The sequence below is a fragment of the Camelus ferus genome, chromosome 28, assembly GCF_009834535.1.
Source record: "Camelus ferus isolate YT-003-E chromosome 28, BCGSAC_Cfer_1.0, whole genome shotgun sequence".
In the NCBI taxonomy this organism is placed as follows: Eukaryota; Metazoa; Chordata; class Mammalia; order Artiodactyla; family Camelidae; genus Camelus; species Camelus ferus.
The window spans coordinates 6,389,609-6,461,697 of NC_045723.1; the positions used below are offsets into that span (position 1 = coordinate 6,389,609).

The following is a 72,089-nucleotide window of genomic DNA, read 5'->3' on the forward strand; positions in this document are numbered from 1 at the left end:
GCGGGAGCATGGAAATCCGTTCCCGCCTCCTGTGGTCCTCTGATTCATGGAGCAACCCTCCCCGTGACCCAACCAGCCCCCCCCCCCCACAGCCCAGGAAGGCTTTGGCCAAAAGTTGGGCTCTTTCCTTCCTTTTTCTATTTTGTGACTTTGCACTGCTTGTCAGCCATAACCCTTCCCTTCTGCCTCACTCACCAACGAGCTCCAGGGGCCTCCACCTGCCCTGCCAGCCCAGGGCACTCAGTCAGTGCCTCTGCCCTTTGGCATCTATAAGGAGAATGATGTTCTTGGCCATTTCACGGCAGCTTTGGAATCCGGCGCTCCGGTGGTGCGTGCGGCATCATCCTCGGTGCCTGGCTGTCGGCCGTGTCCTGCCCCCGTGTGGGGTGAATAGTACAGCGTTTCCCCTGCAGTTATGTCCCCCTGGCTCTTCCTTGCCCCCAGGCTGTGTTTTGAGGAGCAACAGAAAGCAGAACACTGCCCAAAGGGCCTGTCATCTCCCCGTTCAAGTGGAGAAATCCCTCAGCTAGGGAGAGACGGAGGGTCAAGCATGAAACCCGCGGTCCCCAGCCCCCGTCCCGGCACGGTCGCAGCGGAGGAGGGGCACCTGCAGGGCAGCAGGAAATAAGCCGTGCAGGACTGCCCAGGCCTGGCCAACGTCCTTTGATACGTCCCATCGCCCCTCATGCTCCCACCTCTTGTGAGGGAGGCAGGATGAGGGATGCAATGGACAGGCTGACCTGTCCTAGGTCACCCAGGGAATGAGTTGTGGAACCAGGGTTCAAACCTTGATCTTTTCATCCCATTGCGACACTGCTGAAGCTATGGGGCTCCTTTTCCACCCTGATGACATTGCCCTCCCTCATTGCCACAGTCGTGTTCCCGAGAACTAGCACGAGAAAGGGACCTGGGGGAGAACAGAACATCCCTCAAAGACTCAAAAGTGTATGAATCTCAGGAATCTAATGCTTTCATATGCTTCACAGCTTTGGGAGGAGAATTACTGTGTCCCAGGCTGGGTGCCTACGTGTTTCCACATGCATGAGTCCTAGGTGCTCAGCACATATTGGTTCATAGTAGGTGCTCAATGAAACTTTGAGAAATTGGGTTGGATTGGCTGGTTGGGATGGTCTTGCTCTAACAGCCATTGACGTAGAAAGGAATTCAGTAAAGGGCGGACAGCTCTCCACGGGAGGAAGCAAAGTGACAAAGACCTGGCGCGGGAATTTAGAAAAGATTGCCAGCCCTTCCTCTGGTCCAGAAGCAGAGGAGCCTTTGAGTTGCTTCACATGTTAGCTATTGGGGGCTTCATCATCATTTACAATTCAACATCACGGTAACATTTTATGATGTTTTTTCTGACTTGCAGACCATGACTTTGGGCGACATTGTCTTGAAGAGAATCAGCAAAAGAGTTTAGACTAGTCTGCGTTTCATATTCTTTCACTGTGTAAAATTAATGTAATAAAGTAAACTTTCTTTAAAAATACGCCTTTTTTCCTTGATGGGTTTTCATTGGCGGTGCTATTGAGCACTGAGCAGTTCTGTTTTTGTAAGCCCTGACAATCTGCCTGTTCTGTCCTGCTGGGTCAGGTCTGAAGAGTAGACCCCAGGCTGCCCACTCAGGTGACCCTATGAGGAACACATGATGCGGCTGGATCTGTGGGGCAGCCCTGGAATGACCACATGGCAAGGAGCTGGAGCAAGAGGGTGTGCCGTGTGCTGGTCCTGAGGGTGACTCCTGCGGGGACAGAGAGAGCAGGAATGCTGGGCAGGCAGAGGGGAGCTATGCCCACCAGGGCGGCCACAGTGGCCCCACGCAGCAGGGGACACGAACAAAACAAGCGGGCGCTGACCCACCAGATGAGCAGGTCTCCGTTCTAGAGGAGGAATGGTCAAGCCCCGTCTCTGCCACAGCTCCCCAGTTCTGCTGTCGTAGCTCGGAAGCAGCCATAAACAATACCCAAACAGATGGGCAAGGCTGTGTTCCAACAAAACTTTTATTTATGAACACTGAGATTTGAAATTCGTATCATTTTCACATGTCATAAAATATTCTTCTCTTGTTTTTTTTTTAAGCCATCAAAACACAGAAAACTCTTCTTAGCTCACTTATCATATTGAAAGAGGTGGCAGCCAGATCTGACTCATGGTCGTAAGTTGCCGACCTTCGCTCCATCATAGCCTGTCCCCTCTTATCTACCTTCACACCTTTTCTATAATGTACATTCCAATCAAGCTAAACTATCTCTCATTTCCCTTGTAATTTAAGTGCCACCTCCTTCAAGACAGCTTCCTGAATTGCACAGCTGGAGGGGTTCCCTCCTGCTGTCTGGTATTCTGTCTGCAGCAACCTAGCAGGAGAAGGTCTTCCTGCCTCGCACTGTGGCCTTCCCCATTCGTTAGCCCTCCTTCTTCCATGTGGAGCAGGATCTTGGAAGAAACGTGAGACCGTTATTTCAGGGACCAAGGAAGACCTAAGGGCTTCAGAGCTTCAGTAAGGACTCTGAGTTGGAAGACACAGGGGGAAAACCAACCAATAGCACAGCACGCTACAATGGACCAGTCAGAAACATACATTCGACATGAACTAAAGAGCTAAATGAATAAATGTGAAATATTAGAAACACACATGGCGATAGGTTAAATAACTTGAATTACAGGAGACCTTCTTAAACAAGATGCAGTGACCATAAAGGAAAAGATGATTTCATTTTACTACCTGAAAAATTTTAAATTTCATATAAAAAAGACACCATAAGCATATTCTCTGCCTCAAAAAAGAAAAAAAAGGAAAAAGAAAAAACAACAATGTGGGAGAAAAGATTTAAGGGTACATAACAGAGGTTAATAGAATATAAAAACCTCCCCTCAAATCAATAAGATCAACAAGACAACGGAAAAGTGAGTTGTGGACATTTATAGGGAATTCACAATATGAAATACGCTTAGCCTCATAGCAATCAGGGAGGAAGGAGGTAAGATGCGATATCATTTTGCAAATCAACCTAGTAAAGAACAAAAAGATGGATCACATACAGTGTTTGCAAGGATGTGATGGGTGACTCTTCTACCAGTTGGTGGAGATGGAAACTGGTACAGCCCATGTGGAACACCCATTAACAGCACCCATTAACATTTGCAACATCAATTCCCTCACACCTAGCCATGCCGCTGTTGCACATCTCCCTAGAGACGTGTTTAAACACATGCACAGAGAAGTATATAGAGAACGCAACAGCCCGAAACTGGAAACAAATGCCCATCGGTTAAAAAAAAAAAAAAGAAAAAGATTAGGCAAACGGGGCTCTGGCCACACCCTGAAATAACCTGCAGTAGACAAAATAAATGAGGTGGATCTATATGTACTTTCGTGGGACTATTTCTAAGACCAAGATGTTAAAAAAAAAAAAAAAAGAAGTTTCAGAACAATATCAACAGTATAATTGCATTCATGTAAGTTTTGTTAAAATGTGAAACGAAATGATTGATTTTTATTGATATACATATATGTCTGTGACCATGGATGGATGGAACATCAGATAACAGCCATTACCTCTGTGGTGGAAACAGGTCAAGGGAGATTTTGGCATTATTTATATTATTTGAATCTTATGAGGAACTAACTTTGTGGAACCATTTTTTTCTAATGAGCAATGAGTTTTTAGAAAGCAGAGGATTTCAAGTAACAACGGTGGGCTTGAAGACGTGGTTCTAATTAACCAATCCGTAATTTTTACCTCAGTTTTCTCATCCGTAAAAAGGGCAATGAAATACCTTCTCTTATGGGTTTTGTAAGGAGCCCATGAAATTGTATCAGTGTTATCCCAATGAAACACAGATGTCATCATTACCAGCTGGATCCCTGGGGAACTGCATTTGGGTTTGACGTGCAGACCGTTAGCGGAAGCTCTGTTACTGCCCAGAGAAATTAACCTCTCTGAGCAGAAGAAGAGGCACAGAGAGGAAAAGAGGTTTGCTTAGGACCACCCAGCTGATAAATGGTGAAACCAAGGTCCTTTGACCCTCAAGTTACAGGAGGAGGAAAGTAGTAGAAACAAGGTCTTCTCCACTAGGAATCTGACAAAATCCCCGAAGTCTCCCCCTAACTGGGGACAGCTCTGGTTTAGGAGGTGACTGTTTGTATGCTTTTGCCTGAAAAGAAGAATTCATTTCAGATGCTGAATTTGGATTTTGCACAAATACCCAGAGAACTTTGGGCCTGAAGCCTGCTTTAAATAAGCTGAATAAACAGCTGTTGATGGTATGAAAAATAACATGAAAAGGAATATATATACAATGGAATCACTATGCTGTACACCAGAAATTAACACAACATGTTTAACTGATTATAATTCAATTTAAAAAAAAAAACTACAGCAAAGTATTCTCTACAACTGCACTGTCGAATACAGTAGCCACTAGCCACATTGGCTATTTAAATTGAAATTAATTGAAATTAAATACAGTTTAAAAATTCAGTTCCCCACTCATACAAGACACATTTTGAATGTTTAATAGTCACATGTTGCCAGTGGCTGCTGTATTGGACAACACAGATAGAAGACATTTCCATCAACACAGTGAGTTCTGTCAGATAACACTGCTGTAAACAGATGGTCAGGAAGAAAGAAGCCATGGGGGAGGGTATAGCTCAGTGGTAGAGCGTGCAGGAGGTCCTGGGTTCAATCCTCAGTACCTCCATTAAACAAATAAATAAGCCTAATTACCCACCCCTCCCCCCCCAAAAAAAAACAAAGAAGAAAGGAAGAAGCCACACATATTGGCTTGGAAACACAGAAAATTTAATGGCCTTTGTGGACTGCTGTAACATCAGAACCCGAAGATACACAGTTTCATGTCTCGCCTGCTTTGATCTAAGCAAATTCATTCACTTATTCATTCATTTGTTCAATACACATAAACTGAGCACCTACTATGTTCCAGGTGCTAGGTTCTGGGAATAGAAAGATAAATAAAGGGTCAAAGCTCCTGCCCTCCAGAGGCTCACAATCTGATAGAGGAGGCAGACAAGTAAAAAGGCAATTATAATGCTGTGAGGAGAGTGTTATGATGGGAGACTCACGGGTAGTATGACAGACTCAGACATGCAGCCAGCTGAATCTAAGGCTTGCAGGGAAGGCTTCACGGAAGGGGTGATTTCCAAAGTGGGTGCTGAAGGATGAAGAGGAGTTGGCGGGTGTCAGGTTTTTAGACAGAATGTTTCAGACCTCAAGGAGCACACAGGGGAACATGGGTCACCCAGGGACCTGTGAGTGAGTGGGTCTGACTAAAGTCTAAGATGCAGGAGACACTCCGGAAGTGACCAGAGCAGAAGTCAGACGTTCTCCTCGGTGGGGAGAACGGTCCTGAGGAGGAGCAGTGTGGGGATGGAGAGAAAGGAAAGGGAAAGAGCTTCTGCTGGACATGCTGAGCTTGATGTGCCTGAAGAACACTTGAGAGGGTGCATGGCGCTGGAGCTCCTACAGTTTTAAGGACATCAGCCTCAAGGTAGGGATTAAACAAAGGGTCTGGCTGAGCTCATGGGGGAGGGTGTGCAGAATAAGATGAAGATGGATTGAGAGTGACCAGGATGAACAAAATCAGCTCCAGGAAATGCCAGCCCATCAGGGTAGGGAGAGAAGCGCCATCAGAGGACCATTGCTAAGAGGTGGTGCCCAGAATCAAAGGCTGCAGTTCCGACTGAGGCAGAGAAGCCAAATAACATGAGGGCTGAGAAGCACGCATGGGAGTCGACCTTGGGAAGAGCCACATTCCCGGATTCAGGAAGCCAGCCTGCAGGGGTCCAAGAAGAAGCAGAAAGCCAAGAAAGGCAGATGATAACTATGAGAGACAAAGCCTTTAAAAAACTCAGCCGTGAAGATTATGATCAGAGTCCTCAGCATGTCTATTAATTGCTCTGAAGAAGCCAGTGGACAGAGAAGTGTAACGAACCCAGGGTGAGAAGAAATATCAGTGGAACGAAGCTCTGAAGACCGAGGAAGGGACGGGGTCCAAAGCCCAGGCGGAGAGTCTCGCTCTGGAGACGGAAAGGGCTCCCATCCCACTGGTGTGAGAAGGAGGGGAGGGAAGGATGAGCACAGACGCGATGTGTGTAAATGTGGGAAGAGGAAATTGAGGGAACCCCATCTCCTGTATCTGTTTCCTCCATGAAGCAGGAGATGCAGCTCTGCTCAAAGCAGGGGACTCCAGGACAGGAGTGAAAGCCTGAAATAACTATCGGGCAAAGGGAGAGCCAACAAGGGGCATATAACGCATGCACATCTGGGCTGCACCCCAAGGTCAGCTGAGGCTGCGGAGGAGAAGTCCGTGGAGGCGCCTGCTACTCAGAGAGGTGCTGTTTTCCTGGCTGTGCTCAGCACCTCCGGGTGCAGCAAAGGAAAGACAAGACAACTTAATTAATGCAGGCAGGGGCTCTGCTGAGCAGAAAGTGCGGAGAGGCAAAAAAAAAGGAAGACAGGCTGATGCACTGGTTATCTGGAAGGAAGTGGAGACGGGAGGATGGTGACACACATGACGTCATATAGCAGTTTGGGGCGGAGGAAGGAGACAGAGGGGTGAGCAGGCAGAAGGCAACGACCAGCAAGTTAGACATTAAAAATGGAGGAATTATGGGTGATGGCAGTGTCCAGGGCAAGGCCAAGAGAGAGTGAATGGAGGAAATGGAAAGACATCTGGAGCTGAGTAAATGAAGAATCTGTGAAGCAAGAGGTCTCAACGATTTGTGAAAGTGGACTTTGAAGACACCAAGTTTGAGAAAGAGGGGATGGAAAACAAGACCATGGTATGGGGGAATGACCAGCCGATTAGCAGTGGCAAAGAAGGGAAGAGGTCTGGGGGAAGGTTTTATATGGGGGTGCAAGAGTGATTGTTTGAACTGGCACAGCTGGGTCCCTGGGAGAAGGCTGGTGCCCTCTGTAGACACGTCATACATTGGCTTGGAAGAACTGTCACTCTCCCTGTGCAAGTTCTAGAGAAGCAGGTGTCCTCAAAAAAGAGCCAAATGCCAGGAGTATTCTGTACGAGGATTCTGCAGAGAAGTGGAATCTTTGCAGAGTTTTTGGACAGTTTTTGGCACATTGACAGAGCTGTTGGTCAGGTTACGAGGGAGGCAGTGGGTCATTCTGAGAATGAAAGGATGAGGATGGAGGACCGAACACCTTAGGCACCGATGACAAATATGGGGCCCGGTGGGATCACTTGACTTCAAGATTTCAGCTAGAGCTATGAGGTCAAGGGTGGCCCCAGATGGTGTAGAAGACATGGTGACACTCTCAAATGGGGGGTTTCAGCCCAGGATCCCCCAAAACATTGGTGAGACATCTGGGATCCCAGAAGATAACAGGACAACTAGATTGGTTGATTTCCAAGACCCTTACTCTTGGGTGGAAACCAGAGCAGCCTCCCAGGAGATGAGGGTAACTTGGTCACACCCCTCAAAGAGATCCTAACCTAGACGTGTGGAGTCCAGATAAGATATTCCTTCTGGCAAGAAAAGCAGCGGCCTGGGGGCGTGGGCAGTGAAAGAAATTAAGCAAGGAAGGTCATAATTATTCATCACTAAAAATAGAGATTTCCTGGGGGCTGGTGATGAAGTGTAAGCTGGTAAAGACCAAAGGAAACACCCAAAGGCCAAGTCTTCTGGACCCATGACCATTAGGCATCTCTTTCCTTGTTTCTCCCTCTACTTCAATATGAAGAGACGTCTTCAATCCTAGGAGGCCAATGGCCAGAAAAATCACAGATACTGTCCAAGGAGCCCCACGTCACAAGAATCACAAGGCTTGGTGGCAAGGGTGGGGAAAGGACACACCCCCTCTCTGTGTTCTGGAAGTAATTTCCGAATAATGCTTGGAACCCAGACTTTAAACAGAGGCCTCAAATGGTTTGGGCAAAGCCCCCTCCTCTTTCTGCACAGGTTCCCTTCTGAAAAGGTTTCCGTTCTCTGAGTAGGACCTAAATGGCTCAAACCCAGCCCCTTCTTCATAACTCCACACTCACTGGGGAGACTGGACATCACCCACCCCGGTCAGCCAAGTCCTGAATATTCCAGAGACACCTGCACAGATGGATGAGCAGCCATCTGAGACTCCAGGCACCTTCCACCCTCAGCTCAGATGTCATCTCCTCCATGACACCCCTGCGACCACGCACACGCACACACACACACGCCAGACACATGCCCACCCTCCCTCCATATAGTTTATACCATTACATCCATTATTACACTGTGCTTTAATTGTTTGTTTATATTTAGGGTCCTTTATCCCTAGGGCCTAGCACCCAATAAATATTTGTAGGATGAGTTGGGCTGGGCTGGGCTGGGCTGGGCTGGGCTAGAGTTGAACTGAATGGAACTGAGTTGAAATGAACCAAAACGACCATGGGGGACACAGAACAGTACATTCTCACAGCAACAAAGATGAGCATTACCTTGACTTCCTCATCAAAGAGCTCCCCCAGAAACCCACTGCCTCCAGAATGTCTCCCCTGTTCCCCAACCACGACGCATCCCCCATCCCCTACCCCCAACCCCCACCAGGCAGGTCCTCATTGCTTCTTATGGAACAGGGCCGGCGCCGGCTCATTGCTGGGCTCCGCCATGACCTGCATGGGCTGGTTGCTGAGGGCGGCCTCGCGCATCTTGTGGTACATGAACTCGTTCTGGCGGAACATGCGCAGCTCCATCTCCGTCTGCATCCGCATGGCCTGTGGGACCAGATACACTGTGAACAGCGCTGACAAGCCCCCAGGATGTGTTGGTCTCTGACCCACCTTGGCCCCTTTGGAAATGACAGACAATGGGACAGTGACTCCCAGCCACGGAGATTTCAACTGCATCCCCTCAGAGGATGCACCCACACACACACACACACACACACACTGACACACACACTCTCTCATCCACTGGGGGCCTGAGGTCCTGGCAGCGGGCTCCGTTTGTTAGAGAGAGCGAGTCAGACCACTGAGAGAGCAGCTTGGGGAACTGTTCTCAGCAGGGAATGTGTCTTCTCAGGAACTGCCAGGTGGGTACCTGGATTTGAACTTAGGTCCCAGTTAAGGTTGCAGGATGTTAAGCAAATGACTTAATCCCTTCCGTCCTCAGTTTCCTCATGCATGAAATGGGTCCCATTCCCTTGTACTTCACCATGGACAGGGAATATTCCAGCGTAAGACCTACAGAAAAGCCCCTATTCTCCCACCGTCCCTCTGGGAGCTATTTATCACGGGCCAGGCTTTGTGGAGGGGCTGGGGTTACAGCAGTGAATATGATGACAGAGACTCTTGTTTGACAAGCTTAATATACTCACATAAAGTCAGTCTTCTCATACATTCAATGACACCAAAGTCTGTCCTCTTGGACAGGCCTTCGAACCCTGTCACTTTCAAATAAACCAGCACAAAGCACAGGGGAGGCCAGCAGCGATGAAGAGCGTGCCGCTTGCCTAAGTGCGGCTCTGAGTGCTCCGCTCGCAGTAACTCACGGAACTCTTGCCACAACGCTAGCCTTTTTCTCCACGTCACAGCTGGAAAGGGCTGTGTGACTGGGGTTCAATCCCAGCAGTCTGATTCCAGAGCCTGCGCTCCCTGAGTCCTGTCCCGTGGGCCACGGGCTGCACACACGTGCACATCATCGTTTAGGTTTTCTCAGCCCAGGCTCTGAGCCCCTCAGGGTTCAAGTCTCAGCTTTGCTGGCCACTCACTCTGTGACTAAGGACAGCTTACTCCCCTCCCCTCTGTGTTCTCAGATGTAAAACCCAGGGAGTGGGCTCGGCATTTCTGAATCCCCTTCTGGTCCAGCAGGCCATCTCTGGTCTTTCCAAAAGCAGGGTCTAGAACTCAGCTTTCACCCTTAGAGCAGGCAGGGAGGCCCAGCCCCGGATGCCACTTGCCTCTAGGTCCTTGGTGATGGGGTGGGAGGGTCCGTGTGTCACGAGGAGAATGGCGTAGGCTTTGCAGATCATGCTGTGCCCCACCTCAATGTTGCCAGCGTGCCAGTTGGTCAGCCCCGCCCGCATCACAGCCATGCCCAGCTGGGCGTTGTTGGGGTGGTAGAGCTTCCTGCGGGGCAGAGAAAATCATCATAACACGGGTTCCCAGCCTGCTTGTATCCGCACGACCTCCGACAACTTACAAGGTAGCCTCACTGATTAAGTCCATCTTCTCTCCCACCAGCCCCTTGAGGCCTTCACCCTTGAGCTGTATTTTCACCTCCTTGGCACCTTGCTAACAGGGCTTCCTTTTAGCATGTTGTACAGTTTCCCCGGGTTTTGCTCATGAGTAATATCCACTCAAAAAAACGAACCTTCTTGTGCCAACATACCCAGACATACAAATTCTGAATTTGCCCAGAAATACACATTCACATGCCCATGTGGACACAGAAGGCAAGAGAGGACATTAGCAGAGCAAAGGCAGGGGAGTTGCAGTTTACAATTTATAAACAAGGAGGGCTGAAACCTTTTTTTTTTTTTAACTTAAATAAAATCTAATGCTGACAAGGTTGCCTGTGTTGATTGTTAGGGGAGAAGAAACCTTTCTAAGCACTTAAGATCAAGCTACATTTAGCCTTCTGGAAACCACAAGCGCAAGATGCCACTCAAGTAACAGATGAGCTAGGGGATTTGAAATAGACCAGAGACGACAAATAGGTTTCATCTCAGCTATCAGATCTGATTATTTGGACATTATTGCTTGGAACACCATGATAAAAAGGCTCAATCATAAGGAGGTCTGTGATCGATTACTGATGCCTGCTGTGGGTGCAGGAGGGAAGAGTAGCAACAGGTGTGCCGTCCCTGGAATAGACACATTTCCAGAAGACTATCCAAGACTCAGGATCGGACATACATATAGCCATCCACCATCCTCCTGGCGTAGTGTGAGGCCTCCCCATAGGCCTGCAGGTAGGACAGGACCTCGGAAACAATGCTCAGCATCCGCAGCATGTAGATGTTGGTGTCGGTAAATACTGGCTCCTGCTTCTCCAGACACTCCCGGCATAATTTCACAACCTAGGAGACACAGGCCCTGCCCGTTACCACTGCCCCAGAGCTCATGCTTAATTCACCTGGGGAGCATCACGGTGGCGTTGGACACTCATACTCTGAAGGCTGTGGAAATTGCTGACAGAGGTGGGAAAGTGCCAGTTTGCGATCTGAACAGCAAAATGGTCCCATTTGGCTAAGATGTAGGCATGGGAAAAGTAACGGTGGGAGACGCGGCTGACGTGGCAGAATAAGGCGTCATCACGTAAGCCAGTAGGTAGCAGAGAGTTAGGAAAGCTGTATTCATACGTGGACAGTTAACCAGCACAACAGTGCAATGAGCTAGGTGCCACTAATACTCCCATTTTACCAGATGAGGGAACTGAAGCACAGAGAAGGTAAGTGCTTTGCCAAAGTTACACAGACAGTGAGCAATGGAGCAAGGGTTCAAACCAAGCCACGGAGCTTTATCTTAATCTGCATTCCCGTGATTCTCCTCCTGGCTGAGCTTTGGAATCACCGGGATTTTTAAAATACCAATGACTGAGCTCTACCCCAGACCAAGTAAAACTGAATAGCTGGGGAAGGGCCCCTGGCATCTGCAGTTCACATATGCCCCTGGGTGGTCCTTCTGCAAAGTGAGGTTGGACAATCATGCCCTGGTGGAAGTGTCCAGGACAGATCGGCACAGAGGCCGGGACACCCACCATAAGGATGTCACTTGGCACCTGGGGAGGAAAAAGACAGGCCCGGCCCCAGGCAGCTTGGAGTCAGGCTTTTCCTTCGGATTCATTTATAGTGTAGTATGGTTTGCACCCTACGAAGTCAGATGGTCTCTGGATTTTTGTGGTTCATAGCTCTCCTCTCCTTCCCTGGCTGCTCTCCTGGGAGAAATGTCACACAATTCTTTCCATTTCAAGTGGGTGGAAGCCAATGTTCTCTGAGACTTTCCCAGGGGCCCGTTAGGCGGCTGGGTGGGGGTGTGACAGAGTGCAGGCTGGTAATCAAGTCCTCCGGCAGGTAATCTTCTTAAGCCCATGGGCAGGGTCCAGCCCCACAGCCGGCCCTGCCAGGCTTCAGTGGAGAAGGGACGTGAAGAGGCAGAGAGCAGAGAGGACAGAACCAGCGGGGCCCTCCTGCTGGCTCCAGCTCCTCCCTCGAGCCTCTGCCGTAGACTTTCCATACTGCACAGCAATACTTTGCTCGTGGGCCTCTCCCCACCTGCCTGGCAGGACTCCTGGGAGGCAAAGAGCAGCTCTTGTGTCAGTCACCCCAGTAAGGGCTCAAAAACGGGCAAGGAATGAGTGAGGAAAGGAACAAAAATAAGGGAAAAGCAGATAGAAATGAACACAAATTAATCTCCCCATGGCCATGCCCTAGTGGCACCCAAACCCAGCGATACAAGTTGTTTAAAGAACTTGCGGGGTGGGGTAGGGTGGAAATACTGATTCATGGTCCCTGTGCTCTGTTGCAAATTGAATGAATCACATCTCAGGGGGTGAGACACAGGAATCTGTATTTCCAACAAGTCGGCTGGGTGAATTCAATGCTGGCAAGCGCTCGGTCAGTGTTTGCAGTGGCTCTCGATTTTAGGTGCACATTGAAATCACTTGGGAGCTTTAAAAATCTGGGTGTCTGGGTCCCATCCCAAGAGATTCTAGTGGAATTGTCCTGGGCCAGGGTCTGAGCATAAAGGTTTTTCAGTGATTTTAGAGTACAGCCAGTTGAGAACTCCCAGTGCGTCAAAAGCCAGAGTTGAATGCACAGTTAGTAGAGACTAGAACCATAGCCCCCACACGCATTCAGTTACGGGAAAGCAAGCCACCCACTGCCATCTCCATTCCTCCATCCCTGATGCCAAGCTAGATATCACAGATCCCTCCAACCCCCGGGGACACCCGTCAGGCTGCCTGTTCCCTCCTCAAACCCAGTTTCAGTGAGTTGAATAGCCAGTCACTGAGAACACTGCCCCTAAAATGTGCTAAATGCTTAACAGCAAGAAGAGTCATGCACTCAACCCTAGGACAACTTTTAGAAAGACAACCTGCTCAGTAGCCTCCGCATCTTTACCCCCTGCACTCACACACACACACACACACACACACACTCCTTTCTCCTCCCTTACTAGAAAAACTTTCTGCCCTCCTCTCCACTTCCATCCCCTATAAAAATGAATTTTTACCTCGTGGTACAAACCCTCAGAGCGAGCCTTGTCAATTTTCTCCAGCATATCCTTGGAGTATTGTATCATCTCCTTCACCACATCCTGAGAGGGCTGGGGAAAGGAGGGAGATTGAGCTGGAGACCCCTTCATGAGGCAACCCACTGCATCTCTGGACAGCTGCCATCTTTGACATTCACTGTAGTACCAGATCAATGCCCCCCTCACTGTGAATGCTTCATTTCTGTAAATGCGGCTCAAGGTCCCCCCAACTCCTTCATCATGCTTCTGACCCATGTTGTATTTTCCATTGACCAAGCTCCAGAGCCTTGCCGCTGGCCAGTGGTCCCCACTCTTTGCTCATGTCTGGACTTTTGGACCCATTGCAGTATCCGATATGAATCTCTGTTGTGTTTTCTCTGGCATTTTGGATTCTCATTCTACTCCATCGCCCAAAAGATTTACCATTCTTTCTCTTTAAGTCAACTACATATTCTACAGGTATGTCCTTGACTTTTTGTCTTCACCCAAATCATTGATTTAATACTGGCCAGCACAGAGCTGAGGATAGAGACCAAGAGCTTGGCCAAAACCATACTCAGCCACTGGAGTTCATTGAAGAGGCCCTGTGGCCAAGGGCATTGAAACCCTCCCAAGTGTTTCAGCATCCAGCTCATAGTCCCTTGTCTTGACCAAAGGGGCATCATGAGAGAACTTGTCAGCTGTCTCTGTGAAATCTAGACCCACTTGACTTCCTGTGTTTGCCTAAGCAGTCTAGTGATCTTGTTTAAAAACCCAGGACCTTGTGCATGCTGAGCACACACTCTACCACTGAGCCATACTGTCCCCCTAGAAAGACGATGTTCTGATATTAAAATTATGAAAGGCCCACGGGTGGAGGATGAGATGGACCAGCACAGATGTGGGGCTCTGCTCACTGCTGAGGGACCCAGAACAAAAGGCTCCAGAAGTTTTATGGACCCTGAGGTGCAATTATGAGGCACCAAAATTAAGAAGCCAGTTCCCATGAAGGCACTCTAATTTTGAGGGAAAAGAGCCAAATTTCTCAAAGTCTGAAGGAAAAATTTACTTGTTGTGTTTCCCATATCAGAAGCACCCCCGAACACACACACCTCCGTGTACATGGGGGGAGATGGCCCACAGTGGGGAGATGGACCACGGAGGGAAGATGGGCCGTGGGAAGTCAGCGCCCACTCCAGTCTTAGCCTCTTGCTTTGCCATCATGGAAAGTGATAAAAGGCTTGCTACTTTAATCGGCTGCTCTGACACGTGGCAGCCTAACTCTCTCCCAACTCAGTGGAGCTCCTGACATCGCCCCCCACAGTAAGCCTTCTGTTGCTCCACGGTCTCACCATCAGTTAGGCAACAGCTACTCAGGAGGTAAGCATATTAATCATTCTCCACATTGCCCCTTGCCATGGGACTAGGAACCTCTTTGTGATAACCAGACAACACATCTCTGCTCATCCGGTCTCTCTGTATGAAATTCCCAGCATCACTTAAGCTGCCAAGGGGCAAGGAGCGGAACTAAGATTTACTGAGTGTCTACTCGATGTGCCCACCCCTTTTGCAAGCAGCATCTTGTTTCATCCTCATTAACAAGCCCGTGTCGTGCGTGCCATCATTCCTATTTTACAGATGAGGAAACTGAGTCACTTCCCCAAACTCAAATACCCAAAGTGGTGGCACCAAGACACCAGTGGGGACCTATCGGCAGTGCTCTGTCCAGCACCCATGTCGTCCTAGAGGCTGGTCGTCTGGGAGCGGACGGCAGGGGTGCCTTGGTTAGCAGGGGAACCCACTCTTGCCCGGCCCGTGGGGAAGACGGCCCCAGCACCCCAGGAGCAGGGCTGCATGTACCTTGGGGTCGTCTTTCACCCCCAGGAGGAGGTTGTCCTTCAGCCCCTTCTGGCAGTGCTCACACGTGCAGTCGAAGTAGTACTGCCTTTTCAGCTGCCTCCTGCGCTCCTCGCTGACGTTGAGGAAGTCGATATAGGATACGGTCAGCTCCTCTCCTTCCGAGATCTTGCCCAGGGCCCGGAGTTCAATTCTGGGTAAAGGAGAAGAATGGATCAAACCCAGGCTGGGATTTATGCTCCTCAGGGTTTCAAGGAGCTGAGTCTCAAAGGCAACGAGCTCCACTAGCACTCCGGGAAAGCGCCATTCCCTCCAAACGGAGGGGACATGATGTGAAGCACAGTTTTCTGGATCGTTCTGCTCTACTCATCCTGAAGTCTGCTCCCTTCAGTCAACTGCTCTGCAATCAGCGCAGATAGACTCCCGGCAGAGGGCTGGGCTTGGTCATGAAACCATACAAAGCTTCCATGCCTACCATTATCCCCGTGTAAGCAGCCACTGCTTGTCCGCAACGAGGGAAGGGAGACGAAATAAGGCAAAAACTCCAAACAAGAGAAGATTCAATGGTCACTTCTGGATAGTGCTGGGGACTGCTTCTCTCAGAAACATGCACATTCAATTGCCCACCATCTTAGCCCATTCTGTGTCTAACTGTAAGCCCCTCTTACCTTGGCCACTGGTGCAATGGGTCACTTATGTGAAGAGCCTTACAGCCTGGAGATCACCAAAGGCAACTGAAAGCCTCACTTCATTAGCCCACTGTATCGTTCACTTTTTTTTTTTAATGTGGGTACCGGGGATTGAACCCAGGACCTCATGCATGCTAAGCATGTGCACTCCCACTGAGCTGTACCCTCCCCCTCAACAGGTCACTTTGTGTTTATTGGAGGACATGGGTTTGGGGTTGAAGGCGGTTAGCAAGAGCAGATGGCATTTCAACCCCCTCCCAGCCTAGAACTGACCCTCCGATTACCTACAGCTCTACTACCCAGCTAACGCCGAACAAATGGAGACCAGCCCGTGGACCTCTCCTTCCACCCACGAGGCAACAGAAAATTGGTGAGCCTGGCAAAGCTGGCCCCTAAGCTGTGCTCCTGTGTCTCCCCTGGACTGGGGAGGATCCGGGGACCTCACTACCCAGAGGGAACCTGTAACCCAAAGAGTGAGTGGCAGTCTGCAGAGGGCTGGGGAAGCATCGGCAGAGAGGTCCCCCTGCATGTCTTTTATCCTCCAGAGAGGCTGAGTCAGATGCCATGTGAAAGGCAGGGCAAACTTAATTACCTCCCCCCGCCAAAAACAAAAAACAAAAACAAAAACAAACAAACAACAAAAAAATGAAAGGCAGGGCAAGGTCCAAGCACCGCAGGAGGGTCCCAGTCAGAGGCAGCCCCTTCCTCATGCTCTGAGGTGACAACCAAGCGAGGAACCGCTGAACAGCAGCGACATGCATGTCCAGGCATCTGAGGTGACCACTAAGGCTAAAGAACCTTCTCTCAAATTGGGATACACGATGTACCAAATAAATTTGATAATATAATATATATAAAAACAACTGTATGGAGCCTGGCAAAATCTAAGGGCTTGTTCATCTTTTGTCCCTTCTTTCCTTTCTTCTCCACCCCAATTTTTGGCAGCAGCTGTTACCGAAGGGATGAAAGAGAGAGGTGGCAAGGTGATCCTACCCACAGCTCTGCCTGGAATCCTAACAAGTCCCAGCTCCAGGGGCTGGACCTCCTCATTTCACAGATGAAGATACTGATGCCCAGAGAGGTGACGTAACGTCCCCCCAGGTCCCACAGCTCTTTGGCGACAGGTCAAGATTAGAACTCAAGAGCCTCTCGCGCTTCACCACATCAAACTGGCCTCACCTGACTGTCTGCCTTCAGTCTGCCTCCCGGGTCTGCAGTGCACAAGAAATGGGATGCATTAATGCCCTTGAGTTAGGACTTGACTCACATCCTTAACAGTGGCATTTGAGCAACTCCTGGGCCACTGTTGAATGTGATCTCTGGTGTCTGGTCCCACGGAGGCAGCTCACTGTAGAGAAGGATCCTCATTCAAGAATGAATCGGTGGCCAGTTGAGTTAGCCAGCAGGTTTGTTTGCTTCCCACCATGGTTAAGCCAATTCTTACAAGGTCTCAGAGTGGCTCAAATTATTTCAATGGTACTAGTTTCCAAGTATCACTTAGGTGTGAAAAGTGCACATATGTATGCCCCATTTTACCTAACTTGGAACTGGGGATCAGGGCATGAAAGTGACCACCACCCCTTTCCAGATCCCAGACTTCTTCCATCTCTAACACTCTGCGATTCTATAGCTCAGCCAATTGAGCCTCGAGGAGGCAACTTATTTAAGTACTTCTTGCAGAGATCAGAGGCAGAGTCCGGAGCTACAGAGACTTAGAATTAGAAAGGAAAGGTCCCTAGAGATGCTCTCATCTTGACCTTTGCTCTACAAATGTGGAACCAAGCGCCCAGGGATTACGTGAATCACCCAAAGTCACGTGCAATGCACATCAACCCTGACTCAGATGCACCAACCAGTCCTACCCCTGCATTGCCAAAGCCCAGACTCCCAAGAAAGCATTTTGTTGTTAATCCAAAGAGCATTCCAAGTACTTTCAAGCCTGGCCTGAGAAAAAAAACCCATCTGTGGCCATGCAGTTGTCATTAAGAAATGTCAAAAGTAAAATCTAACCTAAACCACTAATTCATCATTGGTCAGATGCAGTAAAGAGAATAAATATTTATCAAAAATATCATAGTTATGGGCACAAATTTCAGAACCCAGTCTGACTAAGAATTTGATGGTTATGAACAAACACAGTTTTTTAGTAGGTCAGTAATGTCAACAGTCCTCATTTCATGATAAGCAGGGTTTGGAGGGACAAAGTGGGGTTTTGCTAAGATGATGTGGACAAGAAGGGACCCTCATGCTTTGATATTGGAGGAAGGAGAGAAATAGGGAGGAAAAGAGAGGGAAGGAAGGAAATAAAGCAAAGTCATGGCAGGTAGTGGGTGAGGAACAAAATGATTAATATCAATGCATTAAAAATACAGCATTCAGCAAAGACAAGACTCTGGGGTGCAGAAGGATGCTACGAGCAGATGGCAGCCAAGGAGTCTCGGGAAGGGGCAGCCCCAGCAAACCAGGCAAGTGAGGGAGATGGGTCAGAGGAGCAGGGGTGTTTCCAAAGACTGACCCACCTCATCTGGGTGTGAAACATGGATTTCACTGCCTCATGACTGAAAAACAAAACAGATACCCGAATGGAAATCATTACCGTTGGCTCATCCTGTAGGGCTGGCAGGATGCACAGCAGTCAGGTTACACAGCCAAAGATTTGGCCATCACAACCGCCTCTATCCCAGCCCCTTCCAGGGGGGACCCTTTGACAAGATGCAGCCTGGTATAGTGGAAAGTGCACTGGATTTGGAGTGAGAAGCTCTGGGTTCAAAGGTACTCAGCCCTGGGCAAATTACTTCCCTTCCCTTGAGCCTCAACGTTCTCATCTGTAACCTGGTAATAAGGCTGTCATGAGAAAATGCATTTAAAAGTAGAGTGCTAGATTTGCAAATGTTACCCACTATATAAAAACATAGATTTAAAAAAAAACAAGTTTATTCTGTATAGCACAGGGAACTATATTCAATATCTTGTACTAACCTTTAATGAAAAAGAATATGACAATGAATATATGTATGCATATGCATGGCTGGGACATTGTGCTATACACCAGAAATTAACACACTGTAACTGACTGTATGTCAAAAATAAATAAATAAATAAATAATAAAAATTTAAAATATAAAAATAAAAGTAGAGTGCTAAAAAAACACATGGGACGCTATTATTATCTCACTAACGAGCATCGTGGACAAATTAGTGTGGCCTCTTATATGATGTCCGTATTGGGAAGCGTTTGAAGTGCATCTGGAGGCTGGTCACACAGGTAGTATGTAAAAATTGCTGGCATTAGATAGAATTGGGCTCCTAAAAAAAAAAAAAAAAAACAGAATTGGGCTCCTACCATCACATGCAGTGTTTTTTTCTCACTACGGCAGGCAGCTAGACAGGGACTGCAAAGTCACCTTCTCTTGCGCGACAGTTAAGAAGCCCAGGTAAAATGTGGCTGCTTGAAATTAGGATGCAAAGCCAGAGCGGGCACTGGCGATGATTTGAAGAAAGGGCTCCCGGGTTCCTGGGACTGGTACACATAGTGACAGGAAGCGGTCTGGGTCACCTCTGCGTAGGGGAGGGGTCTCCAGAAAGACCCGTCCCACATGTGGCTGAATTTGATCCTCTCTGTCAGCTAGGGTAACCCCAGACACCAGCCCCTCTGGGGAGGATTCCCTGAGGTCCAGGCCAGTGACCCCAAGAGGCTTAGGAAGGGGAACACAGTGCTGGGGAAAAATAACCATCCGGGTGCAAAACAGACTTCCCTGCCTTGAGTGATTTTCTCAAGTGCTTTCTCAAGTGCGTCATGCAAATCCTTGCTTCTGGAAATGGGAAGGAAAAGGGAAACCAGTCCTCGCTCTCCGGGGGCTTAGGCTTGAGTCCTGGCTGAGAACCAGAGATCATTGTCTGGCTTCCAGGAAGTTTGCAGGGAAACCTGCTCATTGCTGATGGCTTGGAGTCGACGTGCATCTGTCCTAAGAGCTTGTCTCTAAGAGCAGATGAAATATTGCTTGGGCCTCAAAGACCCCTAGCTTGAGCCATGGACAACGAGGAGCTCAGTCTGTTTGCTGATTCGTCCCCATTTGTGCCCCACCCCAAATTCCATCCTCTACCCTCCTGGTCCCTGATCTGTGCTTCCAGGGGGCAGGGGCTGAACCTCTGAGGGCTTCATCACCCAGGTTCCTTTGTCCTCTGGCTTCTGGTTGGAGTTTGGCCAATGGGAGGAGATTAGAAGGTGGGAGGAGATAGGGGTTGGGGTGTGCCGTCTCCTGGGGCTCCCTCTCTGCCTTGTCACGGTTCCAGCAGTGGCCGGGTTCTCTGCAGGCACAGCCAAGCCATTGGGTCAGGGGAGAAAGGGCCTCTCCCATGACTGCATCCCTCACCACCAGCAGGAAGAGTACTTCCTCCATTGTCCCTCCAGGTACAGAGGTGGTAACGGCTCCATGCTGTTGCTAGACCCTGGACACCTCACCATTTTTTGTCAGTTTCTTAAACTCTACTCACACTTCTTTCAATTGTCCTTTTATTAAATTCTCTTAGGGTAAACCCTGAGTGTGCCCTCTGGTTTCTGCTGGGAACTTGACCAATGCACGTCCCTGCCGAGCGCCTTCTCAGCTGATGATATTCCACAATGACCTCTAGAGAGAAAAATCTCAGGCGTCCAGTTCTAAAATAGTGGTTAGAGGTTTCTCTAGCATACCTAGGCAACTTCAAGAAACATACCAAGACTCAGAAATTGCTCATGTGGAATTCTGCGTCGTCTTCCTCATTGCATTTATCTCATCTATAGTTATTCTAGAATGAAATTTCTGTTCTCTCCCTGTTTGAAGCCCAGGCCAGTTCAGGTTCAACAGTTTCTCTCTGGGTTAAGCCGAGTGTAGAGAACACCGTGAGGTCTCCCCACCCCCATCACACGCACACAGGTTAAAGACACACTTACTTGCCATTGTTGAATATGACGGTACAGTTGGGCCAGCAGTCGTGGTTCACCAGGCCCAGGTTGGGGAAGATGCCCACGCCCACTGCCTGCAGGCCTCTCTGATCACTGAGCGTGAAGCCGTTGCAGTTAATCTGCCCAGAGGGAAAGGAAAGAGTCAGCTAACAGACATAGACGGGGCCCAGAGCACCAGCCCGCTGTCGAAAGCTTTTAGACAAATAGAAAACCCAGCCTCATGCTGGAAAAACAGAAAACCCAATCTCATGCTGGAAGTGCCTAGAGAGTCTGGAAACAAAACAGTCCTTCTCCTGTTATCTGTGTGATTCCAAATGACCCTCAAGATTAGTATCACGGGAGGGGGAGGGTGTAGCTCAGTGGTAGAGCAGCTTGCCCAGCATGCACAAGGTCCTGGGTTCAATCCCCAGTACCTCTATTAAATAAATGAATAAATAAACCTAATTATCTCCAAAAAAAGTTAAAGAAAAAAAAGATTAGTACCAAGGGAGAGCCTCACATTTGCTAAACTCTGCCTTATGTGTATGCGTGTCTCCCCTGCTTCCTTTAACTACACACCCTCAACTCCTAAGCTGTTCATAAAACAAAACTGGCATCTTTTTGTGATTATTTGGTGTCTGGTGGATATCTTGTCCTCCCTGTCCACAATTCTAAAATCTGATTGAGTGCAGCATGTATCTCTGAATGCAAGGCACACCAAACTGGTCATTACTTACACGGCACTCAATTTATTTCCTTTTCCTTAAAAAAAAAGTTATTTGTTACAGAAACAGAGCCCAAATATTTGCTCTCAGGGTATAAAGAAATGTCTCCGAATAAATATAACCTAGAAGACATTAATAACTGCACACAAATTTCTGCTATATATAAAAATAAGAGCTATATATACCTGCTGTACATAGTATAACACAATATACATCGACAGATGTGTACTGATGCGTACAGCACATGGCTCTTTGTTATTGAAATTGAAGGAAGTCACGTTTTCCACTCAATCTCATCAGTCATTTAGCAACTACATGAGGTCAGGCCTGTCAATACCACCAGCAAGGTTCATTATCTTGAGCAAGATTCTTCTCTGGGCCCCCTTTTCTCATCTGTAGGTTGAATAAGCTGGACCAGATGGTCGCTGTGGGTCCTTCCAGCCCGGCACCCTGGTGATTATGCCATCCTGTGGCTGTAGCCCCCGGGATCCGGCTATGACACCCATTCACCCCGAGGCGATGGAGCATAACTGCTAAGAGTAGAAACGCTGGCATCAGACAGACTGCTTCCAGTCCTGCCCTGGACAGCAGCTCACTGCATGACCTCTGGCAGCCATGTAACCTCTCTGGGCCGAGGCCTTCAGGTCCATAAAATAGGAGCGTTAAGAGCGCAGACTTCATCTTGTGTTGTAAAGACTGCATAAAATAATGTGTGCATATACACAGGCTATGATGGCTCATTTTATGGGTCAACTTGGCTGGGCTGTGGTGCCCAGATATTCAGTCAAACATTATTCTGTATGTTTCTGTGAAGGTGTTTCTTGGATGAAATTAACATTTAAGTGTGTAGACTTTGAAGAAAGCAGATCAGCCGGCATCATGCAGGTGGGCCTCGTGCAATCAGTTGAAAGCCTTAATAGAACAGAGACTGACTTCCCCTGAGCAAGAAGATATTTGGCCAGCAGATGGTCTTTGAATTTGAATTGCAACCCTTCTTTGGGTCTCCAGTCTCCTGGCCGACTGGCAGATTTTGGATTTACCAAGTTTCCAGAATGCAAGAGCCAATTCATTAAAATAAATCTCTCTCTCTCCCTCTATATATATGTGTGTGTGTATACGAACACATCCTTCTAGTTCTGTTTCTCTGGAGAACTCTACTACAGAAGCATCAGCACATGGTGAGGACTCTGCCAGGCCTATCAGATGGAACCCCATAGCGCACAGTCTGAACCTGCTGATCCCCTGGGCTCCCACCCCACCTCCTAGACTCTCATGACCGAGAGAAGCTGGACTTGTTGCTCCAGGGCAGCAGCCTCCAGAAAGTTCCTACTCTCCTCTCCCTGGTTCCCCATTCTCGGCCCATCTGATCTGGGAAAAGGAAGAGTCTTACTTCCAAAGTGACTGCTGGGCAAGAAGGGCTAGTGATCGGGTCTGTGTTTTCAACGTGGAGGAGAGACAGTAGAGGAGGTGTGGATGAACAGGAGGCAAATCACCCTCCAAGCCTCCCGCTCAGAGCTAATGAGCGGCCTGCGTGTGAGCCGCCAACTTCAGAAGCGGAAGGCAGGACCTCATAGTAAAGCAAGACCAGAAAGGGGTGAGATCTCGTGTGAGGACTCTGTCCCCCTCCAGAGCTTCTCCTGGCTCCCCTTCATCCTCCTCTGGCCTGGCAGCATCTGGAAACTTCCTAGTTGGACCATCCCAGCCGCCCCCCAACCCCGACCCCCACCGTGGGAGAAATGGTACCACGCCGAAGATGTGGGAGATGTACTGCATGCTGAACTGCTGGCTCTGCGGCGGCCAGTACTGCAGGAAAGTGTCCACGTCCACCCGCAGCTCCTTCTGCTCCTCCTCCCCGAAGTGCTCCACGTGGTTCTGCAGGTCGTCCACGGACACCAGGCAGCCCTCCGTGAGCCCGGTGCCCTCTCTCTCCACACGCCACATGATGCGGGCCGCCAGCCTGTGCAGAGGGGCAGGGTTAGGGAGGCCGCACTGCATTCATTCATTCATTCATTCATTCATTCAACAAACACTAGCTGAGTGCCTCATGCATTCCCATCACAGTGTCGGGCCCAAGATACGGTCTGTACTTTAATGTCACAGCCTACACGTTTGGTGCAAATGCTCCCAGCATCAACATCCCCATCGCTTCTGCTCTCCACTGCTGGCTTCATAAGCACCCATCTGCAGACTAGCGTCAGGTCCTACCCTGGCCGGAGTCTGCACGACTTGGGAGCTCTGTAACTGGGGCTCCCCAGTGTTTGGTGATGGCCTCCAGGGGAGGCCACTAATTGTTGCAAATGCAAATGCCTTTTGGGTGTAATGAGTACAAGGGGCTAGTGTACAGCGTGGGACTAGTGGGCTGTGGTGACTTGAAAAGCTGTATATTTTTATTAATTTACAATTTTATTAATTTACAATTTTTAATTTTATTAATTATAAAATTTTATTAATTTTATAATTAGGTACGGGGGATTGAACCCAGGAACTCACACATGCTAAGCACGTGCTCTACCACTGAGCTATACCCACCCCCCAAAAAGTGTGATGTTTTTAAAGGGGTTAGTTGCTATTGAGCTGTAGCTTATTTTGCCAAATCTTTACATTTTTTTAAAGAGAAGCCAGAGCCCCTAATTTTTAAAATTTTTTAAGAATTTTTTAATTGCGTTTAAGTCAGTTTACGATGTTGTGTCAATCTCTGGTGTACAGCACAATTTTTCAGTACTACATGAATATACATATATTCGTTTTCATATTCTTTTTCACCGTGAGCTACTACAAGATCTTGTATATATTTCCCTGTGCTATACAGTATAAACTTGTTTACCTATTCTATAGAACCCCTGATTTTTTTAATGTGAAATTTCCCAATTTTTTTTTTTTTTTTTTGACACGGGCAGATCAGTTTTCAAAAACTAAACACTGGGGAGTCACACAGATCAGGTCTGCAGCCAGTTCCAGCCAGTGGCTGCAGTTTGGAACGGCTGCTGCAGGCACCCCGTTCTCCCTCAGAGATGGGCTCCCAGACAAAGAGAGAGACGGAATCCTGCCTGTCTGGGGTTCGTTCCTGGTGTGCCCTCAGCCCAGCTTGCCCGGGCCTGGGGATGCTGTCACTGCTGCTGTCCCCGCTTGACATTCGGGAGTCCCAAGCGCCACCCCCAGGGCCCAGCTCTGACCTGATGTTCTCATTGGGCACCTTCCCGTATCTCCTGATGGCCGAAACACTCGTTCTTGTGGCTCAGCCAAGCATCCCTCTGGCAGGTGCGGTCACAGTAATGGGCAAACTTGCACTGCCCGCAGCGATGCAGCTTCTCCTGCCTCTTGAAGCAGGTGTGACACACAAAGTTCACGAGGCTGGAAATGGAGAGAGAAAACGTGACTGGGGGCTGCTGCCCTGGCCGTGGGGGCTCTGGGGCTCCGGTACCAGCTCAGCGGGCTGTCCTTGTCTTTCTAAGCTTCAGATTCCCACTTTTCCAAATGAGGGGCTTGGGTTTCCAAAGGTCCCTTCTAGGTGCAACTGTTCTTTCAGCAGATATGTTTAAGTGAAACCAGTGTGGAGGACACTACTGCACTCTGCGTGTGAGCCCTTCAATTTAACTCAGCAAGTGTGGATTTACAGCTTCTATGCATCAGGCACTGGGAATTCTACGAGTTGCCAGAGGAACCATTGAACTTGCAACCACCATGCGGCGTGAGGAGCAATGAGACAGGGGAGGCACAAGGTATTCCTGGATCACAACGGAGGAGACCCTTGAGGAACCCAGGAAGTCTTCTTGGCCAAGGGAGTGGGTGGAAATTTCTCATGGTCCTCTTGCCAAAAGTCACAGGTCATTGGCACCACCTGGGAGAGGGCCTTCTGCATGACATCTTCTCATTGTTGAAATGGAATGTCCCTTTCCCCAAAGAATTAAAAAATTCTAACTATTTACAACGCGATTAGACATGAAACATGACATTTTACACAAAATGAGGTCTACGCGTTACAACACGTGTCATAGTTCTGTGTGTTTTGCAAGCATAAGAAATACAAGGTCACTGATGTCACTGGTGTTACCTGATGTTGTCTTCTGGCTTAGCCAGAGGGTGGAAGGGATGGGTGGCCAACTCAGCAAACTGCTGTCTCCCCATGTCCTGTGAGGTGCGATGCCAGTAATTTGTTACCCATTGTAAAATACTCAAGGGCATGAAAGTTCAGAGTGTATTTATAAAGAGGGCAGATTCAAGGTTATTCCCATAATAATGTCTTGCTCACTTGCTTGTATCCCCTTAAGCTTTCCTAAGGAGAGAGGCAGAGTAGAATTACACCGGCATACTTAGAAGAGCACAGAATCCGCGGCCATTCCTAACTATGCCACAGAAGGTTTACCCTGACTGAGAATGCCATTTGTCACAAGTGCCCCAGCAGAACAGAACACACCGGCTCCTCTGGGATGCTGACCACTCAGTGGACCCCTGGAGATGGAGAGCTGTGAATTTCTCACTTCTGTCTCAAGTCAGGACTGTATTCTCTGCCAAGTTCACTGGCAGGGACTGGATTGCTGAAGAACCCAAGTAATCTGGATCCCAAGAAGGCTCTAAATCTTGTCTCCTGGCCTGTTATGTAGGGAGGCTGGGCCGGGTGGTCTCTGAGCCCCTGCTCTCACCCAGTAGCCACTAACTCCCAGGCAGCCACCAGAGAGGTAGATCTCTCAGCTGGAAGAGATCCTATAGGTAGGGGGCCAAGGGTACTTCCTTGATACAAATACATCCACTTCCTTGCTTCGCCTGTGAAAGCATCTGCAAGACATGGAGTCTTGGAGGACATTATGCTAAGCGAAATAAGTCAGACAAATACTGTATGATGTCACTTAGATGTGGAATCTAAAAAATACAACTAGTGACTTTAACAAAAAGAAGCAGATTCACAGATTAGAGAACAAACTAGGGGTGGGGGATACAGCTCAGTGGTAGAGCACACGCTTGGTGTGCACGAGGTTCTGGGTTCAATCCCCAGTTCCTCCTTTAAGGGAAAAAATTTAAAACAAACAAACAAGAGAACAAACTAGTGGTTATCAGTCGGGGGAGAGGGAAGGAGGGAGGGGCAATATAGGGATAGGGGATTAAGAGGTACAAACTATTGGGTATAAAATAAACAACAAGGATATATTGTACGTCACAGGGAATATGGTCAACGTTTTATTGTAACTATAAATAGAGTATAACCTTTAAAAATTGTGAACCACTGCATTGTACATCTGTAATTTATATAATATCATACATCAACTATACTTCAATAAAAAAATAAATAAAAGACATGAAGTCCTAAGACCACTTTTTAAATTCCAGGAGAAAGAGTGCTTCTTGCAGCCAGTTTAGCTGGTGACCTTCAGCAAGCCTCCTTTCTCCTCCTGGTCCCATTTATCCACTCTCCACAAGCGTCCCGTTTCTATAACACTTTGCAGTTTTTAAAGAGGTTTTTTGTTTGTTTGGTTGGTTTTTTTTTTTTAAACAATTCTCTTTTGTTAAACCTTCTCAACAACTCTTTTGAGTACAGGTGATCATATCCTCACTGGGATATTATTCTCATGGGGTCCCCGATGCTTGACGCTGCTCCCAGCACAGACGGCAGAGGAAGTCACCAAGCTCACCCGCTTTGCCTGCAGCCCTGAGTGTGCCCTGCCCCAGCCAGCGGGCCCCTACTCACTCTCTGCTTGGCAGCCCTGGGTTATGTCATCTGTCAGAGTCAAGAGAGATGGAAGGGCAGCTGCTGCTCGGCGCCTTGTATGGAAATAACCAGTTACTGGACAGATAAATGCATATAGAAGGTGCCTGCCCGGTGGACGAGCCCTGCAACAGCACAGCCAGAGGGCCTTTCTCAGACAGAGAAAGACAGATACTGTATGTTATCACTTATACAAAATCTAAAAAAATAAAACGAATGAGTATATGGAATGTAAAAAATAAAACAAATGAGTAAGTGTAACAAAACAGTAACAGACTCACTGATACAGAAAACAAGCTAGTGGTTACTGGCGGGGAGAGGGAAGGGAGATAGGAGTAGGGGGTTAAGAGGTGAGAACTACTATACATAAAATAAACAAGCTGCGAAGACACATTGTACAATGCAGGGAATAGAGCCATTATTTTGTAACAATTTTAAATGGAGTATAATCTATAAAAATACTGGATCACTATGTTGTACACTTGAAGCTAATATAATGTCATAATTCAATTATACTTTAATTTTAGAAAGTAACTAAAAATAAGCAAAAAATAAGGTTTAGAGAAAGTATTTATTGGGCATCTTTTATGTGCTGTCCATCGAGCTAGGTGACAGAGAGCCTTAAAAATAAACAAGATACAAATCTTGCCTTCGGGCAGTCCCCAGGCTCACATAACACATAAGGAAAATGAGGCATGCCCTCCAGGGCGCTGGTAACCAGCTGCAGGGTTCGAGGAGGTGAGATCTATCCCCCACTGAGGTGGAGGAGGGAGGACTCCCCAAAGGCTATCACCAAGGAGGGGAGGAGGCATTGTTCTGACCCTCTAAAAATGAGCTGAGTTTGTACTCAGAATGTCAACCTCTTCCATGGAGAGGCACTGGCATGAGTCAAAGGCTTCCATGGGGGAAGTAGTGGGGACAGGCTCGTATGGGAGGCAGGAGTAGCTATTTGACAAGATCCTAGGATGCACCACATCAAGAAATCATCTTGGAAAGATGACCAAGGCTGTAGGGGACCTGGAATGCAACCCTCATTAAGTCCTTATTCTGTAGGCACAGGGGAGACTTTTGCAGAGAGGAGAAAAACAAGCAGAGTTGGAATCCTCACTTTCTTTTCCCCAGTGTATCTACCTAATGTCATTTTTAAACAGCCCGTGTCAGTGCTTAAGGGGCATCGCTGGATTCACGTTTGCAAGATTATATACCTTAGCAGAAGAAGCTCGGTGGTACTGTTTCCCTCGGTCAGACCTAGGGGTTGCCCATTTATTTTTAACATCTCGTCCATTAAAATAGCAATCTCAAGATTTTCTCTGCCACAGCCTGGACGCACCTCTCACACACTAGCTGTGACCAAAGTAAATGAGTGAAGCTGACATTGTTACGGGGACAACCTGACATTTGACCTAATCTATGTTTAAAAGGCAATTATTCCCACACGTCTGCATTTAAGGATTAGTCAATAGAATTTAGCAACATAGCTCATAATGGATCACGTGGCATATCAACACGTCCTACCTCCGCGGCTAAATTAATGTGCCGAATTAAAGGCAGATTTCTGAATCTCCTGTGGTTATCCTCAGCATTAAGCGCAAACATTCAAGGCTGTAACCTGAATACTTTCAGTTATTCACTCATTTTCTGAACTAACTGTTCAGGAATTTGTCTAATCCCTTTATTAAATTATTTCCATTTATAGCATCATATATCCCCCACCAGCTACCCATCAGCTGTCACCAGATTAAAGGCCACACGTGCATTTGTGCATATGCCATGGTTAATTCTGGTGTCCCCATGGGCCCACAGAGAATTACACGGGCTGAGAGCCCAGCTCTTTCCACTGGACCTGAAGAAGCCGTGACTGGCCTGATTTTTCAAAAAAACCTGGCTGAAGTTAATTTCATTTAAAATATGCTTCTTTTTCTCATGTTCTCATCTTTGTTTTTCCCTACACACACACACACACACACACACACACACACACATCTTTGGGCATTTTCAGCTCAATCATTTAGGAGCTGGTCAAGAACTTAAAAAAATATCCTCTATCCTTGTCACAGCTTAACATCTTTTGGGATAAATTAGATTAATAGGAAATTCATATTATTGGTTGTGGTAGGCTGAATAAATAGCACCCCCCAAAATACCAACATCCTAATCTTAGAAATTGCAAATACGTTACCTTACATGGCAATAGGGACTCTGTAGGTGTAATTAAGATTAAAGACCTTGAGGTAGGAGGATAATCTGAATCCCCTGGGTGGGCCTAACATAATCACAAGGGTCCTTAGAAGAGGAGGCGGGAGGTCGAAGGAGGAGAAGATGCTCCGGAGCTGCTTTGAAGATGGAGCCCAGGGATGCAGGCAGCCTGCAGAAGCTGGAAAAGCCTAGGAAACGTAGCCGTGTGGATGCATTTCAAATCTCTGACCTCCAGAATTGCGTGGTAATAAATTTGTGTCATTAAAGTCACTTAATTTGTGGTAACTTTTCACACTAACAGTTGGAAAGTAATATATTGGTTTGTTATTACAAGCGTTTTTTCCCTGTATAATCGCACGTATGTTTCTATTTCTCACCTAAGAGCTTCTGCATCTAACCATCCTCAGGCCCCAGAACCAGATCTTGATTCTTCCGAAATTGACGGGTGCATACTCTTTCTTTTGTTAAGGGTGAATATTATTAATTGGACTGAAAAGAACAAAAGAAAATTAAGCAGGCAATGCTGGGCCCACATGTGTGTCAGGGTGGGGAGTGGGGGCAGGGAGAAATGACTGGACGAGGTCCCAGGAGGCTCACACCTGCTCTGTGACTCACCCCTGTGTGACCCGGGGAAGGCCTCACTGAGCCTCAGTTTCCCCACCTGTAAGAGAGGATTGCATGAATTCCGTGACTCTCAGCCTTCTTCTGGGTTAAGGACCATTTGGAAAGTGATGAAAGGTGTCAATTTTCTCCCCAGAAATAAAAAGCACGCATGCACAGTCACATAAACTTTGATCCTCCAATTATAGGTGCTTCTCTTGCTAAGGATCCATAGACCCGGGTTAGGAACCCATAGGCTAGAAATACTCTAAATTTAAGACATCTGGGACTGTTAAACAAGAATAATCAAATGGTATGTTTGGCTTCTAGAACTGCCCACAAGCACCTTTCTTGTGCCATTTCTTGTGTTTGATGCTAAAATAGAATAATAATCAGAACAAGCAATATTCCTAGCACCCCTCTCTTGCTGCACGGGAGTCCTTTGCATGTACTGAAGCAATGGTGCAACCCAGAGGACCTCAGGATGGAAGAGACCACACGACCCAATTCCCTTCTACTGCTCCATGTACACCGCCTCTGCCAGGTTGTCACCAGGAAATACACAACCTTGGAAACAGCCCTTTCCACCTGCAGACGGTGTCAACAGCCCCGTTCTACCTAGCGGGCAACAGAGACTCAGTATCAAGGGCCTAAAAGCTTGCAGGTGCCCCAGGAAAAGGTTTGGGACTGGTAACACCTTTTAATAGTTCCAAAATTGTCTTAAAAAAAAAAAGCTGCAAAATGGAAATTAACAACAATTTCAAAAACCATTCTGAAGCGGTAAGAAGAAACTACACTCTGACATGTTGTGAGTTGGTGCCTCTAAACGTAAAGATATCTAGGACCTACTTAATTCTTCAATGGCTTGAGCTCTGACTAGATCTTTTTATCCACCACACCCCCACTCCCTTTTTTTGACCTGAACTATGACTCTGTAACTTCTGCTCAAGGTGCCTTGAGTTCTCACCCTTCTGTCAATTAAAAAAGAAGAAGTTCAGAACCCTCTTTCTTGAAAATGACAGTTCAGTGTGTGTAGATGACTATTAGGAGAAGTTCTTTAATGTGACTGTAAAACATGCTTCAGATCCTGTCCCTGGTCATTTCTTCGGAATCTATGCAAGGCTGGCCACGCATCTTTGGTTGTGGCTATTGTTTGTAGGTGATGGTGATGGTGCAGATTTATTCATATTGTAGTAAGTTACAATTCATATTGTAATAAATTGTGCCTCATGGACCTTAGTCTGTGGGTCGACTGGGTTACCCCACTGATTGATTTTATATTTTGGAAAAGATGGAGGTTGTACATCAGAGGACTGGAGGAGTCCTTCCAAGGCCAAGCAGAGCAAAGATAAGGGTCTAATCTCCTGGCTGAAGGCCTCTGTCACTTTTAAGATTAAAACCATTTATCTTCTGATTCCATTTGATGTAAAATGAACTAAATAAGCTATAAAAGGAAGATGAAAGATGCAATGGCACTAAGTAACTGGAATAAAAAATAAATAAACTAAAAGAAAGAAACTTAAAGCTTAGAGACCGTTTTAAAAGCTATATGTAAGGTAAGGAAAATGGAGAGTTTTAAAAATAAGATGAAAGACATGAAAAATTAGAGAAAGTCAAAACTAATGAAGAATGATTTAAAAAATGAAATCCAAAGAGCTAAGAAACCAAAATGATACAAAACAATTCAGACAACTTAGAAGTCCTGAACATTAAGGAGTAATAAATGAGCTACAATACAATTTTACAATGAGGATATCAATAGAAAACAGAAAAATCACAAAAGGAGAAATGTAATGATCAACAAACACACTTTTTAAAGAATTTTCACCTCCCTAATAATAAAATATTCAAAACAAAATAATACTTTCCATAGTGTCTGTACCAATTTACATTCCCACCAACAATATACAACGGTTCCCTTCTCTCTACATCCTTGCCAACATTTGTTATTTGTGTTCTTTTTGATGATGGCCATTCTGACAGGTGTGAGATGATATCTCATTGTGATTTTGATTTGCATTTCCCTGATATTAGTGAAGATACTGAGCAACTTTTCATGTTCCTGTTGGCCATCTGTATTTCCTCTTTTGGAAAAATGTCTGTTCAGTTCTTCTGCCCGTATTTTAAATGGGTTAGTTGGTTGGTTGGTTGCTTTTTAATTGAAGTACAGTTGATGTAAAATGTTGTATTAGTTTCTGGTGTACGGCATGGATGGACTTGGAGGGCATTACGCTAAGTGAAGTAAGTCAGAGAAAGACAAATACTGTAAGATGTCACTTACGTGTAGAATCTAAACAAATACAACAAACTAGTGAACATAACAGAAAAGAAACAGACTCAGATGTAGAGAAGGAACTAGTGGTTACCAGTGGGGAGAGGGAAAGGGGAGGGGCATGATGGAGGTGGAGGATTAAGAGGTACAAACTATCTGGCATAAAATTAGCTAAAAGGATGTATTGTGAAACATGGGGAATATAGCCAATATTTTATAATAATTATAAATGGAGTATAACCTTTAAAAACTATACTGAATACCTGTAACATATAATATTGTACATCAACTAAACTTCAGTTTTAAAAATACTATATTGTAAAATAAATACATAAATTTTAAAAATAAAAAAATAAAAATAATATAAAATAAAATTGAAGATATAGAATGAAAAATGATAATAATACTAAAATAAGTTTTAAAGGTTATGTTGAAAAATGCAAAGTAACAGATAGCTTTCTGCACTGGCCAGGGCTGTGGGGGCAGACAAACACTCTACTGCTCATGGAGAAATTAGTTTGATTCTTTTTGGTGGAGTGATTTGGAAATCTATATTAAGAGCCTTAAAGATGTCTTTTGAATCTAAAATGCATACTTCTAAGAGTTTATCTTTAATAAATAATCAGAGATGTAAGGAAAGATCTACTAGGAAAAGTAGGAAATGATCTTGATATCCAAAATACAGCAATTCTTAAATTGATGAACAACAGTCAACAAAAAGAATACTATACAGTCATCAAAAACGCTTTAGAGGAATGCCCACAGTTTGGAAAGTTGCTCACAACATATTGTGAAGTAAAGAAAACAAGTTGCACAATAATTCTACTTTTGTGTAAAGAAAAAATGTATACATGAATTACATTGAATTTAAGATATTGTCAATTATTAAGTGCACAATTTTTACCACTAAGAAACAACATTAAAGTGCTCCCAATTAAACCATAATGAGGGGAGAAGATGTAGCCCAAGTGGTAGAGTGCATGTCTAGCATGCACAAGGTCCTGGGTTCAATCCCCAGTATCTCCTCTAAAAATAAATAAATATATCAATAAACCTAATTATCCCCCTCATTTTAAAAAAAATTAAACAATATTGAGCCATAGACTGTAGGAGATATCACAATTAAAGAGATGTTAAAATGAAATACGTATTCTAGAATTGATAAAATACTATATTCTGTCATTCCTTTCATTGTGAAATAACCCTTCCCCCAATAATTTAATATCTTGAAGTTAGGGAAGCACTTTACAATCAAAATATACATTTAATATAGTGTTTCTCCCACCACCACACCCTACCTACAAATCACAGAGATTATGAAAATATTTTATATGCAACATATTTGCATAAAACTATTGTAAGAAGTCAATTATACCTCATTAAAAATATTGTAAGGACATTCTTAACAGAATATTAACAGTAGTTTTCTCTAAATACTAAGATTGCAGGGAATTTTTATTTTTTTGTTTTGGTTTTTCTGTAATTTCTGAATTTTCTAAAATAAGCTTTAAAAAAAAATCCAAACAAGACGGCATCATTAATTCCCAGATTAGCTCCACCTCATGCAAAAATGAGCAAGATCACTCAGGCTAAAGAATCACGGAGCTCCTATTCTCTGTCCTCCCTAGAACTGGGAACCCTCAGAATAAAGAGCAAGAGGGGCAGAGAGCAATCCTTTAACAGTTCATCCACCACCCTTGGGGTCTCATTCACTTTAGAAGACTATGTCCGTGAAAGACAGCTCCTTGGTAAATTGACCTTACCCACCAAATTCACCTTCATCTCTTTCCAGCACCCAACCCAAAAATACCTAAAAGCCAAGCAAATAGATTTCCTTTTAAATGCCCATTAGTAGTGGCTGCCTGGAGTACTCTGCTAGAAAGAACTCTGAGGCCATGTTGGCATTCAGGAGGAAGGAGCTGCCTGATTGATTAGCCATGTCTGCCCTGGTGCAATCATGGTGCCTGATTGATTTGCCGTGTCTGCCAGGGATCATGGTGGCCCAAGTGCTACACACTTGCCAGGTCTGAAAGGATTGTCTCTACCTAATTCTTGCTCCTTTATCTTTAAGCAGACCACCTGTTTTTCCAACCAGCAAAATTAAAGAGACCCTAACCAGACTAAGGACTATATTATAAGGGCCTGGATTGTTGCTGTTAATGCGAAACCCAATCTATTCTAGCAAAGACACAATTCAGCTTGCCAGCATTATATTTTAAAACTGAATATCGCATACATGATGAACCAGTAATTCAACTCCTAGGATACACACCACGTGTATCTGTTCACTGAGAGAGAGAAACAAAAATGTCCATAGCAACCACTCAGAGGACAACGGAAGAAGAAACGGTGATACTCACAAGCTCACACAGAGCTTATTCATTTCATTAGTTACACAAAACCATATGGATGAGTAATAAAAGTACATTTGAGTGAAAGAAGCAAGTGGCATAAAACCACATATAATATCTACCTTTGTTTAAAAGCTCAAAAACAAAATATAAACGCTAAGTGATATATCGTTTAGGAATATGTACATATATGACAAAACTGTCATTCAAAAGGCAGAGGAATAAATAACCCAAAATTCAGGATACTACTGTAGTTACCTTTGGGACAAGCAAGGGGCTGGGTAGGGAAAGATGCAGGTATTGGAATATTCTAGTTAAGCAGGATGGTGGTTCATGGGTGTTCATTTCTTGTTATGATTCATAACATATATGTATATACAAGTATATATCTGTCATATATCGTTTGAAAGAAGAGATTTTCATTCAATGCCGTGCTCAACTAAAAATAGAATCTTCCTTCATGTTTGTGTTTGGAGGGTAAGACGGAAAGCCTGGCTTGCAATAACAGGGATTAGAACGTGCCTCTTTTATAGAGTGACTTTTGTGGATGACTCAGTCCTACCTCCGCAATCAGGTTTCTCCTCTATAGTGGCTGTCTCCCCAGGAGCCTAAAATGAGAGTGAGGACAGAAAGGGAAAAGCTTTCCTCTGATCCCTCCCCAGCTGTCTCAGGTACCCCGAGCAGCCCCCTCATCTTTGCAGTGACCGGTTTAGGTAAACAACTTTTTTAAAAGCACCTCTTCTAGATTTTTTTCAATCATTTTAAAGATCATTTACTCCAATCACCTTAATTTTTATTACTATTGTAATAATAATAATACAATATTTTATTAGTATTTTATCTGCAATATACACTGAAGTTGTTTTTGTAGTTATGACTTCAATTGAATGATGTATTCTTTATAGTAAAAAAAACATGTAAACAACCTAAATGGCCAGTCATAAAGGAGTGGTTGGACAGCACACAGCCGTTAAATACTATGCTTATGAAGAAAGTATAGTAACACAGAAGATACCTAAGTCATTACATAAAAAAAAAGATAGTTTATATAATAAGATCCCTGTTTACAGTACAAACAAATGAAACCTATGTTTTAAAATAAACTGGAAGGAAATAGTCAACAATGCTGAGTTGTTATCTTTGTGTGAAAATACATTTTTTTCTTCCTAAGTTTTACTTTTGTAATGGAAGAAAACCCAAACATTCTTGAAAGGGGAACTGATTGGCTATATTGGCTTTTAGGAAGTTGGAGGCACCCATGGAGGTGTCGTTCCAGGAAAGGCAAGGTGCAACTCAGTAGCAACACCACAAACGTTGTTCAGAATTCCTGTGTTTCTAGCTTTTTATGATTTAATTCTGCATCCAACTGACTCCTCAACCACACACACACACACACACACACACACACACACACACACACACACAAAGGTAAATTAATAAAGTAAGACACACTTCCCCTGAAAAGGTATTACTGTCATCTCAGTGCCATTACGTTCCTCAGCTGGTAGCCAGCCATGTACTCCATTCGCTGTCTTTTCCCTGAAGGTCTTGGTAGGCTGGATGACATGAGAATTTGAATGCTATTCAAATTATCTCTGAAAAGCAGCACCCTGTTCCCTGGATGGTCAGTGCAGGGAGCCAATCATGAACCTAGATTATCAGAAGCCATCTTAATTCAGGCCCCACAAACGTCAGGCAGGTCACCTCAACTTTTGAGCTCAGGGAATACTGTCATAATTTAATCACAGTGTCCAGGGTTTTTAAATAAAGATTTAGTACTATTTTTTTCTTCTAATTTTGTTCTTTTTTTGGAAGGGGGAGGCTGTGGGTTTTTTCTCTTTTTTTTTTTTTTTTTTTGAGATTTAGTACTAATTCAAAAGTCTGGTGGTCAAGTATGGACAAGATTGTGGGTAAATGGGAATGTAAATTTAATAGAGCCACTCTGGAGAGCCTATTAAAACAAAAAACAGCACACCCTGTGGCACAATTCCTCTTCTAACCATTTATCTTAGAGAATAACCACACACGTATACAAGTGGACATGGTCAAGGATTTTAATTGCAGAAATGTTTGTTCTTATGAATAATTGGAAACCACCAAATGTCTCTCACTAGGGGAATAGATTTTTTAAACTTTATATATTTATAGAGTTGAGTACCTACAAGAGTTAAAATTGGTGATCCATATACTATATGGACCAACATGGATAGATCTACATGTGGGCAAAAAATTAAAAAGAGATCTTTACAGATTTAAAAGAAGTGGGTATAGGGGGTGAGGGTATAGGGCAGTGGTAGAGGGCATGCTTAGCAAGCTTGAGGTCCTGGGTTCAATCTCCAGAAACTCTGTTAAAAAAATTAAAATAAACACATAAATAAATAGATCTAATTATTCCCCCAAAACACTAACAAACAAATGAAAGAAGTGGCTATAGACTTAAAGTCCCCATCAGGATAAATAACAAAACATGTTTTTTGGGAAAAGAGCAAGTTCCAGAATGACATCTGAAATACGATGCCATTCCTGTAAAAAAAAAAAAAAAAAAAGGAAAAGGAAAAAAGACAAGCAACAGACATACATTTTGACAGGTACGTATATAAATATATGTAATAGCACAAGAACATTCTAGAAGGAAACGCATTGAGAGCACAACAGGGATTACCTCTGAGGAGAGACAGAGGAGACTGGGATGAAAGCTGGGAAAGGTAAAAGGGGATTCCAGTTCCTTGGTGATATTTTAATCTTTCAGAGGTAAATGGATTCCAGTGTTATTCATGTGTTTACAACTTTTTTTAAGTCTCAGGAATTATTTAATCCTCTAATATATTTTTTATACCTCAGAAGCTAAAAACACGGCGCCTTCTGTAAGACAGTGTTTCCTAGGGCACCACACCCACCTCTCCACTCCCCTTGCCTCCGCCCTCACCACACACAGCGCTCCCACACAGCCAAGTTCACGGTTCACACCCCGTGCCCTGAGAGAGCGCCCCACCGCCGCCGCTCACCTCTGCACCACCTGGCCACCAGAACAATCCCCACTGGCCGTGACTCTTTGCAGAAAAAGTTACGCCAGGAAACAGTCAGACTACCATTCCTTATCAGTGGTCACATGGGGTTCATCCCTCTCCCTGATGATTTTGAGAGTCAGCTCTCTTAGAGCGTGGCACCAGCCCAGCCAACCGGAGAGAAGGCAACAAGCCACATTCCGTACCTGTCAAAAACCACCGCGGAGTAAGCCCGCTCTGCAAAGATGACATCCGAAGCCCAGAACTCCTTAGTGGCCTTCAGACCCCTGCCTTTGCCCTCGGAAGTGAAGACCTCCACGTTCTCCATTCTCCCTATAGTCATCTCAGAGTCTTCGGGCCGCTGGGCAGATATTTAACACTGAGCCAAGTCCCTTGTCCTCGCTGCTATTTCAACACCTTCAGCATCCCAAAGAGCAGGCCTATAAATGGACAAGCACCTCCCCTTCCCTACCCACTTCCAGCCCCTGGGCCCTCACCTCCCCCTCCGCCGCCCTCCCTGGCCAGGGGGATGGGGCAGGCCAGAGGATGGTGATCTGGGAAGGGTCCCATTCATCGCCCAGCAAAGCTGGCAAAGTAGAAAATGACCAGGGGCCAGTGTGCTTCTCAAATTCCTGGGAACTTTTGAAAAGTTCCTCTGCGAGGACTTAATTGAGTCCTGGATGGCAATCCGTGCTCAGCTTCAGCTGGAATAGGCAGCACTTGGTCAGTAGGGTATTTTTAGCAGCCAGATGCCTCTGTCAATCCAGAGCAGACAGCTGAAACGGTCCAGGAGAAGAGGTGAAGTGATGCTTGCTGCTCTGGGACCCTTCAGCTGTCAGGCTTGGACTTTCTCAAGTGAAATGGGTCCCTTGTTCCCCTACTCCCTCCCCCACGGGCAGACTGTTTGCAGAAAGCAGCTGATGCTAAGCTGACTCCTTTGCCACTATTTAGGCTCCGAGGGGCACCCCCATTTCTCCAATATTACTTGGGGCTCCCACAGCACTCCCACCCAGGGTGTGGGGGTCTGAGAGTAGGTATGCTGGACACAAGCTATATTTAGAGAGGAGGCAGGTCTTGAAAATGATAACCTTCATGTCCATCATTCTAGCAAATCTCCCTTAAACACGTGTCTGCTGCTAGAAAAATATCAATACCTTCTTTCCCAGAAGGGAGGACACTGGCGGGATTATTCTAAAATCTCCATTGAACTAAATGGCCACTCTTTTTCTTTTTTTAAATTTATTTATTTTTATTGAAGTAGAGCCGATTTACAATGTTGTGTTAGTCTCTGATATCCAGCATGGTGATTCAGTTACACACACACACACACGTATATATAAATATTCTTTTTCAGTATAGGTTACTACAAGATACTGAATATAATTCCCTGTGCTCTACAGTAGGACCTTGTTGTTTATCTATTTCGTATATAGTAGTTAGTATCTGCAAATCCCAAACTCCCAGTTTATCCCTCCACCGCTGTTTCCCCTCTGGTAACCATAAGTTTGTTTTCCATGTCTGTGAGTCTGTTTCTATTTTGTAAATAAGTTTGTTTTTGTCATTTTTTAAGATTCCATATATAAGTGGTATCATACAGTATTTTTCTTTCTCTTTCTGGCTTACTTCACTTAGAATGACCGTCTCCAGGTCCATCGATGTAGCAGCAAATGGCATTATTTTATAATTTTTTATGGCTGAGCAGTATTCCATTACTTTGTATGTGTGTATGTGTATATATATACCACAACTTCCTTATCCATTCATCTGTTGATGGACATTTAGGTTGCTTCCACATCTTGGCTATTGTAAATAGTGCTGCTGTGAACATTGGGGTGCATGTGTCTTTTCGAATCAGAGTCTCCTCTGGACATGTGCCCAGGAGCAGGATTGCTGGATCAGAGAGTAAGTCTATTTTTGTTTTTTAAGGAATCTGCATGTTGTTTTCCATAGTGGCTACACCAAATTACATTCCCACCAACAGTGTAGAAGGGTCCTCTTTTCTCCAGACCCTCTCCGGCACTTATCAGTTGTAAATGTCACTCTTCTTGGTCTCCAGGCAGCCAGCTCTCACCAAGGTTGAAAAGAAAGACACTTGCAGATACGGAGCTATGGCTTATCCTCCAGGTAACATTTTTAGTTTCTGGGGTGCATCTATTTACGGATTTCTGTGCTCAGGGTTTCTGTGAGTGTAGTAGTTCACAAGCACTGGCTTCTGAGGCAGATAGATCTGCATTTAAATTCTAAGCCTACTAGAGCAACTTTGAGATCAAACCTGTAAAACAAGGGTGGTCACTTCTACCTCACTTTATTGTAGAGAGGGATCAATGAGCTAACATGTACGAAGGACACAGCATGACACTTGGCACTTCATACTGAACTTAGTAAATGTTGGCAAATTTATCTTATTTATCCTGTCACATTATCTTCCCCAAACTATCAAGATAGGATAGGCTAGAAATTCTAACGTGTCTTCAACCAAATTGCATCTCCTGAAATTTCTTTGACTTTTGGAAGCAGCTCAAAAATCCTGTCAGAATATACAACCTGATTTTTTTAGGTCATAACACATAGTTCTTGGAGCTAAAAAAATAACTCAGTGCCTTCTGATGTATCTTGAACAGCAGAACAACTTAAGACAATTAAAGCTGGGTGCTCCAAAAAGTAAACATCATATGCTCTCGGGGGAAAAAAAGATTTTAACAGGGGTACTTCAAGTTAGCTTCAAAGTAATGCCTGCACCCGCAGAGCATGACAACAACCAGAGTCCTCCCTCGGGACCAGCAACTCAGCCTGGTGGGTTAGGCTGTTCTTCTCTAGACACGGTAGCCCTGGAACAGGTGCAGCCCAAGCCAAGGTCAAGGAAGAAATCTACCTGCCCCAAGTCAGAAAGAGAGAGGGAGCAGTGCTTTAGTTTTAACTGTGAGTCTCACCCCTATCAGAACAAGAACTATTAAAGTGTGATAAACAGAATAGTCTCCCAAAGATGTCCAGGTCCCACCCCCCCAGACCTATGACTATGTTACCATATATGAAAAAAGGGACTTTGTAAGTGTGATTAAGTTAAGGATCTTAAGAGAGGGAGGTAATTCTGGATTGTCTGGGTGAAATCGTAAGACTCCTTCTAAGAGTCAGAGATGGAAGCAAGGAGGTCCGAGTCACAGAGATTTGAAGATGCTATATTGTTGGCTCTGAAGTTGGAGGAAGGTCCTGTGAGCAAAGAAATGCAGGTACCCCCCTAGAAACTGGAAAAGGCAGGGGAACAGCTGCTCCCCCCAGAGTCCTCAGGAGGGTGGCCCTGACAACACTGTTATTTAAAGCCAGTGAACCCCATTTCTGGCTTCTGACCACCGAACCGTGAGATAATAAATCTATGTTATTTTAAGCCACTAAGTAATTTGTTACGGCAGCAATAGAAGACTAACACATAAAGTATTCTCCTTAGTTTCCTGTTATAGGAAATATTAAATAATACTTCTTTTGCTGCTCTGAAGTGAAATTCATACATAATATAATTTATTAGTACTTATATCTAAAAAACATAAATTACCAACTCCTATAGTCTGAGTGTTTGTGTCTCCACCAAAAATTCACATGTTAAAAGCCTCACCCCCACAGGTAACAGTATTAATAGGTGGGGCCTTTGGGAGGCACTTCAGTCTTGAAGGTGGAATCCTTATGAATGAGACTAGTGCCTTAGAAGAAGCTCCAGAGAGATTCTGTAGGCCCCTCTCTTCTGCCGTGTGAGTCACAAGGAGAACTCTGCGTCCTGGAAGAGAGCCATCGTCCAAACATGCTGGCACCCTGATCTAGGACCTCAAGCTTCCAGAACTGTGAGAAATAAATTTCTGTTGTTTACAAGCTACCCAACCTATGGTATTTGGTTATTGCAACCCAAACAGACTAAGACACTGACCTAACCTAACAAGGGAGAAGCAAAACGAAAGTTAACTATAACGAAACAATATATATTCACTGTAAACTAAATATGTCAACGTGCTCACTAGACATGAGCTTGGGTACAACTACACTAGAAGAACTGATCCAGTGGCCAGATGTGTGCACCTCTAAGTAGAATCACTGTGATACTGAGAGCTAAAACTGCAGATTGGTTTTGGGGACACAGATACCACACCACGCATTGTTGTCTGCGACCTGATTTTCTGACATGGTGCATCACTCTTAGTCAAGTTCTGAATGAAAGAAAGTATAATCTTCCTTCAGTTAATAAGAAGCTCCATTCCTGGAAAATTTAGTGTATATTAAAACTTTACAGAAACTACTCTATGATTATGTAAAACAGAGTCCTACACTCAGATAATTAGAAACAAGATTTTACGTCCGTCAAATGCACATCTGGATGTTTGAGGATGTGTAGGCGGGCAGAGAACTGTTTTTTTGTTTTGAAGATTAATCTTTTTTTTTTTAATTGAAGTATAGTCAGTTACAACATGTCAATTTCTCTACAGCATAATGTCCCAGTCATGCACATATATACATATGTTTGTTTTCATATTCTTTTCCATTAAAAGTTATTACAAAATATTGCACATAGTCCCCAGTGCTATACAGAAGAAATTTGTTTTTTATCTATTTTTATATATAGTGGTTAACCTTTGCAAATCTCAAACTCCCAAATTTATCCCTTCCACCTGGTAACCATAAGAGTGTTTACTATGTCTGTGACTCTAATTCTTTTGTAGATGAGTTCATTAGTGTCCTCTTTTCTCTTTTTTTTTTTTTTTTTGATTTTTTTTTAAGATGCCACATATGAGTGATATCATATGGTTTTTTTCTTTCTTTCTGGCTTACTTCAATTAGAATGACAATCTCCAGGTCCATCCATGTTGCTGCAAATGGCATTATTTTATCCTTTTTTATCTCTGAGTAGTATTCCATTGTATAAATATACCAGCACTTCTTTATCCAGTCATCTGTTGATGGACATTTAGGTTGCTTCCACATCTTGGCTATTGTATATAGTGCTGCTATGAACGCTGGGGTGCATGTATCTTTTCGAATTAGGGTTCCCTCCCAATATTTCGGGCAGAGAATCTTTAATGCACAAGGCTGTCCCTTGCTCCCCAGGACATCTAGCATCTCTGGCCAGGACCAGTGAGACAGGGATGTTGGATCTGGTTACCAGGCTGGTGGTGGGGAAGGGAGCACAGGGCCCTGCTCTATTACATAGCAACACAAATCCTGTGTATAATTTTTTTGTCCATCTGCCCTGCTCCAGCTCTTTTTTTTTCCCCACTGGGATCCAAACCTTTCTTGGTGGCCCTGTCCCTGGCCACAGTATGCCAATAGCATCCCACAGTCATTCTGACAACCAAAAGTTCCCCCCACATTTCTAAGATGCCCATTGAGAAGTGCTGGTCTTTGTCATCAGGAAAAGCACATCTAGGGTTTTGGAAAGATTTCTTATTGCCCTGTTGGAGATGTTTAGCCAGGGAAGAAAAGATTCAAGAAGGACATAAGAGCTTTCTTCAGTGTCATTCGTCAAAGTATGAACGAAGTAGATTCATTCTGCATTTCCTGGGAGGTCAAACGAGGGGCCAGAGTGGACACAACCACGTGGCAAAGGGGTGGAGTGGTTCAGATCATAAACTTGAGCTTCACAGACCTTCACAATCATGGTGAGCCCTTTCTGCTCCCAGAAGATGGAAACGTTTTCCATTGTTAATAATTTTAATAGCTGTCCAGTCTCTTTTTTGTGTGTCTGGATAAAGAAGGGTGGTGAGAAAGGCAGAAAAATGAGACTGCTCAAGTCAAAGGAGTCCTGGTCCAGGAGAGTGGTCTGAGCTGGGAAATTCCAGACAAGGAGGTGACAAGAATGACCACTGTGGTTCCGTCTACCTCTGTTTCAGCTGAACTTCCCTCCCACCTGAGGCCACACACACACCAAGGACATTAATGGCTATGAAGCAGTACCCCCACACCCTAAAGGTGTGGGGCAACTCTTGCAACATATGCAAAGCAAGGGTCATGCTGGGTCCCCAGTCGTGCACCTTAAAGGTAGAAGGTGACATGAAGAGCCCCAGAGTGGCGCTGTTTTGGAGAGAACTATTAGCATATCATTGCAAAACTAGACAGAGGCTTCAAGTATCCCTTACTGTCAGCCCCATTGCTTAACCTTCATCTCGGGTGGAATCTGTACCCAGATTCCACATTGCAGCCCTCAAATATTTAACCATACCCTGTGTTCATAGTATTATCCTGAACCTTTGAGCAAATAATCTCAGAGGCCTTGAGAAAGTGATTACGTGACCTTCAGTTGGATATATTGCAATTCAGGGAATATGCACAAATAAGTGTGAAGGTGGAGATGGAAATAAAACCCAGAATAACGGTTCTGAATCACTGACACAGTTCGTGTTAATATTGCAGGGGCTGATCTACCACGTTCTGGAAAATCTCCAATCATCCCTTCCATTCCAAGACTTACTGAGTCTCACACCTGCAGGGACTGCCACCTACTGGCAAATCAAGGGAGCTGCAAGGTTTTAAAGCTTTTTCTAAGGCCTTTTTTAAAGCACAGCCCTTTATCATTGGATTGGACCTTCCTTTGTACCCAAGAGCTAAGGTTCATTTAGGCCAGGAGTCAACAAGGGTCCTTTGGGCCTGTGAACTAAGAATGATTTCTACGTTCTTTAATTGTCGAGGGGAAACGTCAAAAGAAGACTACTATGTGACACATGAAAATTACATGAAATGCAAATTTCAGCGACAATAATTAAATTTTACTAGAAAACAGCCATACTCACTTGTTTACATATGTTCTCTGGCTGCTTTCACAGTACAACAGCAGAGCTGAATATCTGCAACAAAGATCATATGGCCCAGAAAGTCAAAAATATTTACTGTCTGGCCTTTTACAAAAAAGGCCAATCCTACTTTAGACTAATAATAGCTCAGTGCCTAGCTGTGTGAAGTAAGCCAGGGGTTGCTCACTGGTTTAAGTGCATCCACTGGCTGATTCATTCATTATTTCATAATCACAGGATCAAAGAAGTTCTTGGGCACATCTAGCACTCACATTCCAGAATGACAGGGCAGATTCCCTCCTGAACAGTCCATTATCTCCTACATAATTATATCACATCACAGAACTTTACCCCCCGCCTCTCTCGTCTCTGTGTTCTAAAATAGCATGCTTGCTTCCATCTTTCTTCCTTTGGCTCCTAGAAATCCTCTGCTGCAAGTTGCTTTCCTCCAAAGAATTCCTAAATTCACTCCTTCCACATGCATTGATCAGCCCATGTATTAGGCAGTATCCTCAGTGCCTCAGTACAAAGATGGTTAAAATGCAGACCCTGTCTTTAAGACATGGACCATTTAGAGAGGATGATGAAAGGGCACTGTAAGGATGGTGAGAGAGATAAAGGAAGCAAAGAGCAGACAGTATCTGGGGTAGCCAGATGAGTCAGGGAAGGCTTCAGGGAAGTGGCAGACAAAGATAAGTGGGGAGGGAGAGAACCAGAACTTCAGGAGACCATTTCAGGCCCCAGGATACAGCAATGTGAGCAGAGGTGTGGAGGGAAAGAAAGAGCATGACACACGTAGACAATTATACTCAGTTGGGTATTCTGGGAGCTACAGAAGCCCATGTGTTATACTTCTGTTAATCATTCTGGCACCCGACTATTGCCCGTTAGGTCCCAGTGTTTCGTATACATTTGAGTGATCTTCTAACAGCAAGAATAAATGTTTGAGTGCTTGAAACGGTGCTTTATTTGCATTACCTCATATGTTTTCACAGCACCCTTTGAGGTGGGCAGTATTGAAACCTCCTACTTAAAAAGGAGCAGCATCTCCTAAGTATAAGCCCCAGAGAAACTTTCACACGTATGCACAAGGAGACTGCACAAGGATGTTACAGGAACGCTGTCTGTCAGAGCAAAAACGGGAAACAAGCTCAAAGTCTCATGATAGGAAAATGGATAGCTCATGTGCATTCATGCAATGGATGTTACAGAGCTGTGAAAGGTAATAGATTAGAAACTCACATCTCAGAAGTATATAAAAGAACAATGATGAGTGAAAAAAAGCCAATTGCAGGGGAATAAACAGTATGTATAGTAACATTTATGTAAAGTTTAAAATCATGCAAGGCACTAATTCACAGTTACTTAGGGATACATACATATGTAGTAAAAAAATATGAAGAAATGCATGAAAATGAGAAATGCTGAATTTAGGATAATATTTACTTCTGAGGGGAGACAAAGTTCATCAGGAAGTAGGGAGAGGACATTTCAGGAAGAAGTAGCAGATATAATAAATTGAGTTATGCAATAGCTCAGTATTTACAGGAATCAATAAAGGTTTAATGTTGGTGAATCATAAAGTGAAAGCAGGGTGGGGAGGTGAGAACAGTAGGAGATAATGAGTTCAGGGAGGTGCCCAGAAGCCCAGTAGCAGTATTCATGTTTGACTTTCTCGAAAGGACATTGGGGAGCCAGAAATGACTTCTTGATAGAACCCTCTCGCCGTGTGGAGGGTAGACTGGAGTGGTGAAATCAGAGAAAGGATTATAAATTAGGCAGTAATTACCATGGTTCTAACAAAACCATGACGAGAACCTGAAATTAGGCAATGGCAGTGTGACAGGAAAGAAGAGCACACCCTAGAGAAACTTTTGCACTGTGTACCCGGGGACACACCCATCAACGGGAAAATGGAGCGGAATACTGTACAGCAGTGAAACGAATAAATAACACGCATATGCAACAGCTTGGATGAACCTCAAAACGTTGAGCAAAACAAGTCTCAGAATACTGCTAGAAAAAGACATATATCTTATGAAATTCAAAAACAAGCCAAACTTTTTTTTTGCACCACGCATATATGTGATAAAGAGATATACATGTGAAAGGAAATGGTGACTACAAACCAGGGCTGTGACTTCTTTGGGAAACGGGGAATGAGAGGATGAGATGAACGTGTGTGTATGCATACACACAGACACTGAAAGAGCCAGGAGGAGAGAGGGAAAATGTCATTTATGGAGCAATGATGACATACCAGGACCAAGGACTCTGCTTAATCTACTCTGTGTATTAAAAGGCTCTAACAAAAGGAAAACAGAAAAGTACGTGTCTTTCAGATATTTTGGAGGTAGAATCAGTAGATTTCCACATCTTTTTTTTTCTTACTTGGTGTTAGAATCACTCGCCCGAGGCGACCGGTCCCAGGAGCTTTTCCTCCGCTCCAACGGAGGGTCGCAGGGGCCGCAGGAGAAAAAGGCGCGAGGTCGGACGAAGCTAGCGAGAGGGGCGGGGCTCGAAGGAAGGCGGGGCTCGAGGGAAGGCGGGGCTCGGAGGAAGGCGGGGCTCGAAGGAAGGCGGGGCTATGGGGGCTTTTGGGAAGGGGCGACTGCGCAAGCGCAGTAGCGCGCCTCGCCGCCAGGGTGGCAGCGACCTCCCCTCAGGAAGGCAGGTCTCCGCCTCCTCCTCCTACCCCGCCTGTTTGGCGGCGGCGGAGGCGGCGGTGGTGGCAGCGGTTGTCCCTGCCTCTCCGCCACCTCCACCTCGGCCTGTCCCCTGCTGGCGGCGTTGGCGGGGAGGGGGACAGTAGTTGTAGACGGCTGCCCCTGCCTCAGAGAAGGTGAGTTCCCGCCCCGGCGGCGGGAGCGGCCCCGGCCTGCAGCGCCTCGACTCCGCCGCCCCGTGGAGGCCGGGCGCGCCCGGGGAGTGCGAAATGGCCGACCGGGACCCAGGCCGAGGCCCTGCGCTTCCCTTCCCACCCGCCGCCCCGGGAAAGGGGCACCAGGGCCCCCACGTGGAGCGTGGAGGGAGAAGGGACGCCTCAGCTGCCGGGGAAGCTGAGGTTGGAGCGGGAGAGAGGCGGCCGGGCCGAGGCTGTGGATCTGAAGTGTCAGGGAGAGGGGTTTGATGGGGGCACTCGGAGATCGGGGGCACTCGGAGATCGGGGCCACAGAGCCGGGGAGAGAAGGCCCCAGACACGGAAGGGACTAGACCTGCACTGGGTGAAATTCACCATCCTGGAAAGTAGAGACCTCACACGTGGGGAGAAGTGGGTTAGGGATGTGGGGAGAGTGGGCAGTAAACACGCAAGCTGAAAGTTGCAGGGGCCCTGGGGGAAGAGAAGGGGGTGAGGTTTTTAGGGATCACTTTTAGAGTTTTCCTTGGTTCTTGAGATAACACCCTATAAGACAAGCCTCTAAGATTTACAGGCCTGTCTTGACAGTGATCCAAGTTTTAATGTGTATCTAGCAGTGTCAGAGATAATAAAGCGGGACATCAGGGCGGTGAAAACATTTTATTCAGTAGGGAAAGAGCTGAGCTCCATTCCGATTTGTAGAGGTGACTGGGGGTTTTAAAGGGAAAATGAAGGAATAGGGGAGAGGTGGGGTTCAGGTAGAGTCAGGGAAGTGCAAAATTACAGAGGGTTGGCAGTGTCAGTGCATTAGGCCTGCTGTGTCTGCTTGCTGGCAGTTATGGAACTGAGGATTCTGTTTCCCCACGGAGACGGAAGCCCTCTTCTTGATGACCACACTCCAAATGAACGGCTTTCACATCCTTGAGAGAGACACTCCTGAGTTGTAGGAGGTACACATACATCTCAAAGGGACAGAGGAAGTATTCACAATTGTAAACCCTTTTTATTAAGTACTCTAAAAGAGGTCGGGGTGTTGGCTAGAACAAACAATAAATGTCTTTTGACAGCCGAGCTTTTCCAAGTCTGAGCTCAAAATGGGGTTGGGTCATCCAGGGGATGCAGCCACAGGCAGCTCAAGGCCATGTTAAAGTTTGGCCAGGTCTCTTTGTGCAGAAGTTTGGAAAGAATGTACTTGTCTATAGAGTTCACAGTTTTCACCAACACATTTTCCCTAACACTAAGAGCTATTTCTTGATTGTCTCAGTATGAGATATTTGAGTTCTCACAAGTCCTATATACCTGCAGACAAACTGCTTGTTCCAAACTGTGAGTTTACGCTTCAACAGTTTTAGAAATGGTTTTAGACAGTGAAGCTTGATCCCACTGCAGAATATCTAGTAAATTACTCAGCCACCTTCAGTTTCACAATTTTTAGTATTTACTGTGTTGCCTTATGTTGCATTTTGTCTCCAGGGTGAAAGATGATGGAAGCCAGAACATTGTTGGACAATTTAATTGCCTTTTTCCTGAGAGACACTAGTAAATACAGTAGTTTCATAAAAATTTCATCTTCATCCTCTTCCACAATACACTCTATTCTTGTGTGCTAGTCTATAATCTGTTATACCATTCACTTTGGAGGAATGGCAAAACAGTAAAGTATTATAAATTTCTTTAAAAATTTTGTAACCACTTTATATAAATTCCATTCACTAAAAATGGGAATTAGAAATTCATTGCAGCCAAATGATGTTCCATTAAGTCCCTTAGTGAAAGCAACCTTTGGAAAACTGGATTTAGCATCTTCAGTCAGCCTGGGTTAGTATCACTGTTTGAGATAAAAAATAAAGTCTTCTGAATTTCCTGCTTTCATACCAAACTTCCTGCCTTTCACTGACAAGTAAGCCTGAGCAGTTTATAGGCGTCAAGACTACAATTCATCTTAGCTCCCATCGTCAAATCACAGGAAGAGTTAGAAATGATTTCTCATGAAAAAAAACAGCTTTCTGCCAGACTTTTTTTATTTGTTTGTTTTTTGCAATGACTTTGAACATGTGCAATTACTGAAGACTTTAAACAAAATCAGTTCACGCTATGCTAGCAGTTACCTCTCTATACTGCTTCAAGGTGGCATGAGAATACTGGAATAGGAGTCTTAACTATTAATAGGTTCTACTGCTAATTTCTCAACCAGCTGTATGGCCCATAAGTCCCAAACTTTCTGGACTTGAGTTTTGTCATCTGTGGGGAGGATAGTTGGACTAGCCCAACTGAGTGATTCTCAGCCAGGGGTGCTTTTGCCCCACCCCTCATCCCAAAGGACATTTCACAATGTTTGAAGACTTTTTTCTTGGTTTTTGCCACTGGACAAGGAAGGGCTTTGTGAGCACAGGTGTAACTGGCCAGAGATGCCACAGACAACCTAAAACGCACATGGCATCAACACAAACACACAACAAACACAACAAAGGATTATCCTACCCAAAATGCCAGTAGTGTCCAGTGAAGAACTCTGCACTAACCAGTTGAGATCCTTGACAGCTTTAACATTGTGAACTGATTCTGCAGTTCCATATTGGTATTCTTGCCATGGCTTAGCCATGTACTAGGACAACAATTCATAAAACATGAAACTTTGACCTGTAACGGCCGTCAAGTGACGTTCAAAGAGTAATGAAATCTCTGTTGAGTTACAATTGAGACTATTCACTACGATTTCAAAACCAGAATATAATTTGTTACCTAAAAATTACCTCTTGTCACTTTAAGTAAATACTCTTCATTAACTGTTCAGTTAAGGGCTACTTAACAGATGGTAAATATTTGATATACTATTTAAAACATTAGTAGTGTATTTTTAGTTTAGATATTTATAAAAGCATAACATAATTGCCACTTATGATCGTACATGAACAAGAAGAGAAAAAAGAATGCTTGGTACTTGGCCAGTATCTTTTTTTTTTTTTCTTAAAAGACTTTGTTAGGAGATTCCTCCAAAAGATACCAAAAGAATTGTCATGCTTCCAGTTATTAAAAGTCTGCTTTCACTTTCAAGATCCTGATAGGACCATTAAAACTGCTGATCCATTTTCACCTATAGCTGTAACATTTTTACAAGGAACTCGTAAATGCTGGGCTTGATAATAAACAAATGTCAGTAAGGATTAAAAATTAGCAAGCAGAGAAGATATTGAATGTGTAACATAACAAATAGGATATTGAGAAATTAAACTCAATCACAAAACCCAAAGAAATACCACATGATCAGACTTACATGGAAAGAAATATATGTTGAATTTACGGTCAAGGTGTCAAGATTTTCCAGGACACTTTGTAATTCATTCAGTGAAGCTTCACAAATATTTTGACAATTAAAAAATTTTGACTGAGTAATAGTATTCCTGAGAAATCAGTAAAAACAAAACCACAGCAAACCCTGCTTATCTGCTGCTTTCTAAGAGAAAAAAAAGTAGGCTTATTTTTAAGAATGAAGGACATTTCCGGCTTCTTACTGAATCATAAACCCATTTACATAGCAATTGCCAAAAATGTTCCTTTGTTTTCCTTATAGTAAGCAGAGATTCAAGTGAAATAACCAAAAAAAAAAAAAAATTAGCTAACAGTCCTTACATTTATTTGGAAAAAACTTGGAGCTCCTACTGTGGACCAGGTACTGTTCCCAGTACTAAGGATATTGATATGAATTAGGCACAGCCCTTTTAAATGGCTCAGTGGTAATGTTTGATAGTGAAATGGAGCAGGGTGGAGAGGCCGAAGACAGAGTAAGTGGAGAAAATTCAGTTTTAAATATGGGCTAACCAGATCCTGATACCAGGAGTAGTTCTTTATTCTGTATAAATCTGTGCCCTGCCAACAACGTGTTTGCTACAGGCTCACAAGAGCACATTATGTTGTAAATCTAATGTTGGCAGCTGGGAAGAATGGTTGGGGGAGGAAGATGTCTGGTGAGACATTAATGATTATTTTAGTTTCAGATCCACTGACTTTTTTAGGTGTTAATATGTGAAAATATTGACTAAGCATATTAGAATGACTTAAGATCGCCCCTACTATGTCCATCAGATGCATGAGCATTCTTACAGACCCATTCACATTAACTGACCTTTCAGAAGGAATGGCATGTATTTGATAGCATTCTGATGTAGGGTGTCTGCCCTGGGTCCAAGTAAAATTAACTTCACAAGCAAGATCCTTGAGCTAACCATATTTTAAAAACCTTTATGCTGTATTGTGTTTGAATACCATGTCACAACACAAATAATGTGCTGTGAGAATGAAAAATTTTATTAAATTGAATTGATTTACTCATCAAACCTGTTAAACTGGTTAAGGTGTATTAAACATGTGTTTCATACAGTGCCAAAGGTAAATTCAGGTTTTTCAGTTTCTAAAAGGGTGTTTGGAATATACCAAATTCTCCCAGACAGGTCTAGAATTAGGAAAAGTTGAGTGGTTCTTGGTACTTTGTTAAGATATGAAGCTCTTTTTAAACAATTTTGAAGTATGAGCAATTCATACTATTAATGTGTCTCCTGTTTAACTCAGTAGTTGATGTGCTATGTTTACTACCTTAGCTTTTGTAACGGTTTTGCATACTACCCTGAAATAAAAAAGACCGAGCCTTGTACAGCTGTTGAATAACAATGTGCATAGTTTCATTTCTCCAAAATAAAGGACTCCATATTCTTTCTCTTTCCACTATATCTTCAGTATATTCTGTCAGGACAAACTACTTCTTGCTTAAGACCTAATACCAGCCTGTAAATAGCCTGGGTATTTCTGCTTAATATTCCATACCCTTGGATATTAAAGTACACGTAGCAGACATTAACACAGGACATAAACTGAAATCTTCAGAATTAGTTTAAAATCAGAGCAATCAGAAAAGATAAGGATCAAGTCGAACTTTCAGTTTTCATTAAAAAGAAGTCCCTCTGAAACATGAGTTAGCTTGAAATGCAAGGAATTAGGTACTCCTGTCAGGCACTCTTGCTCTATTTACACATCGCCTTTTCTCTTTTTGGCTTTCTATAGTTACTGGAATAATTGGTTGGAAGAGCATTTCATTCTATCAGTTAAATAGAAAAAAATCCTGAGTAACAATAAAAATAGCTCAGTAATACTATGTGCCGTGCACTTTTCTAAATATTTTAATTTCTTTAAGACTCACAACAACTCAGATGTCTGTTACATCCCATTTTAGAGATGAGGAACCTAAGGCACAGAGAGGTTGAGAAACCTGACCGAGCTAACACAACTAGTAAGCATCAGAACTGACTCCAGAGTCTCTGGGTCTGGCTCCAAGAAGCAGTGAGGTAGTTAACGTAATATGACAACCAGTAGTTCTGCACAGGTGACTTGACCTTTGTTAGGTGAATGATCCCTCTGGAAACAAAGCAAACATTTAAAAATCCAGTTTAACAAGTGAAGGTAGAATTTTTCCAAATATTCATTGCAGATCTTTCAGCCCCTCTAGTACACTCTGAGGTACACTTACCATGAATGGCATCTACTGAAAGTGTACAATTCAGACATGTCCTCCCATGAAACCACAATCAGAAGCAAAATGCCAAATATTTCCACCAACCCCAACAGTTTCCTCATCTCCCTTCGCAATCCACCTCTCCCTCCAGGCCTGTCCCCAGCAACCACTAATCTGCTTTCTATCACTGTAGTTTGCATTCCTAGAACTTTTTATAAGTAGAATCATAGTAGGTACTCTTGTGTTTTTCACTCAGCATGATGATTTTGTGATTCATCCATGTTGTACGTACTGCTATTTTGTTCCTTTTTATGGCTGAATAATTCTATTGTATGGATATACCACTTTTTTTAACCCATTCCCCTGTTGATAGACATTACGGTTGTTTCAGTTTTTGGCTGTTACAAATAAAGCTGCATGATTTGGGGGTATTCAGCAGTGTGTTAGGAGGTACTTGAAGTTCAAATGATACTTTTTATTTAAAGATTAAATAAAAAACTTTTATATAAAATGGATTTTTAAGGCTAGAGTTCAAGAAGTTCATGTTTTTAAGGTAAAACATGAAACTTGAAATCCATTTTTTTGTGATTGGTCTCTAAGCTCTATGCTCCCTAGACCTCCAAGCGATAAGAGTTCACTTGTCCGTCTAGATAGAATGCTTTGGTCAAAATGATCGAGACTGAGCAACATTCCTGTAGAAAGAAAAATTGCAATTTAGGAAGACATGTCATCTATTTTTCAAATATCAATAAAATGGGAATGTAAGACTTCAATGTAGTATAAATAGATTTGAATAATCAGACCCCTAAGAAGGAGGGTAGTAGGGAGCAGAGTGGAGAAGCATAGAGTATTCAAAAAGATGCTGAATTTAATTTTGGAATAAACAGATTCTATGAAATTCTTTATGTCTTTCTTATTGGGAATGAATAGATCAATCCTAGATGAAAGAAAAGGGTCGATTCTTTGTAGCATGCCATAGGTGTTACCTTGCTCTCTTCCTGCTTAAATTTTTCGCCAGTAACATGGATGAAGACATAGACTGAATGCATATAAAAACTATGTGAGAAACATAGCAAAGGTCGAGATTAAAAGAATTTGAATTTTAAAGATCCTCATAGACAGGAATGGTGGCCTAAACCTAAGATGAAGTATAAAGTCATTCGTTTAGAAAAATAAACCACTTACATTAAGTACCAGATGGGAGAAGACAGCCAATATGGAGAGAGATGCTACGTCTGGGGTTTTAGCAATTACAAAGCTCAGTAGAAGTCAGTAATATGTCTGCTATAAAACACAAAATACCAAGGCTGGATGCCCCAGATCATTTCCATGAAGTTCAGAGTCTTACTGGTGCCCCAGTAACATTTCCTTCAGAACGGTATTTTCTCGACTAAAAAATATATTATGAGATTAAATATTAGAGGCTTATTAAATGTTTTCATACTGAAATTGCCATTCTAATGAGCAAAAATTAGTACTTTAGCCTTGCAAGCACTCAGGAAATTAAGAGTTGAGATGGTATATGAAATGATATCCAGGTGAAGATTGAAAATAGAACCTTAAATGTCTTGTCTCCCTTTATTTTATTCATAGATACCACACTGAATGAACAAAGACTGAATACGTTTTGTAAAAGGCTTGTAAGGAGTAATGCCATAGTTTGAATCACAGTGGGTTTCACGTTATGAGGTAGGTGGAAAATAAAAGGCTTCTAATTTGTTAGCATTATGTATACTGAAGCTTGAAAAGCAAGCCAAAGTCTACAACTCTTAGTTCAGACTAAATATATTTAAACTCATGAGTGCTATCTTCAAAGTCAGAGGTGTAAATTTCAGATCACTGTTTTTCTAAAATAAACAATACTACTTATTTTTCAAGGGTAAAATACATACTTCAAAAGTTTACTTTCAGATTTACAGGAAGCAAAATAAGAAGTTGAAGGCAGATTTTGTGAATTTTCAGATGATTGATCTATGTTGATCCAATTCTAAACTTTGAATTATTTAATTGTCATAACAAAATTGTGCTTAGTTTCAGGTGAATGGGAGTAGAGTATTGGACAAAAATAGATTTTGTAATCTCTGCATCATTGTTTTTAGCTCCTCAGTTGTTACACAGTCTTACTACTTGGGGAAAGTTGATGCTGAAAAACTGAAGCAATTAAAGGGTGAATATGATCAGATTTCTCCACCAAGTTCTGATGAGGGTAAGGTTCCATTCATCTCTTCATTGATCTCTGTCTGCAGCATCTGTGGTCTCTGGGGACTGGCTTCTTTGACTCAGCATGTCTTCAAGTTTCATCCATGTTGTACCATTTATCAATACTTCATTCCTTTTTATTGCTGAATAATATTCCATTGTATGAATTGCTACATTTTATTTATCCATTCATCAGTTGATGAATGCTGAGTTGTTTCTACTTTTAACTGTTAGGAACAGTTGTGCTGCTGAGAACATTTTTATACAAGTTTTCATGTGGACATAGATTTTCAGTTCCCTTGGGTATATACCTAGGGGTGAAATTTCTGGGTTCTGTGATAACTCTATGTTTGACATTTTGAGGAACTGCCAAACTGTTTTACAAAGTAGCTGTACCATTTTCCATTCCCACCACGAATGAATGAAGTTTCCAGTTTTACCACATTTTTGCCAACACTTATGATTGCCTGTCTTTTTTTTTTATTATAGCCATCCTAGTGGGTGTGAAGTAAAATCTGTTTATTATCAAAGATGTTTATACACAGAGGTAGAGAAAACAGTATTATGAACCCCCCTGTACCTATCATCTAGTGTTAATAATTATCAACATCTTTTTAATCTTACTCGTGACTTTTCAGAAATAGCTTTATTGAGGCATAGTTGGCATACGATAGACTGTGCGTACTCCAAGTGTACAGTTTGGTAGGTTTTGACGAGTGTGTATACCCATGAAGTGATCCCCACGACTAAGATAGCAAACACATCCATACCCCAGCAAGTGTCCTGTGTAACAGCTCCCTCCCACTTCTCCCTGCCTCGTCCCCAACCACCCGTTATTGCTATAGATTAGTTTGCACTGTCTAGAGTTTTATGTGTGGAGAATCCTATATTATGAACTCTTTTGTCAGGCTTCTTTCATTCAGCATAATTATTTTGAGGTTCATCCATTTTATTGCTTTTTATCATTGATAGTACTCCATGGTCTGGATATACCACTGTTTGATTTATCCGTTCACCTGTTGATCAACATTTGTTTTTGCTTTTGCTTTTCCCTTTTCTGGGGCTATTACAAATGAAACTGCCATGAACATTCACGTAGAAGTCTTTGTGTGGACATACGTTTCCTTTCCTTTGGGGTCAGTATCTAGGAGTGAAGTAACTGGATCACGTGGTAGGTGCAGGTTTAACTTCCTCAGAAGCCACCAGACTGTTTTCCAAGTGGCTGCACCATTTCACATCCTCAGCAGCAGCGTCTGAGAACTCCGGGTGTCTCACATCCTCGCCAGCACTGGTATTGCCAGGTCTCCTTAGTTTCAGTCGATCTAGTGAGCGCATGGTCGTATCTCTGTGTGGCTCTAATGGACACTCACTCGATGACTAGTGACAATGAGCATCTTTCATGTGCTTATTGTATATATTCTTTTCTGAAGTGTTCAAATTTTTTGCCCATATTTAATCAATTATTTGTCACTTTATTTTATTCTAGTCAGAATTTTTATACTGAAGTTGAATAGGGGCTAAATTTTCTGACTCACTGAATTCGGCTTCATTTAAACTTTCTTTTTTATCTCAAGTTGCCAGTAAAGACAGCTATCTTTAGTGACTCTAGATTGCTGTCAGGCTTGTTCCTGCTGAAGGGAAGAAATCTTTGATTCTACGTGGGTTATGCTGCATCCTAATTTTTAAATAAAATATACCACCAAAAATATCTAGGACATTATCATCTCCTAGTTAGTATATTATCTGCTGTTATTTGTACCTTTGCAGGATTTGAAGTGGGAAAAAGAAAGAGAAATAGTTGTTGCTGCCCCTACCCACCCAAAAAAAAAAAATATATTAAACAAGCAGAGACTAGTATACCTAGTTCAAATTTCTTCTGAAACTTTTTTCTCCGTAAATCCTACCCCATCTCAGCTCTCTTCTCCATTTCCTCCTTAACCTTCCCACCAGTACGTTCTGTAACAGAGAGAGAACAAACCAGAAGGAATTCTAGAATGTTTTTTTCACCAATCAGAAGCAGCAGACTGAAATCCAAGCTCTGTGCAGAAGATACAGAACTCTGTTCCCTCGTCTTTCCTCGTGCCCTGTACCGCAGAGTAGTTTTGTCTCACGGCTGAATTTCTCATTTCCAGCATTCCCAAACCATTTTACAAACGTCCTTTTGTTATTAAGTCTTACAATACTCTGGTCAGGTGAGTATTTTATGTTTAGTTTATTTTGTTTGAGTATACAGAAGATTTTAAAGATCAAATCATTCCTCCATAGTTCATTAACTTTCTTAGAAAACAATATACAAGAAACTGATTAATCAGAACTTTAGAAATTATCTGAACATTCAGACCAGGCCACTCGCCATGGATGTGGAAGTCCATACATTTCTACATCCCTTACATTTTTAGCCCTACAAAATAATTCTGTACATCAGCTCCTTTCTGCCTTCTTCATCCTACTTCTGAGAAGGATAAAATGATTTGTGAGTGGCCTAGGCAGTGTTTGGCCCCCCTGATGCTCCTTTTTGGCGTATAGTATCACGGTGCTTAACTTTTATGCCAAAGTCAGTTTTAATTTGTTTGGGCTTCTTTATTTTGTCTTTTGAAATTCTTTTCAAGAGTAAAGGAAATATTCAGAATAAAATAATCTAGTAAGAAGAATTTTCTCCCATCTCCTCTACAGAGAATCCCTGGTTGTCAACCTAATGAAGCATTCAGAGAAGATATATGACTCTTTTCAAGATGAGCTTGAAGATTATATCAAAGTGCAGAAAGCCAGAGGCTTAGAGCCAAAGACTTGTTTCCGAAAGATGAGAGAGGATTATTTGGAAACCTGTGGGTACAAAGAAGAGGTTGATTGCAGACCCAGGTACAGAATGTTTGATCCGAGACTCCCGTATGAGACCGTCCAGACCTCCCCAAGATTGCGCAGTATCTCGCACACAGTGGAAAGGCGGTTACCGCAGTGGCCACCAGCCGGGTGACAGCAGGTGGAGCCTGGGCTCCCTGAGCTGCTGTCAATCCGCCAGGGACTGTTTCTCAGGAACCACAGTACCCCTGAGCCTTAGTCAGCAGGAGTATAACTGTCGCTCACACAGTGTAGAATCTGGAGTTTCCAAGCACCTCTCCTCAGAAAACGGAGCCAGTGCCCATCAAGCTGGTTATAAACAGACGCATCGGAAGAGATCAAGGCGCCCAGAGGAAGGCAGAGGACAACCAGGGGAGGAGCGGCCCAAGCATAAGAGGAAAAAGGCTTGTGAGGAAGTAGATTCAGACAAACACAGGAGCATCCAGAGAAACGAAACAGAGCTGGAAGCTGTCAAACCCAGTTCAGAAAAGCCTAAGAATCGAAAGGAGAAAAAAAGCCGAGATGTAGCTTCTAAGAAAGAGGGACGTAAGCGTAGGAAAGAGAAGAAGGAACAAGGCAAAGAAAGGACAGAGGAGGAGATGCTTTGGGACCAGTCTATCCTCGGGTTTTGAAGCTTTTGAACTGGTCCTCCCGTGGTTAAACTGAAGATCGCTGAGGGGCTCGGCTCTGTGTCCGTGTTCCAGCACACTTCCCGTGTGAGCAGGTGCGCAGGCAGGGTGAGCAGGGAACATTTAGCACGTTTGCTCTCCAACGTGGAGACGGCTGTTCTTCATTTTCTAAAATCAGCGCTACGTTGCCTTTACACATAACGTAATTCCCCTTAACGAGAGTGGCTTCGCTTTTGTTCGTCAAATTGCTGTGATGGTGGAAGTGTTTTTCTTGGAAGGTCATTTATTTGAAATTGGAGGATAGGCAGGCTTTGCAGAATCTATTTCTACATTGGGTTTTAGTTTGGGGTGGGGTATTTTTATATTCATCAGTTTTCCTTATGAAGCAATTTAGATTCTTTTTCCTTTACTAGATCTAACTTGCAATATATTTTCTAGATTGGAAAGTGGAAAATGCAATAGAGTATATAATAAGCTTAGGTTACATACAGTTTTGAACATTTCAGAGTCTTATACAAAATCAGTTTATATTCTGGAAATGTTTATAATATAATAAAGTTATAGTTTCTACAATTTTTTGGTTCTGTGTCAGTGATCTGTTCCTATTCAATGATGATTTTCTTTTGGAAGAGCAATAACTAAGCATATTTAAACCCACTTTTTAGGATAGAAATGTATGAATGATCACAACTTTTCCAAATAGTTGAAATTGGGACATTTATAAGAAATAAAATGCCGTTAGCTTATTCTTTCCTGACTAGTGTTTTCGTTATGATGATCCCCTCCCCCTTTCTTTGAGGAGGAGTTGCGGATGGGGGTGGAATCCAGAGAGGGCCTCAGCTGGTTAAGTCACCTCGCTTACCAAGCCCAGTCTCCCCACCCGCCGATATCAGGGAGGAAAAGGCAAAATAGGGGATGCTTCACGAGCTTGCGTTTCATCCTTGCATGGAGGCCGTGCTCATCATTCCAGCTGTAGTGTTTGTGCTGCCGAAGCCAGCGCTGATAATCCCCTTTCATGATAAGCATATCAAGTATTTGAGCTCCACTGTCTTGTTGTAGAGTGATGGCCTGGGAATCCGAATCCCAGGATTCTAGTCTCAGCTGTGCCATCAAGTTGTTGATTGAGTTTGGGGAAGTCATTTGATTTTCCTCTTTAGCAAATGTTACCAGAAGGACTGGCCTCTAAAATGCCTTGAATAGCAACAAGATTCTGTGATATGAAAATTCTGCATTCTACAATGTTGTGCTTACATGTTTATTATAATGTTAACTTTCAAATCATCTTTAATTAGATGTATTCCCTCCCCCTACCCCAAGTCCACCTGCTGGATCCGGTCTCCCTACCCCTGCCAGGCTACTGCCTTTCTCAGCCCTGGCCCCTCTCTGGGTCACCACCTTGCCTAGCCTCCTACCTCAGTGGGCCCCAAATAGCGAAGAAAGGAAGGACAGGGAGAGGGTAGGTGACCCATTTTATTTTAAACTATGACCACAAACCTCCAATCCCTCAGGTTTCCTTAGGAAATTTCCCACTCTCAGAGATGTCTTTTATATTCTCCCCTCTCTCCTCAAACCTTCCCCTCCCTGGTGCCTCCTTTCTCTCAGCTGATGACCTCACCTCACACTCTAGTGAGAAAAACAGAAGCCGTCAGAGGGGGACTTACTCATTGCCCTACCACTAGGTCTACGGGCTTCCCTCAAGTACGCTGTTCTCTGTCTTCCCTCCTGGTGCAATAACAGTGCCCCAGCTCTTACTAAAGACAAACCCCTCCCTCGTGCATTGAGTCCTACGCCCATTTACCTTCTCAAGGACTTCCTCCCTTTCCTGCACCTTGACTCTCTCCTCCTTTACTGGGTTATTTTATTATATGCAAACAAGCTTCTGTTTCCCTTCTTCAAAAAACAAAATAACAAAAACTCCTTTGCCACCGTACATCCTCTTTCAGCTGTCTCTTTTCTCTTTCACATCAAGCTTGTCTACACCTGCTTGTCTACGCTTTCCCACCGCTTATTCTTGCCCCCACCTATTTTAATCTGGTTTCTGTCCCTACCATTTCTCTGAGGCTAAAATAAAATGGCCAGGCAACTATACAATTGAAAAAGACAGTAACTCCAAGAAAAATAAAGTATAATGCAGTAAAGAAAAAGTAATTATATTTTTCAGTCAAAAATATTCGTTGAGCATCAAATTGGAGCCAGACATGGTTACTAAACAATGACCTTGCAGACATAGGAAAAAATTAGTAAAAGAAAAAAAAAAAGTCATTTCAAAAGTAAAATTTTAAAGGAATACAAGAGAATACAGACACCATAGAAAGAACACGGAAATAAAGAGTAGAAAGGAAAGCAGTGACAATAATTCAACAAAAGTAAAGAAAATTGACACCTTGCAAGAAGGTGATGAAAGATGAACAAAGGAGATCCAAATGTACTTGGAGTCTCTAAAGAAGAAAACAAGCAATAAAGCAGGACACACGTGTAAAACCCTAACTTGTGTTTATGAATGACAACAATATGTGTACACACTTGCAAGACAGTTGCAGGTGTGCAGGAAAAAGGTTGTTGACTTGGGTAATCATGGGGTGTCCTGGATTCTCAGACCCTGGGCAATAACTCCAAGACAGCTGAACTTTCAAATCTGACAATTTTGATTTTGAATTGGGCACTTAACAAGCTACGTGTGGTAGATTCTTTGTTGGGGAAAATGGCAGTAATAATTCTCCCTTCCTGTGTCCACTCCCTGTGTCCCATCCACTATGCCTGGGCTTGGCCATGTGACCTGCTTTGGCCAATGGGAGAACAGCAAATATGATGCAGCTAAATTTGGAAAGTGTCTGTGCTTGCCCTCCTGCTACTTTAGGAACTCAGCCACCTTGTGCAAGGCCTTCTGAGTAATGAGAGACTTGTGGCTGTGTCACCCAGCTAACCCTCCTCCTCACCAGATGCAGAGCACCTTGGCCATCAACCAGCCCCCACTGAGCCAGCCCAGCCAACTCACAAAATTGTGAGAAATAAATGTTTGCTCTTTTAAATCCTAAGTTTTGGGAACGTTTATAATGCAGCAAACACTATATACTATGTGATTTTAGGCAAGTTTCTTAATCTGAGTCTCAGTTTTCTCATCTGTAATGTGGAATTAAAACAATTACCCTCGGAGGGCTATTTTGAGGATGAAATGGGAAAATATATGTGAAGTTCTTGGCACAGCACAAATCAACATAATAATATCAACATAATAAAAACAGCCAAACTCCACAGGCTGGGGTGCACTGTTTTAGAGCTTTGTAAGCTGTCCTCAAATCTAGAATGCCGGAGGGGAAGCACAGGAAAGCAATGGAAGGGTGGGGCAGCAGAAGCCAAGATAGGAGGGTGCATGCCCCAGTGTATCTCTATGGTTCCATTTATATAAAGTTCAACCAAACAAAAAAAAAAAAAAAAACAGGAAAAATGATTATCTTTTGAGATTTATACTTAAGTGATAAGCTATAAAGAGCAAAGATGAGATTACCATAAAAATCGTGACACCTAGGGACGAGTTGGGGAATTAAGATTAGGAAGGAAATGGGGGAGGGTGTAGCTCAGTGGTAGAGCACATGCTTAGCATGCACAAGGTCCTGGTTCAATCCCCAGCACCTCCACTAAAAATAAAATTAAAAATTAAAAATTAAATAAGTAAACCTAATTACCCCCCACAAAAAAAAAAAACAAGATTAGGAAGGAAAGGGGTGTGGCAGTGTTTTATTTACCAACCTAAACAGTGGTTTGGTAGACATTTTCTTTGTGATAAATCATTGTGCTGTAGATTTCAGTTTCGTGCACATTTCTGCATGTGTGCTATATTTTACAATTTGAGAATGGTGTGTTTTATTTTTAAAATATTTCAAACGAAACTCTTTTAACAGGATATGATAATACAGTTTATTAGACTGTATCCCAAGGGGATGAGCTTAAGTGTTCCGAAGCTCCTGAAAAACTGTGATTGGATTTCTTTCTCCTGAGAGCCTGGAGCTATGAGATGGTGAAGTTCTAAAACCCAAAAGCCGGAGACAAAGGAAGAGGTGTGGCTTCCTGCTTCCTAGCTCTCTGGCTCCCAAGGGCCTGGCGGAGCAGTTTGAGCTGCGAAGAACTTGGGACTCTTCTCCTGGAGCTGAGTTAAACTTCCACCCATGCTAGGGCTCCTTCTTTCCTTCCTCTTAAGATTCTAGGCAGATGAACCTGTTCTCTGTGGGTCCACAGGACCTCTACTTACACAACCCCCAAAGACTTGCAGGCTTGAGGAAGCAAGGGTTCCATCTGCTGGTGGAAATTTCAGTAAACTAGTGCGTGGTGGCGATTCCAGGTAAGAGGGGAACCAAACGTGTTGCTCTTCGGCGCCACTGTTTGGCTGGTGGCATTTGGGGCGCTAGCTGGGAGGGATGATGGCTTGCGGGACAAACAGGGGGAGGCGGGGTGGGAAGGAGGGCTGAGGCAGGTGGGACTCCTTGGATCCAGGCTTCCCAGGGGACCTGGACCTGTGGAGATGAAGTGTGGAGAGAGCCCAGGGCCATTCTTCTCGCCTGTCTTCATTCAGCAAGTGCATATTAGGCGTTTACGTCAAGCACAATTTGATATGATGATGAGATAGCAGTGAATAAGGAATCTGCTTGGTGAGGAATTTCAAGTGTGGTACGATGGAAAATAGACCAAATTTTTCAATGAAATTGTATCTCAGCTGCAGCATCACCTGGGACAACAGTAGAAATGCAGCATCTCAAGCCCTGCCCCAGACCCACTGAATCAGAACCAGCATTTAGCAATCTCTGGAAACGCTCTGTTAGGTGACAGTAAGTGCCATGGAGAAAACCAAGTCAGGAAAGGGGCCTGGGGTGTCCCGGGGGTGGGGTAGGAGGAGCCGTCAGAACTGTGAGAAGGTGATATTCCAACTAAGGCATGGGAAAGAAGGGTCTTACTTAAGAGCTTTGCGGGCTTAGAGAACTGGGGCTGGAAGGGAGGAGCAAGAGGAAGGTCATCAGAGAGGAAATGGAGACCTCAGGACATTGGCACAACCAATAAATAGTGTCTGGGCTTTGTAGGTGGGTTGCGGATTTGAGCTTCCTTCTGAATGAAGGAGCAAACCTGATAGATTTTGAGCCGAGGAATGATGTTAGCCAGGATTATACTACATTAAAAGAGTCATTCTGGCTGCTGGTTTGGAAACAGAACCAGCGAGCAGGAGCTGGGAGACCAGTTAAGAAGGTGACAGCTGTGATTCCGCAGAGGGGTGGTCTGAACCCAGTGGGAGCAGTTTGGGTGGAGAGAAATAGTCCAGTCCTGAATGCATTTTAAAAGTAGAGCAGCCAGGACCTGCTGATGGCGCTGCCTGTGCGGTGTGAGGAAAGCAGGGAGCAGCGAGTGTCTCCTGGGGTTCTGATCTGAGCAATGGAAGGGAAGACGGGAGCTGATGGAGATGGAGACATTTTTCTATTATTATTTTGGTTTTTGTTTGTTTGTTTGTTGCAAATTTTGCTTTCTACCCCATAGTGTCACCAAGTTTGTCTTATTATAGAGCATCTCAACTAAAAACAAAGTGGGGGAAAGGGGTGGAGTGGGGCGGAGGTGAGGCTGCGAAGTAGGCAGGGAAGCGATAACCTAGCAGACTGTGAAGAAAGATAGAGGTTGATGAGGAACAGGGTTGGAGGTGGTGGCCAGAGGGACCATGAACTCTATTGAGGCTGAAAAAAATTCCAGGCAGCAGTTGTGGCCGGCACTTGGAGACTGGGGAATAGGAAGAGGCCAGACGTGGGTGGCATGGAGGACCTACCAAGGATAACGAGCAGATGGGCTTGGCTGGAGGAGACATCCCGTCGTCCCTGGCATAGGTGGGAGTTGGTCCCAGGATGCCACCACCCCGGCGCTCAATGTGCCTTAAAAATAGCGCAGGTCCGAATGAATACAACCTGGCTTCGCAGCCGCGGAGTCACAGCCGCAGATAACGGAGCACGGAGTGCCGGCTGTCATCAGATTGACTTTTAAAAGATTCCACTGGCTGCTTCCTGGAGAAGGGCTCAGAGCGTGGGTGAAAGTGGATGGAGGCTGACCTGTGGCCCGGGTGAGAGGAGACGGGGCTTGGAGCAGGGAGGCGGCAGCCAGGCGGGAGGGCAGCGGGCAGATTCCAGGGGTGTATGGTAGGTAAAACAGGCCAGGCTGGGTGGATCTCACGGTACATGCATGTTCTGCGTCTGAGCCCTATTCGAGCAGCGCCTGCTCCCGCCACCATCACCCCCGTCCCCGCCCCTGTCTCCTCCCATCCGCCCCCCAGTGGGACAGCCTGGAACCCCCTCCCCTCCCCCCTTACCAGCACTTGTCGCGGTTGTTTTGCATATCTGCTGGGCTAGGGGAGGGAGGCGTGTTTATTGTCCGGCCATCACACTAGACTGTAAGCTTCCCCGGGGCAGCGAACATGTCTGTTTAGGTCACATATGTGCCCAGGGCAGAGCAGAGCACCTGGCTCGGGCTATGCGCCCACTGAACACGTGTCACGGGCGGGCGCGAATACATATCACATTCAGCTGGGCCTCACATCACAGGGTTGGCTGCACACCGGAAACTGAGACCCCGAGCAAATAAGACAGGTAGGCAAGTCAATGCGTGAGTGAGTGGCCAGCCTGGCTCCAGATCCACGTCTGCCCAGGTTGTGACCTGCCCAAAGGGGCTTGGACCAGGAAGGGGCGCTGGAACCCAGCTCCGACGCGTGCCTGTAGGGTGAGTCCTCCCAGGGGACTCTGCACCTGGGGACCTCCTCGCCCAGGCTGGACACCCGGAGCTCTTACCCACCATCCGGTACTAACAAGTCCTCACTGTCCACACTGTCACTCTTCCTCATCCTTCCATACTGAAGAAGTGACCTGAGGCTTCTCTGAAGTTACATTTCACCTCGGCAGAATCCAGAATCGATTTAAAATTCTCCACCAAAAAAACGAACTCCTCTCTGGGCAAATTCAGTCTCACTTCAAGTTCTATTTAGGGAAGGAAGTATCCCTCCCGACCAATAATGTTTCAAGGTCAGATCCTTCTCAAGGATGAGGGCCCTAATACGGCAGTCCAACCTCTGAGCCAGCACCCTACCGACCCAGATGGCTCAGTGTCTGCAAAACACTGCTGCCTTGCTGGGCATCGCTAAAAACTAGGAACACCTCAATTTGCAGAGATCTAATTTTTTTTTTTTTTTTGAGAATCATTGTCCACGCCTGTTCTATCACAGGAAGAGGCTTTCTTAAAAATGAAGTTGATCCTTGTGCACTGAAATAGAAAATGGGTCTGAATGCATTTTGGGGGAAGAAAAGCTGAGTTGCAAACCAGAATGTACAATCTGACCTCACCCCTGTTGGATCGGAGTTTCAATCTGCAGTAACAAAATCATCTAGCCAGTGGTTCTCTCCAGAGAGCAAAATCAGCAGAGTTTGATTTCACATTGTATGTGGCTGCTGTGACTTTTTAAAAAATTTTAGCACAAACAAGTATTTCTTTTAATTAAATGGAAAGACAAAAACACTAAAGTAAAACAGGCAAGTTCTCAGAATAGACCACCAGTCACACACTGAATGCTGCTGACGATCATTCCAAATTTCTGATAAGAATATTATTAGCTGATAGTCACTGACCAGTTGTTCTGTACCCAACACTCTTTCAAGCCGTTCATTTGTAAAATCACTCTGAGTCTCCATCACACATGTAAGGTTAGTACCAATACTGAAGGGGTTAAGTGAGCAGGCTCTGGACCCTCTGCCTGGGTTCAGATCTTGGCTTTTCCACTTTCTGGCTGTGTGACCTTAAGTAAGTTATTTAAACTCTAATTCAGTTTCCTCACTTGGAAAAAAAAAAAAAAAAAGAAAGAAATAATCATAATAGGTCCAGATTTTACCATCGTAAGTAGCACCTTCCTCTGTTCTGTTATCCCAGCTATGAGAGTAAAATACGTGTGTGTACACACACACACACACACACACAGGCTGAGAAGATGTCTCATGACTCTTGTTCCTTCTTTCTTGGTGTATAAGCACAGGGACTAGCCAGTTCTGTTTTCGTAGAATTTACAAATAATTTTAATTTATTTGCTTGATGGTCTCTATTTGCTTGCAACGACCTGATTTTCTTATTTTTATCACACAAGTAATAATATTTATGGCAAAAAAAAAATCACAAAGTACAATTAAGTAAGAAAGACTAAAATCATCCAGAATCCCCAAACCTAGGAATAACCCCTAATAAATTTCAGATGTTAATTATGTATTTCTAGATCCTCAAATTTACACAATGTCTTAAGACTCATTTTCTTAGTACATTATATATATTTTTTGGTCTAGTTTTTTTTTTTTTCTTTTTGAGGGGAGGAGGTAATTCGGTTTATTTATTTGTTTATTTTTAATGGAGGTACTGGGGATTGAGCTCAGGACCTCGTGCATGCTAAACATGTGCTCTACCACTGAGCTGTACCCTCCCCCCACATTATATTTTATGATTCTCAATCTATGTCAAAACCATATATTTTTTAAATCAATGGCTCCATGGTATTTACAGTATATGAATGTAATGTAATCTCCACTAGAAACTTGAGAGCCTGATCTTTTCATGGAAAAGGCATACATTCATGGCAAAATAATTAACAAAAATTTTTTCTTCATCTTCTTTGGCAGGGATTCATCCATAGTCATCCATATGGAAAATGCTAAGGCTTATGACTCTTTTCAACATGAACTCCAGGATTATATCAGAAAGCAGAGAGCCATGGGATTACAGCCAGAGGTTTGCTTTAGGAAGGTGAGAGAAGATTCTGTGCACAGAGAAATGGACCACACTGCACCCAGATCTCCAATGCTGGAGCAGAGATTCCCCTTCAGGAGGCCCCACAAGTCCCCTGGTCCCTACAAAAGGCCAAGAACAGTGGAAAGCCACTTACCCCACGGTCCAATATTCATCACTTCAGACAAAGACAGGAACCTCTAAACCATTGTCAGAAAAAACATGATCATTTCTTCAATAACTGGTGGCTTCCAAGCCAGGGAATGACCACTGGCTGCCACTTAGCACAACACACAGAAGATGCCAGCTGCCTCTCAGAGGACCACACCCGCGTCCATCTGGCAGGAGATCAGGACAGAGGCTGGGAGAGAAGGTCCAGGGAGAAGGGAGGAGCAGGAGACGGCAAGGAGGAGCACTTAGGGTGGAAGAGGAAGTACCGCGAAGATGAAGATTCTCACAAAGAGAACAGGAGGAAGGCCAGGATGGAGCCAGGCAGTGCAGAGAAGTCCAAACACAGAAAGAAGAGCAGCCACGACTGAGACACCACAGAGGAGGGGAGAAGGTCCAGTAGAGAGAAGAGGCATCCTGGCAGAGAAAGCTCGCAGGAGTGGGACTTGTGGGGCGAAGCCATCCTCGGTGGTTGTTACTGATATTGGGGACTTAGGCCCCAGATATTAAAGAACTTGGATCCATTAGAAAGGGGATTAAATGGTATCGAAGCAATTCAATGGCCATAGTTCAAAGAAAATAAAATTAGATCCCCACTTCAGGCTCTGTTCAAATATAAAACCCAGTTGGTTGAAAGCTACAAATGTGAAAACTAGAATATAGAAAACCATTAGAAGAAAATATAGGAAAACTGTTTTTCACCTTGGAGTATGAATGGCTTTACTGAACAAGACATATAGGCCAAGGGGCATAAAAGAAGGAAAAATAATGTAATTGTAGAAACATTAAAAATCTGTGTATAACAGAAGATTTTGTACATTTTCTTAGAAACAGAAATTAAAAGGTGTGTATTGTGCATATGCATAGAACAGCTCCAGAAAGACACACAAAACCCTGGTAACTGTGGGCTCTGGGAGCAAGAAGTGAGTTAGGGTGAGGGGAGGAGACAGAGGGGGCTTGTAGACTAACTTTTCAAAGGGTACATTTCTATTTTGAATTTGGTACTATATGAAACTATTAGGTTTATTTATTTATTTTTGGAGGAGGTCTTGGGAATTGAACCCAGGACCTTAGTACATGCTAAGCGTGCATTCTACCATTTGAGCTATACCATCCCCACTACCTTTTCAATACAGAAATATTTTTAAGGCAAGAAAGATTGGGGGAAATATTTGCAATATGCTATTAATATCTCTTGCGCTGATTTGATAGATTATTGCCTCTCAGCTCCAGGCAGATTCTTTGCTCTGCTTTGTGAACCTGGACCCTGCAGACGTGTCTCCTTTGCCAGCTGGCCTGTTAGTCTCTGCCAGTAGAGGGCGCCGGAGGGACGTCTTAACTGGGAGCAGGAGGGATTTGCCTCCTTTTCCCGGGTTTGCCCAGTTTTCCGGGGCAGCAAGTCCGTGCTTCGTGTGTGTGACCTGGCTGCAGCCCTTGCCCTCTGGCATATTTCTTTGTCACTGGGGGGCTGTGTGACCTAGGGCATCGATGTCCTCTCTGCAGAGGTCGGTCTGAACCTCAGTCATGGGAGCCCCTCCGCCAGGTTGCTCAGTTCAACCATGTTCACTCTCCCTTCAGGGGTGAAGGGTGGGCAAGCTTCAGCCTTCCCGCCAAAACCCAACCCTCTACCTGTTTTTGCACAGCCCCCCATGTAAGGATGGTTTTCACATTTGAACCCCAAAGAAGCAAAATGTTACCCAAACCAGTGAATTCCTTTCTTTTCATCAAAGAACTTTGTTACAAACCTTGTACTCATTTTTTTTTTTTTCTGGTGAGGGGAGGTAATTAGGTTTGTTTACTTATTTATTTTGAATAGAGGTACTGGGGATTGAACCCAGGACCCCATGCATGCTCGGCAAGCACTCTACCACTGAGCTATACCCTCCCCCACTCCATTATTTTTTTAATTTTATCAATACAAAGATGGCAGGACTTTGTTTTCTGTTTTGCTATATAAGTGCCTACGTAATATCCTTAATTGTGCCTCTTAACTCCACAAAGCCTGAAATATTTACTACCTGGCCCTTTACACAAAAAGTTTGCCAACGCGAGACTATTGCCTTCTCAATAAATGAAAAATTTTAAGGCAAGAAACAGATTGGGAAAAAATATTTGCAGCACTCTATCAGATGATGTGAAGTGCATCTGTCTCAGTCTTTTTGTGCCCCTTTTGGTTGTTAACCACCTTTTATTAGTTAAAAATTCTTAACATTTAATTTTCCCTGTTCAGTGATTGGTATGGTTTGTCTCCTGATCTGGCCCTGAATGACTCAGCCCTAACAGACAAATAGCTTTTACCATTTAATAAGAAAATATGAAAAACCCAGTAGGAAAATAGGCATTTAGTTAACAAATACTGAATTCTAGTCATTGTTTCAGGCACTAAGACACAGCAGAGAATGAAACACAAGTGAGATACAGAGACAGAAAGTAGGAAGGAAGGCTTTGTTGATGTATATAGTGGAGCCCGTTCCTGAGATTGGGTCATGATGAGCAGGTAATTCGCCTGGATGTGGGTCTGGATGGACATTTGAACGTCTTGCAGGTTGTGGGGTGCTCGCTGTTTGCTGTCACCCCACATTTGTAGAACACTAGGTATCCTTAGTGCCCATCTACCAAATGCCAGTAGCCCCCTCTCCCTACCCAAACGATGAGACAATTGACATAAATCTACAAAATGTGCCCCTCCCAGAGGTTTCTGCTCCCTCTCAGAATGCCTGGCTTAGCCTCAGAGTTCAACTGAACAAGCATTTAAAAATCAAGTCCCTGATGTCCTTTGTCCCTGAAGACAGCCCAGAGGCTTGGCAGGGCTGGCATCTTACCTCCGTTTATCAAAGGAGGCAGTCAAGACCTTGGGGGCTGGAAAAGCCAAGTAACGATTCCAGCCTGGATCCTCTGAGGACTGACCCACTCTTCTTCTCGCCTCCGTTTCCCAGTGCTGCTTTAGGAGATGCGCTAACACCACATCCAGCTACAATAAAGGACCCAGGGAGAAGGTTGCTCACTGCCTTGTTTTCCTTCCTGCTTTGTGCTCTGCAAGGAGAAAGGCTCCATTCAGTCTAAGGTGTCTGTGCACCTCTCTCTAGGGCTGTCACCCTCCCCTGCTAACTTCAGCCTTTGTTTGCATTGTATTTAAGAGTTATCTTCCATTTATGGCACGAGTTATTAAACTTTTTTAAAAAGTAAATTTCCAGAAAGAGAAAGCAAAATACCATATGATACCACTTATATGTGGAATCTAAAAAAAAAAAGACAAACGAACTTATTTACAAAACAGAAACAGACTAACAGACATAGAAAACAAACAAACTTATGGTTACCAGGGAGGGAAGGGGGTGGGAAGGGATAAATCGGGAGTTCAAGATTTACAGATACTAACTGCTATATGTAAAATAGATAAACAATAAGTTCATACTATATAGCACAGGGAACTGTATTCAACTTATGGTGAAAAAGAAAATGAAAACAAATAATACGTATGTTCGTGTATGACTGAAGCATTGCACTGTGCACTGGAAATTGACACAACATTGGAAACTGACTATACTTCAATAAAAAATATATATTTACAAAAAAAAGTCAATAAATAAATAAATTTACTTGAGCTTTTTTTAAAAAGTCAACTTGAAGGAAATTCAATCTTGGAATACATCTCTAGAAAAATAAAGTGAAGGGGGAATACCCAGAGGGTGGGAAACCTGATGCCTTATGGATTTCAAATACAGGCCCACGTGCTGGGATATGAAGGAAGATAAAGACTCAGATAAGGAATGATCGGGTGGGGAAGCTGGGAAGATTCTGTGAGTAGTTGAATCTAAAGCTGTGTCTGGAGGTCGGGAAAGTTTTAGACTGAATGGTATGAGCTTCGTGGGAGCTTCGTGGGAGGGTCCAGCTTCCTGTTTCATCAGGAAGCAATAACCCCTGGCTGTTTCAGATGCACCTCACACCATCTGAGCTCCTGAACTTGAAAGCTAATTCCTCGGAAGTTCACGTGACCGCATCACCGACCCCCACGATGCTGGGGTCCTTATTCCCAGTATACAGTGGAGAAAACTGGGGCTCGGAGAGTTGAGTAAATGTCCCCAGTGGTGGGTGGCAGTCCTGAAGGAGCTCCTGCTCTTCCTCAACACCACACTTACCTCCCTTACCTGGGACCACCCGCTGAGAACAAGGGGTACAGGGGATCAGGGACAGAGGACTCAGTCAGAGGAGGTCAGCATTAGCACCGCTGGCTTTTAGTCTGGGAGTTACTGGGTGAGGAGAGCAGAGAGGGCGTCATCATCTCAGAGTCTCTTCCGGACTCTGAAAGTCTAGGTCTGGCTTTGCTGCTCGCGCAGGTGGGGCTGGGGCCCCTCTCTGGCACCCCAGCTCTCCTTCCTCATGCATCAGACTGTGGGTCAGGGTCAGGTAACTTTCCTTCGCCCTCCCAAGTGTGTGCCCTTCAGAGCAGGGCCCGGGTCTCCTTCACTCCAAGCCCTGCTGGGCCCAGGGTACCCAAGGGGCTCTCAGTAACTACTCAAAAAGGAAGGAAGTGGCCTGAGTCAGGGTCCTGCTCCACCACCCCTCCTGTGGGACCCTTCTGAGCGCCCTGACTTCTCTGAACCTCAGTTGCCTCAGCTAGAGTCACACGGAGTCATGACCCTGTTTTGACCATGTCCTAGGGCAAGAGGCGATCACACACACCTGCAGTTGCTTGGCACAGGACAGCGGCATCACCTCCTTATTGGAAACTGCAGCCAAGACCTTTGAAATGCGGGGAGGATGAGGGCGGAGACCTTGCCATCCTCACACCAGACTCCCGCCCCTCTCCCCCAGCCAGGTCCCTCCCTCTCCACTACCCTTCCCCCACCT

At 44.4% G+C, this 72,089-nt stretch overlaps 3 protein-coding genes across 3 annotated transcripts in view; 2 read left to right on the forward strand and 1 right to left on the reverse strand.

Moving 5' to 3' along the window:
* LOC116660366 (fatty acid-binding protein, liver) overlaps positions 1 to 1,489 on the forward strand; it is a 5,607-nt gene extending 4,118 nt beyond the window's left edge. Inside the window, exon 4 of the mRNA XM_032469665.1 lies at positions 1,370 to 1,489. Coding sequence (XP_032325556.1) covers positions 1,370 to 1,420 — 51 coding nt within the window. The 3' untranslated portion in view covers positions 1,421 to 1,489. The remainder of the gene's footprint in view (positions 1 to 1,369) is intronic.
* A 3,294-nt stretch (positions 1,490 to 4,783) lies between these two features.
* Positions 4,784 to 37,929, reverse strand: SMYD1 (SET and MYND domain containing 1). The gene is given in 11 exon segments (XM_032469535.1): positions 4,784 to 8,730; positions 9,915 to 10,083; positions 10,873 to 11,036; positions 13,192 to 13,284; positions 15,052 to 15,241; positions 18,257 to 18,295; positions 20,668 to 20,798; positions 23,127 to 23,340; positions 24,557 to 24,600; positions 24,602 to 24,734; positions 37,712 to 37,929. Coding segments are annotated over 11 exon segments (1,473 nt in total). The 5' UTR covers positions 37,849 to 37,929; the 3' UTR covers positions 4,784 to 8,571.
* Positions 37,930 to 46,926: 8,997 nt separating this feature from the next.
* On the forward strand, positions 46,927 to 58,868 carry KRCC1 (lysine rich coiled-coil 1). Its single transcript, XM_032469543.1, is given in 3 exon segments — positions 46,927 to 47,111; positions 57,502 to 57,796; positions 57,798 to 58,868. Coding segments are annotated over 2 exon segments (774 nt in total). The 5' UTR covers positions 46,927 to 47,111; positions 57,502 to 57,523; the 3' UTR covers positions 58,299 to 58,868.
* The last annotated feature ends 13,221 nt before the right edge of the window (positions 58,869 to 72,089 follow it).